The sequence below is a fragment of the Vigna radiata genome, chromosome 7 (assembly GCF_000741045.1).
Source record: "Vigna radiata var. radiata cultivar VC1973A chromosome 7, Vradiata_ver6, whole genome shotgun sequence".
Classification (NCBI taxonomy): domain Eukaryota; kingdom Viridiplantae; phylum Streptophyta; class Magnoliopsida; order Fabales; family Fabaceae; genus Vigna; species Vigna radiata.
Genome location: NC_028357.1, coordinates 53,086,154 through 53,156,004, shown reverse-complemented (window position 1 = coordinate 53,156,004; position 69,851 = coordinate 53,086,154). Strand labels below are relative to the sequence as shown.

General features: G+C 30.3%; 10 protein-coding genes and 1 non-coding gene across 16 annotated transcripts in view; 2 read left to right on the top strand and 9 right to left on the bottom strand.

Annotated features, from left to right (window-relative positions):
• The first annotated feature begins 3,007 nt into the window (after positions 1 to 3,007).
• Positions 3,008 to 4,282, top strand: LOC106765694 (uncharacterized protein At3g28850). Its single transcript, XM_014650394.2, has one exon. It carries the CDS (start codon positions 3,068 to 3,070, stop codon positions 4,091 to 4,093), a length of 1,026 nt encoding a protein of 341 aa, XP_014505880.1. The 5' UTR covers positions 3,008 to 3,067; the 3' UTR covers positions 4,094 to 4,282.
• Positions 4,242 to 4,313, bottom strand: TRNAC-GCA. Its single transcript has one exon. It is a non-coding gene; the product is annotated as a tRNA-Cys (tRNA).
• Positions 4,314 to 8,471: 4,158 nt separating this feature from the next.
• On the bottom strand, positions 8,472 to 10,860 carry LOC106769234 (B2 protein). The gene is made up of 5 exons (XM_014654763.2): positions 9,991 to 10,860; positions 9,571 to 9,671; positions 9,321 to 9,404; positions 9,110 to 9,220; positions 8,472 to 9,010 (listed from the first exon to the last, which is right to left on the bottom strand). Exons 1-5 carry the CDS (start codon positions 10,643 to 10,645, stop codon positions 8,939 to 8,941), a joined length of 1,023 nt encoding a protein of 340 aa, XP_014510249.1. The 5' UTR covers positions 10,646 to 10,860; the 3' UTR covers positions 8,472 to 8,938.
• Positions 10,861 to 14,366: 3,506 nt separating this feature from the next.
• Positions 14,367 to 18,016, top strand: LOC106766866 (3-oxoacyl-[acyl-carrier-protein] synthase I, chloroplastic). Its single transcript, XM_014651639.2, has 8 exons — positions 14,367 to 14,974; positions 15,605 to 15,963; positions 16,363 to 16,794; positions 16,894 to 17,067; positions 17,193 to 17,306; positions 17,384 to 17,485; positions 17,577 to 17,643; positions 17,726 to 18,016. Exons 1-8 carry the CDS (start codon positions 14,680 to 14,682, stop codon positions 17,791 to 17,793), a joined length of 1,611 nt encoding a protein of 536 aa, XP_014507125.1. The 5' UTR covers positions 14,367 to 14,679; the 3' UTR covers positions 17,794 to 18,016.
• Positions 18,017 to 20,953: 2,937 nt separating this feature from the next.
• Positions 20,954 to 23,235, bottom strand: LOC106767747 (probable E3 ubiquitin-protein ligase RHA4A). The gene is made up of 3 exons (XM_014652694.2): positions 22,530 to 23,235; positions 22,160 to 22,245; positions 20,954 to 21,376 (listed from the first exon to the last, which is right to left on the bottom strand). Exons 1-3 carry the CDS (start codon positions 22,758 to 22,760, stop codon positions 21,061 to 21,063), a joined length of 633 nt encoding a protein of 210 aa, XP_014508180.1. The 5' UTR covers positions 22,761 to 23,235; the 3' UTR covers positions 20,954 to 21,060.
• A 1,363-nt stretch (positions 23,236 to 24,598) lies between these two features.
• LOC106767033 (30S ribosomal protein S6 alpha, chloroplastic) lies at positions 24,599 to 26,503 on the bottom strand. The gene is made up of 2 exons (XM_014651848.2): positions 26,010 to 26,503; positions 24,599 to 25,097 (listed from the first exon to the last, which is right to left on the bottom strand). The coding sequence occupies exons 1-2, from the start codon at positions 26,412 to 26,414 to the stop codon at positions 24,858 to 24,860; spliced, it is 645 nt and encodes a 214-aa protein (XP_014507334.1). The 5' UTR covers positions 26,415 to 26,503; the 3' UTR covers positions 24,599 to 24,857.
• A 1,619-nt stretch (positions 26,504 to 28,122) lies between these two features.
• On the bottom strand, positions 28,123 to 34,572 carry LOC106767578. Of its 3 annotated transcripts, none has more exons than XM_022784282.1 (13): positions 34,359 to 34,572; positions 34,056 to 34,251; positions 33,883 to 33,969; positions 33,482 to 33,571; positions 33,168 to 33,265; positions 32,439 to 32,682; positions 31,674 to 31,771; positions 31,119 to 31,353; positions 30,380 to 30,496; positions 29,744 to 29,806; positions 29,494 to 29,667; positions 29,302 to 29,354; positions 28,123 to 28,546 (listed from the first exon to the last, which is right to left on the bottom strand). In XM_022784282.1, exons 1-13 carry the CDS (start codon positions 34,461 to 34,463, stop codon positions 28,403 to 28,405), a joined length of 1,704 nt encoding a protein of 567 aa, XP_022640003.1. In that variant the 5' UTR covers positions 34,464 to 34,572; the 3' UTR covers positions 28,123 to 28,402. The 3 variants fall into 3 exon arrangements, with proteins under 3 accessions (XP_022640003.1, XP_022640001.1, XP_014507985.1); XM_022784280.1 differs by having other exon boundaries at positions 28,124 to 28,546; positions 29,302 to 29,357; XM_014652499.2 differs by having other exon boundaries at positions 28,124 to 28,546; positions 29,302 to 29,357; positions 33,482 to 33,556.
• Positions 34,573 to 35,584: 1,012 nt separating this feature from the next.
• Positions 35,585 to 37,405, bottom strand: LOC106766647 (proline dehydrogenase 2, mitochondrial-like). Its single transcript, XM_014651361.1, has 4 exons — positions 36,899 to 37,405; positions 36,056 to 36,701; positions 35,715 to 35,955; positions 35,585 to 35,624 (listed from the first exon to the last, which is right to left on the bottom strand). The coding sequence occupies exons 1-4, from the start codon at positions 37,403 to 37,405 to the stop codon at positions 35,585 to 35,587; spliced, it is 1,434 nt and encodes a 477-aa protein (XP_014506847.1).
• Positions 37,406 to 39,726: 2,321 nt separating this feature from the next.
• Positions 39,727 to 42,195, bottom strand: LOC106767938 (bidirectional sugar transporter SWEET5). Of its 3 annotated transcripts, XM_022784278.1 has the most exons (6): positions 41,953 to 42,192; positions 41,838 to 41,874; positions 40,583 to 40,805; positions 40,427 to 40,501; positions 40,220 to 40,339; positions 39,727 to 39,977 (listed from the first exon to the last, which is right to left on the bottom strand). In XM_022784278.1, exons 1-6 carry the CDS (start codon positions 41,993 to 41,995, stop codon positions 39,810 to 39,812), a joined length of 666 nt encoding a protein of 221 aa, XP_022639999.1. In that variant the 5' UTR covers positions 41,996 to 42,192; the 3' UTR covers positions 39,727 to 39,809. The 3 variants fall into 3 exon arrangements, with proteins under 3 accessions (XP_022639999.1, XP_022640000.1, XP_014508391.1); XM_022784279.1 differs by lacking the exon at positions 40,427 to 40,501 and having other exon boundaries at positions 40,220 to 40,379; positions 41,953 to 42,195; XM_014652905.2 differs by having other exon boundaries at positions 40,427 to 40,805; positions 41,953 to 42,187.
• An 11,287-nt stretch (positions 42,196 to 53,482) lies between these two features.
• LOC106768731 (protein KINESIN LIGHT CHAIN-RELATED 1) lies at positions 53,483 to 56,946 on the bottom strand. Its single transcript, XM_014654019.2, has 3 exons — positions 56,068 to 56,946; positions 54,739 to 55,647; positions 53,483 to 53,982 (listed from the first exon to the last, which is right to left on the bottom strand). The coding sequence occupies exons 1-3, from the start codon at positions 56,700 to 56,702 to the stop codon at positions 53,748 to 53,750; spliced, it is 1,779 nt and encodes a 592-aa protein (XP_014509505.1). The 5' UTR covers positions 56,703 to 56,946; the 3' UTR covers positions 53,483 to 53,747.
• A 10,731-nt stretch (positions 56,947 to 67,677) lies between these two features.
• Positions 67,678 to 69,851, bottom strand: part of LOC106765465 (beta-amylase 1, chloroplastic) — a 2,924-nt gene continuing 750 nt past the window's right edge. The window contains exons 2-4 of one of the 2 annotated variants that reach the window (XM_022784277.1): positions 69,122 to 69,350; positions 68,877 to 68,990; positions 67,678 to 68,751 (exon numbers count right to left, since the gene is read on the bottom strand). In XM_022784277.1, the coding sequence (XP_022639998.1) occupies positions 67,948 to 68,751; positions 68,877 to 68,990; positions 69,122 to 69,350 (1,147 nt within the window). In that variant the 3' untranslated portion in view covers positions 67,678 to 67,947. The remainder of the gene's footprint in view (positions 68,752 to 68,876; positions 68,991 to 69,121; positions 69,351 to 69,851) is intronic. The other variant, XM_014650101.2, reaches the window with a different exon arrangement.

Genomic DNA, 69,851 nt, shown 5'->3' with positions numbered 1-69,851 from the left:
TCCACAAACATTCATAGAATTTGTGCAAGATTGCATGAATGAACCTTCATCAACTACTGTCTGACAAGGTTTGGATTTATTAATGCAAGAATATGCTTTGTCTTTATAAAACATCATGTTACTGTTTTCTATAAGAGTATACAAGTTAATAAGTGTAAGATAATAAGGATAATATATTTTGATAACATTTTTTTTATAACATTTGAACATCATCTATGTGTCATTATATGATTAATCTAAAATTATTTCACAATCAATAATAATAATCATAAATACTACTATAGACAAATCATAGAATGATACGTAGATTATGTTCAAATATTGTAAAAAAAATATTGTCTAAATATCATTATCCAGATAATAATTATGAATAAATAAGGAAATATAACACACAAAAATATTAAAGATAATTTTAGATATGGTCAAGTTTTCCCATAAACTAATCGATTTTTAACAAGTTGTTAAGATAAAAGGTGTTAATTATAAGTAAGTAAGAAATATTGGTCAGGTCATCTAGTATTAAAATCAGATCAGTCCATAACATAAAAATAATAAATACGTAATTAATGTATAATCTATCTTCTTATCTCATATCATTATTTATAAATTTTTAATTAAGATTAACTTAATTACAGTTAAAATATGACTAATTGTTATTTAATCTTTAAGCAAATGATTTTAAAATTAGTTTACTTTAGTTAGACCAATCGATCTTCGCAATGTTTACACCGTTTGTTTCAATAAGATTAATAATCTAAACTAATAATTGATCAGAGTAATATATTGTACAGTAATCATGATTTATGATCATTACAAAAGTAATTAAGTGATTATCAATGATATTATCTGTACTATTATAGGTAGAAGTAAATTGAAAAGAAAAAAATAAGTGAATGTCATTTCTGCATAAACCAAATTAGTACTGTCATACGAAAAATAAAATTAATTTAGAGGTAGCAATCAAATACAGGGAATTATTGTCTAAGAATCCTTTAATAACGTAAAATTACAAAAGAGTAAATAATAACATGAAATTAAATTAAAAACGAGGAAGATTCAGAAAAACGGAAAGTTGAATTTTACTTAAAGTTTTTATTTGAGTGAAATGGGCGTATTGGCATGAAAGATGAGAATGAACATGGTGCCAAAAGTAAAACAACAATGGACAGGTCATAGCTAAGTCCAAGTGCGTCATTGGTGGTGTCTATGGGCTTATGGATGGGCTTTAACAATAATTGAAAAAGAGGATTTTTCTCTGTGCACCTCCCTTTTCTCTTCATGTATTTCATAAAATTCAAAAAACCCCACTTTATCCTTGTTTGGTGTTCCTAGCCCGAGCTGGTAGCCAACACCTTAGCAGTGTGTGGCACTGAGCCACTGTTTATTTCAGAAATAGTTCAAATGGTATTTTTGGATCTAAAAATATCTTTGAAAAATATTTTAATATTTTAAGTTGGATATTTTAAAAGTCAAAATATTTGTTTGAAACACTTAATCCAAAATATATTTATTTTACATTTTGGATTTACTGTTTTGAAATATATTTGCATATTTAGATATGTTTTTCAAAACATTTAGTTTTGTGTGAAAAATATTTTTATATTCAAGAACATTTAATTTGAAATATATTTTTTATACATTTAAGATGGAGTAAAAAATACTTTTAGATTTAAAAGAACTCGTGAAACACTGGTCTGATAATTTTAACGAGGGATTGTTTGGGAATAATAGGTTTTGTGGGGTGGGGGAAGGAAAAAGGGAGGTGGAGGAAGAAAGGCAAAAGGAAAGTTTGGTTTGGAAGGGAAAATATCGTAAAAGCTTAGCATTATGCGTTGTGTAGATGTTGTGGTGGAAATGAGAAGCATGTAATGCATGGTGCAGAGGCAGAGAAAAGAGGAGAGGGACCAAACTAAAATTGATTGTTTGTGGTGGCTATATCTGGCAAGTCCACGTGTCCACGTAATATAACACACACTCACATTTCTCTTATCTCTCGCTTTCCATAATTTTGTCCATTATAATCCTAACCACACGGATAATCTCTCTACCAAAGCCACATAACTATTATATCACACTCCAACCAGGCTATATCAACCTAAACATTATCATTATCTATTTTTTTTATATATATATTTTTAATTTATGAACTTAAATATATAAAATTAAAATTTGTTCGTATTTCACATTTTGGTCCTAAATTTTTAAATTTTTTTTTTTTATTAATGTCACTCTACCTACCATTTCTCCGTCCATAGATGCCTTATAATTCGACAAATATGTCTTAAAAAATATAAGTTTTGTGAATTTATCTTTTATGCCTTGGTGAGATTCTTTCTTCTTCTAGCTAAAAGTATGGAGTAACTTTTTAGCTTACAATGGATAGATTTTAGCCTACTTTATCTAATATCAAATTACATAGGTAGTTAATTTGGAAAAAAAAAAAATTGAAGTGAATCCTTCTGCCACGCATAAGAAATGAAGAAAAAACAAACCTTAATACTGATAATAGCGTGTTTGAAATAATTATAATTTTTTTTTTGCTTTTATTGAAATCTCCGGAAATAAAATAAAAGGCATAGATTGGAATGAATGGTGAATTCGAAAATAAGTGGACGAAAGGAAATGGACAATGATACTTGACACAAAATAATTAAAATATTATTACTTGACACTATTCTTTTTTGTTATTTCTTTTAGAAATAAAAAATATTACTTTTGTTATGACTAAAAATATTTTTAAATGGTAATAAGCAATGAAATGATTCTTTTGCAAAAAAAAAAAAAAGGTCATATATACTTTACACACACAAATATTTTATATTCATTTCATATTATATTTTTTTATTTTAAAATATAAAAGTTTATTTTTTATATAATTTTATATTTATAACGTGAAAATAGATATAAATATATTTCAAAGTAAAAGAGGTTAAAGAGGTGGTGAAAAAAGAATGAGATGTAGTATGTAGGTGGTCCAATGTGTGTATATAAGTTATGTGTATACGTAGCTTATATTGTGTGGAGAGACAAAGTGAGTGAGTGAGTAAAAGAAAGAAAAGGAAGGGAAATGGGGTGTGCTTCCTCTAAGGGTGTGGATGTGGCAGCGGTCCCTTACCGGCCGGCGCCGACGAGCTTCGCGGTGTTCGACATAAACGCGATCGAGGAGCCATGGCTGAAGCACCTGAACGAGACCTCCACCCAAATCCACCAAGACAAAACCCCTCTCCCCGCTCCTATCCTCCACAAACTCAACATGCTCGACGCCACCGACGCCCCTCAATCATGGGAGGAGGTCAGCAAAACACTCCAAGACCTCAAACCCGTCATCACCAAACCACCTACCACCTCGCCACCTCCGCAACCTCAACCTCAACCTCCGCAAAAAACTAACTCCTTCCACACACTCGAAGAGTTAGACTCCAAGTTAAAGCCCAAGCCCCAAGCAAAAGAGCCCGACGCAGCGAAGCCCGAAACAGTAAAACCCGTTGTGGCTAACGTGAACGTGGCTCGAGGGAGCAAGTTGAAGGACAACGTGTTCATAGTGCGGGACAGGTTGGAGAGAGAGAAGGAGGAGAAGGAGTCGGCGTTCGAGCGGCTTCGGAGGGATCCACTGAGCGCGTTTCCGGAGAAGTGTCCGCCGGGGGGGAGCGAGACGGTGGTGGTGTACACGACGTCGTTGCGGGGCGTGAGGAAGACGTACGAGGACTGCAACAGGGTGCGCGACGTGCTGGAGACGCACCGCGTGGTGTTCGACGAGCGCGACGTGTCGCTGCACGGGGAGTTTCTCCGGGAGGTGAAGGAGCTGGCGGGAGAGGCGGTGGCGCTGCCGCGGGTGTTCGTGAAGGGTAGGTATGTGGGGGGCTTGGAGGAGTTGGTGGAGCTGAACGAAACGGGTAGGCTGGGGAGGATACTGAGGGCCACACGTGTGGAGAGGGGTATCGGGAGGCAAACGTGTGGAGGATGTGGTGGGGCCCGGTTTGTGCCCTGTTTGGATTGTGGTGGAAGTTGCAAAGTTGTGGTGGATGGAATAGACAAACAGAGGTGTCCCAAGTGTAATGAGAATGGCTTGGTTCATTGCCCTTCTTGTATTTGATCACTCATCCACCTATTTCTTCATATTTCTACCTTTTAATACTTCCATCCAAATGTAACCGTTAGATTTCATCATGGCAAAATGTTCTTTTTAGATTTTACTAATGAAAAATGTTTTTTTAACAACAGTTTATATGAAAAAAAAAATAAGGGCCCAACCGGGTTCGAACCGGTGACCTCTTGATCTGCAGTCAAATGCTCTACCACTGAGCTATGGACCCGATTTGTAAAACGTTTGGCAAACATTATAAATAACAACCTATTACTGTTGTGTAAGTCAATTAAGCGTCCATCCGACCATATTTATGCACTTATAAACTATTTTCTTATAGCTGCAAAACTATGAAGGACTACGTCATTTATACATTAAGTATTTAAATATTCATTGATCAATTAAAATTTAATAATACACTCTGTGTTATATATTAAAAAAGAGTACATGTCATATTTCTATTGTTAGTTGCCCCTAAGTATAATATATTTTTTAGTTATTTTCTATCTTACATTTTAGTATTTAATCTCTTTTACTAAATAAACATGTTTGTTTGTGACTACTTATTCATTCAGCGTCCTCTTTTCTATGGTCACATAAAATCAATTAACATTTTTATCATTTAATATATAAAGAGGGAGTTAGTTTTATTATTTTCATATGAATAGTAAAATTAAAATATTGTTATTGTTGACACACTTTTAATTTATTTATATAAGTAAATTATAGTTTTATTTTAGTAAAAAATAATTTTACATTATAAATTTAAATTAATTTATATATACAAGAACTGATGATTAAGTGTGAGTTGCATGAAAAAAAAAACATTTTAAAACTATAAACTTAGAATAATTAGATAAATATAATAGTTCAAAATGTCCCTAGAGGCCCAATCTGCGTGAACTTGGGCTGACGGTGGATCAGCATCCGCATATATTTGGGTGTTGATCTTTGCACCTCTACATATTTGGTCCTTCACCTCCCATTCCAATTTTGTCCTTTTTTGTTTTTTATATTTTTATTTTTTATTTATATTTCTATTATACTCTTAAGTAAAATTTATTTTATAAGTTAATTTTAATTTCAATTTTCTAACGTAAAAAATCTAATTTTTTTTCTCAATGTTCTTCTCTCTCTTCTCAACGTTTTGTTCTCTTGTTGTTATTGTAGTTTTTTTTAAATTCTTTTGTGTTGACAATAGTTGGCTTGGAAGGAAAGTTGCAAGACAGTTCTTCATCTTCATCTTTCATTTCTGTGATCTTGATGGTATTTTGAAGGCTCTTCATCCTTTATCTATGTGATCTTGATCGTGAAGGCTCTTCATCTTTCATCTTTGTGATCTTAATCGTGTTTGAAGGTTGGTTAAATTATTTGAAAATAAAAAAGTAAAATTAAATTACTTGATAAAATAAACTAAAAACTAAAATAAATAAAAGTCGAGGCATAAATCGATGTCCGTCGACGGATGTACCACGTTCGTTTATGCCTCGCGTCTTCTTCCTCTAAACACTGATAAATCCTCACACAGAAAAAAAAAACAGCAGAAACCCGACGCAGTGAGACACCATTACATACATTTACAAAAAATAAAACAAGCAGAAATCAAGACGAAGACCATGCTCAAGAAACGAAACGCAAAAACTAAACTTTGCAGAGCTCTCGGAGTCGTACATGCACGAAGAAACCGAAACAAACCAGAGATCGAAAAACTAACCTCTCGAAGACCACGAAGCACCACCACCGGACACACCGTCGCACCGCCACACAGGCCGCACTGCCGCGCCAATGCACCGCCGCACCGCCGCGCCGCCCACCAACGTACCAACGCACCGCTGCACACACCACCACGAAATGCACAAACAGGACTACGAGTTGGGAATAAGAGGTTAAAAAAAATGAAAAGGATTGTGAAAAGGGGAAACAGTGAAGTGTGGAGTGGGTGGGGGTGTAGTGTTACGGTGAGGAGAGGGTGAAATTGAAAATGGGAAAGTAAATACAGGGTTAGTTAAATAAATGAGGGTTAAAAAAGTAAATAATAAAATACAAAAAAGGTTATTTTGGTAATATAAAAAAAATAAAAAATATGAGGAGATGGAAGGCAAAGGATCTAGACGTGCAGGGATCAACGCCCCATATATTTTGGAACAAATTTTTTGACATTTTCTTAATAATATTTCTGAAATAAAATTTTGAAATAGAATTTTCGAACAAAATTTCTAAAACATATGAAATGTAATTCAAAATAAATTTTATGGGATAAAACTCGTAACATTCCTGGGTTTTCTGAAGTAGTAGTACAATGTGGTGAACTGATATTTGAATATTTTCCTAATATTATGAAGTCAGTTAGTAACGATGGGGGTGTAGGAAATAATAGCTTTATTTTAGAGGTGTAATCAGCATATTATTTTAGGCTATTCAAGTTAAACAATTGGGCTTTATACAAGTGATGATGTTACTTGAAGGAGTTGTTACAAAGTTATCATTGTCTCTACAGATTTTAAATATTAATTTAAATATTTTAATATGAAATAAATCTAATTAAAATGTCATAACATAAGAGAAATTATCGGTAGTATCGTTAATATTGTATGCTGTTGAATTACATAACTAACCAATAAATTTTGTAGACGAAGAAAATCATGTGATTAGTAATAAGGACGTAACCAAAGATTTCAATAATGTTTTTGATAAATATAACTTTTTCAATAAATATATTAATTTTATTAAGACAATATTTAAAGAGCAGAAGAATGATAAAATAATGGAATTAAAAAATTTGAAACAAAACTTAACCTATGATCTTGTAATTTTTTTTCAAGTTAATTAATATTGATATAGATATAATATGTTGTTATAAGTTAAAAAAATCCTACTGGTGGAATAAAGTGTCAGAATAACTCACACTTAAGCAAAAGACAGTACAATAAGTGATCTAGAATAACTCAATATATATTATTTTAATCTTCAAAATATATTGAATCTGTGTTTTGAAATGCACCATTTGAAACTTAATGCTGGACCAACTTAGAACAGCATAGGAATAGGCTATGTACGAGCACTATTCAATGTTATTCAAACAATCTAAATTAATTCAATTTAACTTAATAACACAGTTGACTTAGAAAAATTAATAGGATTAAACTAAACCTGAATAAATTTTATAGACTTAGTTTAATCCAAATGCAAATATGACATCATAAATATTTAATATCATACAAATACTTAAAAAAGTTACACCCTATTAACCCAAAATAAAAGGTAATCATTACACGTACATATATATTTATTTTCCTTCTATTAATTGTTTTCTGGAAAAAAGTAAAAAGAATTATATATTTATATTATTTTATCACGCTCTTTAAAAGATTTTTTAAAGTTACTGTTCTCTTATGTTGACATAATTTATTTATTTTATTTTTAGACAATTAAAAAAATAAAAATTGAATTCATTTAGAAGAGGCGCGGGAAAAAGGTGAAAGGATAGGTGACGCGGCACCGCCATTGGCGTCGGCGTAAGAATCCAAAGTAACAGATGTGGCCAGCTACAAATCCAGAGAAAATAAATAATATATTATCAAAATAACTTTTATGTATTGTTGACTATACTATTTTCAATTAATGAGAAAGAAGAAGAAAGTTTCTTCGTTTTGACTTAGTCTAACACTTTGTTTTTCTTTTTATTCACAATTTCTCGACCTGCCACAGTATATAAAAAATATCTTTTATATTAGCTTTTATTTACAAACATATGATAAATATATTTTAATTTCGTATTAAGAAACTTTTGTAATAAATAAATTAATATTATTGTATAAAAGTAAAAGCTTATTCTTTTTCCAGCAAACTGTTTGATTAAATGAAAAAACATGTAATAAAACACAAGATATTTCGTACCTCAAAGTTTATCTATTAATTTTACACATATACATACACTTGGCCTTTCGGTCGAACCATGATGCCCGTGAGTTTCTCACTCATTGACATGTGTTAAGAAATGAAGCATATTCATGGAATCATATTCATATTCTCTACCAATAAAGTATCATACAATTTTATCACCCAAAACATTAACTACGATCTTTTGTTAAAACGAGATTTCAACCTAACATTGTACCTAACGAAACGGCAATTTCTGATTGTTCATTAAAAAATCAGAAATAAAAATCGACAATTTCTGTTTGTTCATTAAAAAATCGTTACTCCCGAAAGACACGGCACAAAATCTTGAAGATATTATTACCAGTTCAATTCTTTGGTCAATGTCAAAGCTCGACCAAACCAAATCGTTGATTAAAAGACAATTTGAATATCTCATTTTTAACAGTGGAACCAAACATGAACTGTTAAGATTTGAGTTGAGATTGATGAAAGTTGAAAGCACGTAAACGTTTAAAGCACGCATATGTTTGATGTATAAATAATAATAGATAAAACTGATGAACCAGCATGGCCTCTCACACTTTTCCACTGTCATGTTCCTTCTCAACTCAACAACACAACACAAGCTACAACATATAGGCTTCCATTTGTCGCCAATTTGTAGTTCTGTACAAGACCCTAATGCAAAAATAGTTCATTCTTATTCTATTCTCTTAATATGTATGTATATGATGATGAACCATCCTCTCTTTACAAAAAGAGGAGTAGTAATACACACATATATATGTATATATATAATACATACAGGTTGCTGAACATGCAAGCATCCTCCGCTATATTCATTTTGTTTTATCTTTCGGACTTTTTCCTTAAGTCCATTACACTTAATAACTTTCAAACCAACCCAAATCTATAATATTATCTATTGTCTGTGTGAGTGATGTTCTTGTATTCTTTGCTATTTTTGTCCTTTTATGCATCGAAAGCCTTGAAAGTATCGTTGAAAGTATCTTGTTCAGCAAAAATATCGAGCAGAGACAAGGCCTATAAACAAAAAATGGGGCAGGGTTTGATCAGTGTTATCTTTTCTTCCAAAGGGTATCGATATTCAGTAAGATAAAGATAAAGATAAAAAGAAAATACCTCAGGCACGTTCAGCTCAAGACGAAACTTGGGACCATCATAGTGGTGAAGGATTGGTCTGAATGAGTCCTCCTCTAGTGGTTCACATGTTTTCCTTGTGATCACTCTCACCTGTAATCATCATTTATGAACATTATTCAATCACACAGACCCAATTGTGTAAGAACACCGAGCTATAATCATTGGTCTGACTAATTATAACTTTTGTTACCTGAGCAGGGAAACGAGATTCACCGGGGCATTTCTTATCCTCCCAAGCCGTTGGATCAATGTTTGTTCCTCCAAAACCTGCAGCCTGAACAAATCCCACCACGTGTTATGACTCATAAACTCAGAATTCCTCAAAATATGAAGCTATTAAATGTTAATCTAATGGCCAGATCTTAATTTAATGCAAATTGGGCTCCAGAAGAAGGTGTCAATTGAGATTAAAAAGATGTTGAATTGGTAAGTTAACACACCTCAAAGATTCCATGGAGTTGGTGAGTGGAATAGTTGTAAAGGAAAAGGGGCAACCCTGGAGTAATGGCCCGAACAGAATCTCTGTATCGTGGTGGCAGACCTAAAAGAACAAAAATTTTCAGATAAAACGAACTTAATAGCATCAATCATATGTCAAAGAATACATGGTCCTCACTTTAACAGCTACCGGAATAAACTTTTTTTTTTTTTTTCACAAAAATGATTCATCGACAACATTTATTTACTAAGGTGTTAAAAAGAGAAAAAGGGGTGGGATCAATTTCTCGGCATAATGACAATTTATCAGTTCAATGATTCAATTCCAGAGACAATACAAAATCTGAAATACGTAACATCACATACAGCATAAAACTGCATAATCGAGTAACAAGAGAAGGAAAGAGAAGACCAGAACATACCGAAGAGTTGCCTCTTGAGATTTTCAGCCATGGTGTCATTGTTGCAAACGAAGATGTAGCCTCCAATGGTTTCATTCCTAGGAAGAGACTCCGACGGTGGCAGTGTTTTGAATCTCTTGTCGGCAGCAGCCTTGGAATCCTTGCCGTTATCATTGTTGCCGGGGCTGTTGTTACTGTCGTGTTTCTTGTTGGGGTTGTTGTTTTTCTTGGAAGATTTGGGAGGGTGAAGAAGGTCATCTTCGGCCTTACCCTTGTGTCCCTTAGGATTGATATTGAGGTTAATGTTGGTGTTAAGATTGGAAAAGGCAGGTTTGGAGTAAATTCCCTTGTTGAAGCCTCCATTGAGACCCACCCCAGCATCCAGACCAACACCCAGAATGTTGTTATTGTTGTGGTTGAGGTTGAGGTTGTTGTTGTTGTAAGTCATGGCAAGAAAAGATCCGTTCATGTTATCCTTGAAATCAGAAGCAGACTCCTTTGACTTGAAAGAGTTGATCTCACCACCCACTTTGATGTCAAAATTAATCCTTTCATCACGCCTCTTGGACACGTAGCTGTTGCTCCAAATCGAATCATTCAGAGAGAGGTTTGCGAAATTGGATGTCTGCAAACGCAGCTGGTCACTGAATTGCCAAAAAGACTGATTATTCTCCATGATTTGCTGCAAAAAACGAATTCAAAGGTAGCTATTTTGTGTGACAAAAATGTTGTACTGATTGGGTAAGAGGAAACAGGAAGAAATGGTTGGAATGAAAAAATTTTGTGATGCGATGACTGGTGTTGGCATAAATAAGATGGAAGAAGATGAAAAAGGTTAATGAGATGAAATGAAACTTCGTGGAAAGTTACGGGGTTGCGTGTGTAATTGTCGAATGTGAAAGGAAAATTGTCTTTTTTTTTCATTTAATTTAAATTAGGTGGGGGTGGTATTTGTGAGTGATGAGTGATGATGATGCCAAAACGCGTACACGTGACAAGGTGGAAGTTGGTTTTGATTTTCTAGAAGGTGTTAGAGTCGTGTTTACTTTAGTTTGAGTTCACACCAAGAAATTGTTTTACTAGTAAGAAAATGATGTTATGTAAAATTGTCATGAAATAAAGAGAAAAATTAAATACGTTATTATCTCATTGGATAAAATAAAAAAGATATAAAAATTAGTTTTAGTATTGTAGTGTTGTTATTTATTTATTTTATAAAGTTGATCGAAGTTCCTTAAGAGCTAAGAGATGGGAGTGAGAGAAGAAGAATGTGGTGTGTGTATGAATTTGTGGTCCGTGACGGTTTATGGCACGTTCAATGGATCTTTTATGGGACACCTGTCTTTTGCTGCCTCTTTTCAATTACCATTTCAGCCCTTCAACTCATACTAACTTCCTTGTTTCATTTAATGATGGAATAATAATAATTCTTCATTTTTAGTAAATCCAAAGTCATACTTTTTATATATAATTAAAACACGTTTTTTCATCATAAATATTTATTTAATTCATAAGAACAAATACTTTCATGTTTACTTTTAATGTAATGTTTTCACAAATTTTTATGGGGCGGATTAATTGTTTTTTTTTAAAGTATTCATCTTTTAGTTAAAAAAATTTAATGTCATTCTTAACGTTTCCTTCTTTTTTTATAAGTTGTAATGCAAAAAGTGATAATGTTTTTTTATCAGTTTCCTGTGGACATCTTTGGGCACATTGACTGAGTTAATTAATGTCAGTTTTGTAATTGAAAATGAAAACAAAGTAAGCTCGTGTTAATTATTCATAGTAAAACTTTACTTTTTCAATCTTAAAAAAAATAGATTTTCACTTTTTGCTCAAAAAAAAAATGCTTTTATGGAAAACATAGCTAATAATATTTATGGTATACTTAAAGTTTTGTGGGGTGTGAATTTAAGCATTGGAGAGATGAGAACGGCACTTATGAAAAATTCATGGGCTGGATAAAAAAAACAACAATATTTAGACAAACTTATGAAAAATTCATGGACTGGATAAAAAAAACAACAATATTTAGACAACATGTTTTTGACAACATTTAAATATTGATTATGTGTCAATTTGAGATAAAAATTACTCTACAATCAATAATAATAATCATAAACATTATTGTGGAATAATTTTTGACCAATCACAGATTGATACGTAATCAATGTTCAAATATTGTCAAAAAAAATGTTGTCTAAATATCATTATTCTATTTCATATGAAAACTTTATTAATGTGATTAGTTCATGGTACACCTGGAGCAAATATTAGTACAACAATACTCATTGCTAATTTTAAAAGTAAATTTACATTAAACCAATGAAATTATACAACTAATCCTTAGAATATTAAAAAAAAATATATATTACATTGCATAGTTTCTTGAGTTCTGAAAATTTATTCAAATTAGTCTATTGATCTTACAAATATATACGAAGTTACGAATTAAATCGATCGATATTCAATCCTTTTGAGAACTAATTAAATAATTCCACTTTTTTTATTCATACAACAATGCACGTATTCTTCAGTTAGTTTAGTCAGATTTTCTGATATATAATTTTATAAATTTAAGAACCATTTAGAAAGATTTTTTTTTTTCTTTTATCAGCGAACCATTTAGAAAGATGATTTGCTATATTGATGTTTATCCTGAATCTAAATTTAGCCTTGAGTTCATTTACCATTCTGTAAATTTAAAAAATGTTAATATAAATTTAGTTTCCGATTTTTAAAAAGTAAACTATTTTAACATAGTGTTAATGTACCACCTAACTGTTAAAAACATAAATAGTAACATGCATTAAAATGCATTGTTAAACTCTGTGCAGATAAATAATCGTCAGTATTATCACTTATAGCTGTATAATTTCTTAATTAGTAGTTAAATGCCACATTAACATAGACTAAAAATTACTTAATTTTACAGTTTTAAATGATCAAAATTATAATTAAACATGTATTGAAACAAAAGGAGGATTTAAGTTAAATTTAAAAAGCATTATTTCCTATATCTATACAGAAATATATATTTTAAATCTAACACGACAGCCACATTTGTTTTGTAGTGGATTGAGGTGAAAATTTCTATTGTATGCTTGCTTCATATATGGACACTTACTTTATAAAGTTTTACATGTAATATTGATATATCTTGTTTTAGAGTAAGGATAATTTTTAAATTAAAGTTATCAGTTTTTTTTTTTTAAATATATTTTGACACACATAAATTTATTATATTTATTTGGCATTATTTTACTTTTTTTTAATATTTTTTTAAATACAATTTTTTTTATGAATATTTTATCTGTTATATAATGTTTTAGACGCTTGCTTCGTCCAACTCTTCCTTCCTCCCATATCTTCGTAAATTTCATGTTCTATTTTACCTTTTTTTTTTAGTGTAATTGTTTATTATAGTTTCATTATTTTTAAGTTAATTTTAAAATGTTTTTCTTTTTTACTATTTTTTCATCTTAGAATGTTTTTAATCTTATCACGGAATGTTCATGGTGCTGATGTTGCTTCTTCATCAGGTCAAGAGAAGTTCCATCTCGTTAAACTTCAATTTTCCTTTTCCTATTTGTTTTCTTCTTTCTTAACTCATCTAAGCTTTGTCGTCATCATCATGTTTATTTTTGGATTGATGGTTTCGTTATAATATCATTATATTAAAGTTTATATTTTAAATATATAAAGATGGAGAAAAAATAGTTACTTTTTCTTTATAAATTCAATGAAATATCATTTTTAATATATTAAAAAGAATTATAATAATAAAATTGAATAAATAACAAAATTTAAACTAATAATAATAAAAATTTAACATATATATATATATATATATATATATATAGATAGATAGATAGATACATGAGAAACTACTTAATAAACTACTTAATAGACTATAAATACATTAATGATTTAAAGAAAAATAAGATAAAGACAACGATAAGCATTAAAACAATAAATATCTACATATCCTTAACAAAAAAAAAAATCAAATATATTCATACTTATACCTATACTCAGTTTATATATGAATTTCCAGTTAATCCCTCAAATTTAGCTAATTATATTTTGTAAACTTTCACTGTACGCATTATCTTTACAAAACCCAAATTAAGATAACATTTATTTACTTTTTATAAGATTTAATCTATAGTGTTTTTGTGATAATTACTTTTAATTCAAGAGAGAAAAAATATACTAGGAAACATGACAAACATGAACACATTTATCGGTGTGAAGTAAATAAATAATTTTTCTTAATTTAACGAGTTAAATAATAAATGATGAACTGACAGTATGATTATTGTTGGCATAAGAGTTTACATGTGTTGAGAAGTTAGTATATATAGTAAGCATTGAAGTTAGATTGAGACCAAAATAAGAAAAAGAGAGAAGTATTGAAGTTATAAGAAAAGTGTTTGATTCCAGAAAGGTCTCAATTCCGAGGGTTCACCTAAACCGAAGCCGCATGAGTAGTTAGGACAATAAAGATACACCAACAAAAGTGTCATGGACGACCATTTTTCTTTAATGAAGGTCCAACGAGGTTGTTTAGGTTGTTAAGCGATTAAAAGAGAACACATCATTTCGGAAACCTTCACTGTTTTTTTCGCCAAACCCATTGGTTACATACACACACAATCCAGGACAATACAACAATGGCGGACTTACCAAACCAAACGTTGGACCATGCTTCTTTTGTTTTATTTTAATTTTTTTTTCTTACCCATTTGCTCTTTCTCCCCCTCACAATCCAAAGTTCCTTCCTTTACTTTAAAACTCAACATCCAGAGAGAAAAAAGAGAGAAACAGATGGCGAGCATTGCTGGTACATGTCCTTTAGGTGCATTGCACAGAAACAGTGTCTCAGAAAACAATAGGAAGAACTCTGTCGTTCATTATGAGGGCCTTAGATTGCCACAAAGAACGCAAATGCCTTTTTCACTTACAACCGTTCCAAGCCACTACATTTCGGCTTCTTCATGTAAGATCCTTGTACTTTTACTACCAACTAGTTGCTTGAATTGTTGCACTGATCTTAGTTAACGTATCACATTAAAACACTGTACTTGTTTCTCGGGTTTCGTTTATTGTTTGTTTGAACCGCTTTCACTTTCACTTCATGTGATGATGCTCTTGCAGAGGTGTGTGTTTTGTTGTGTTTCCATGTAAAGGGCTCTCCATAAAAATTAGATTCTCAAATGCAGATCATTTATCGTCAGAGTTTCTCTGTTTTCTCTTTTTGTATTGATAAGCGGAGAATTTAAAGCATGTCTGATTCTAATTGTTGGATCAAGATCGGATGTATCATAGGAAATCAGACTTAAAATATGCATTCCAAATTTGAACAGTCAAATCTTTATCTAACTAGGAGATTGCATGGATGTGTACATGCACCGAACCCGATTCCCTGTTTAAATGGTTTTGCACTTTCTTTACTTTCACTTTATGACCAACCTCATCCGACCCATTGTACCAATAGAATTTGGAATATGGAATTTCTTAAATATGCAAATCAGCTGTAATAATGATGATCACTTAGGTGTGTCTAGAATGTATTTCATCTTATTCTTAATTGTTAATTGAAGGTTCACACTTACACTTGCACTTGCAGCTTCAAGATGCAGGACAACCAAGGCCATGGCTTCCTCAACCGTTGCAGCACCAAAGAGAGAAAAAGATCCAAAAAAGAGGGTAGTTATAACAGGAATGGGTCTTGTATCAGTCTTTGGCAGTGACATTGACACCTTTTACAACAAACTTCTTGAGGGAGAAAGTGGGATAAGCCTAATAGATAGGTTTGATGCCTCAAGTTTCTCTGTCCGATTTGGAGGTCAGATACGTGATTTCTCTTCAGAAGGTTACATTGATGGAAAGAATGATCGGCGCCTTGATGATTGCTGGAGGTATTGCATTGTAGCAGGCAAGAGGGCACTCGATGATGCCAACCTTGGACAACAAGTACTTGACACTGTAAGTCACAGAATTGTTTGAAGCTGCAATGTTTAGTTCCCAAACGAATAAAGAAAATTCTGATTGTAACTTTTAATTTAGTTTGATGGTATCTTTATTGTCTGTATTACTAACCATATTGGCAATAATTGACTTTTTGTGTGGATAAAACTTAGATATAGCTACACAAAAACACTATTTCTCTGATCAGAATTGGAGTTTCTTCTTGTTAACATGCACAATACATGTTTGCATTAAAGGATCATGCAAAATATGAAGATGAAATCTAACTCTAATCGAAGAACAAGACAAACTGTATATAAGTTCGGTCCTTGTTTTAATCATTACTTTTCACTAGGACAATGATTTAATTAGGAGGGTGGTCGATAACAAGCTACAGATTCATTTTCTTTCTATCAGATGGACAAAACAAGAATAGGAGTTCTGGTGGGAACAGGAATGGGAGGTTTAACGGCTTTCTCTTCTGGTGTGGAAGCTCTTATCCAAAAGGGATATAAGAAAATTACTCCATTTTTCATTCCCTACTCCATCACCAACATGGGTTCTGCTCTGTTGGCTATAGACACAGGCCTAATGGGTCCAAATTATTCCATTTCCACTGCTTGTGCAACAGCAAACTACTGCTTTTATGCGGCTGCTAATCACATCAGAAGAGGTGAAGCAGATATCATGGTGGTTGGTGGGACTGAGGCTGCAATCATGCCTACTGGTGTTGGAGGTTTCATTGCTTGCAGGGCTTTATCTCAGAGGAATGAAGACCCCAAGAAGGCTTCAAGACCATGGGACAAAGATCGTGATGGTTTTGTAATGGGTGAAGGCTCTGGTGTGCTGGTACAACCTTAAACCCAACATATATGGCTTAACAAGTTTTTGTTTTAACTGACTTTTGTTGGCCTAATGAAAACTTGATTCTCTATCACTGGAAAAAAGATAATGGAGAGCTTGGAGAGTGCAACAAAGAGGGGAGCCACAATCATAGCAGAATATTTGGGAGGTGCAATAACATGTGATGCTCATCACATGACTGATCCAAGATCTGACGGACTTGGAGTTTCATCTTGCATAACAAAGAGTTTAGAAGATGCAGGAGTTTCTCCCGAAGAGGTAAGCAATAGAAACTCAGCATCAAAGCTGAACTCAAACATGTAAAACTGAATGTTCAGACTCTCATGTTCAACAGTTTGTGTAAACTAGATGGATTCTAAATGAGTAATTTTCAAAATGTGTAGGTGAACTATGTGAATGCTCATGCCACATCAACATTGGCTGGTGACCTGGCTGAAGTTAATGCAATCAAAAAGGTATTTAAGGACACATCAGAGTTGAAAATGAATGCAACTAAGGTAAGAAACTTCTCTTTTCTTTTGTATATACTACTGTTAACCTTGAAGCTTATGGTTATATTTTCTAACAATTTCAGTCAATGATTGGTCATGGTCTTGGGGCTGCTGGTGGTTTGGAAGCCATAGCAACTATCAAAGCCATAACAACAGGATGGGTGCATCCAACCATTAACCAAGATGTAACCATCTGAACCACAAATTCATCCTATTAATCAAATCAAACATGTTACATTTGTAACTTTTGTTAACAATTGTCTAACTTTTCCGCAGAACTTGGAACCTAGTGTTACAATTGACACTGTCCCCAACGTTAAGAAGCAGCATGAAGTTAATGTTGGTATGTATGATCTCTCCGATTGAATAGAGTAATAATGTAAAATTCGATGTTTCTGATATTTAAGTGTGTTCATTTCGTGCAGGTATATCCAACTCCTTTGGTTTCGGTGGACACAATTCAGTAGTTGTCTTTGCCCCATTCAGGCCATAAAGTAGAATTGAAACTTTCTTTTTCTTTTCAGATTTTGGGAAACAGTGATTTTTGGACACAAAAATTCATGAGTTATGGGCAGAGCATAGTTGTTTTAATATGTACTGAAATCATAGCAGTGGTATAAGAGTGTGATGAGCCATGAAGACAATAAAATGTTATTTTCAGCGATTCTACTGTTCTTTTACTAAATTTATATTAAAATGAAAATTCACCTTGGTTAGTGTGCTTATGATGTCTTTGCTTTCCCTTATTTGATCTTCCCATGTTTCATACTGTGTTGGTTGGAGAAACTTCTCCATTAAACTTCTAAATCTTTAATTATTCTCTGTTTGAAATATATTTTTAAGTACTCTTTGAAATTAAAGAGAACAAAAAAAAAATCTCAATTAAATTATAAAAGAAAATTATCTCAAGACTTAAATATATACCAAAACACAATTGAGATAAATTAAATTTTTTACTAATGAATAATATGTTAAAAGATCTTACGATTAGGAGCTAAATGAACTTCCAATAATATGCATCTCTGATCACTTTCCACATACCGCAGTTAAGAAATCATTAAGGAAAGATTTACTTAAATGTAGTTTTGATATTGTTTAAAATTAAAATTTTGGTCGTCCTTTAATTTTATAAAATTAAATAATTATAGTTATAATTAAATGGCCTACCCCATATCTGCAATAAGAGGATACTTACTAGTTTTTTTGACTGATACAAAATACATGGGCCATAATTTATATATAAATGGACACGCAATACCTACTTTTGTTATCTCATTATTATTATTATGGACCATACTGTTGTCCACTTCCAAAGACGAATATCATCTTAATTAATAAATCAATGATTGTTAATTGGTTGTATAATTAATAGTGATGATGAATATATTAGTATTATAATTTTAAAATAATTATTATAAAAATAAAAAGTTATATGTTCGATGATTTATTGTTTGATTACAGTAATCTATATTCACCTTGATTTATCATATGTGAGAATCTATTTCGGATTAATCCTTGTCCGGATAAAAGGCTTGAAAGCCCAAAATTCTATATGGGATATAGTGCTAATGTAGTCATCGATAAGGTCATTTCTTCCTGCACCTTCGTAATTTCATTCAGAACCTTCGTGTATTTAAATATTCCAATTTTATCTTTTAATTTAGAATTTTATTTTTGAGTTTTGAAGTGTATAAATAAGAGATTCTCCGAAATAAACAATTTAAAAAAATATATTTCAAAATGTACAATTCAAAATAGCACATTTGAGAATGTATTTTTCTATAGAAAGAAAATGGTCATAAGAAAGAGGATGTGGGGAAGATGGCTTGCAAAACAGGACACGGGGAGACAGGTGTCAGATGGAGAGGAAAAATGAAATAAAAGAAAGAAAATAAGGATAAATAAATAATTTCACAAGTTTATGAAAATAATATAGGATGAAATGAACGGTGGAGGTGCATGAAGAAATTATCCATCTACAAATATTACATTTATGGGCTTGTTACTCAACATTTCCTTATACACCTTGTAAAAACTATTCCTGCACCACTATTTTATAATTACAAAGTGTATATAAAGAAAGAAAGGGATGAAGGATGACTTTGTTGGGAGGTATAAAGAAATACCTTTAAAATATTCCAGCTCATTATATATAAAAAGCATTAGTGAGATTATGATACTCAAACTTTTTTCAATCCCACAATATTTCGTAGGATGACTTATCTAAAATTGTATTAAGAAGATAATATATAGATTTAAGAATATGAAAATTTTCAAATTTTTACAGTAAATTTTGAAAATATATTATTTTAAATAATCCAATTATTTATAAGAACTTATAAAATATTAATTTTATAAATTTTATCTATATAGCACATTTATTAAAAAATCATTCATAAGTTTTAGTCATTAATGATAGACCGAATCAAAAGTTTCAAATTATTGAGAAAGAGATAAGGTCTCTACCACTTTACAAGAGTATGAGGAATATTCTTAAACCAACTAATTTTCTGTAGTACGTGGATAATTAGTTATATTTTTTTATTGTTGGATAAATAAATCATCCTTTTTAATACAAATAAAGTCTTCCTATGATTATAAAAAAATATTACTATTTCAAGTTAACTTTTATCCCTCATTTTATTTACACTAAATAATAATTTCAAATAAAGATCAGTTAGAGCAAATCATACCATAGTTTTTAAATTTTAATACACAAATTGTTTTAAACAATTTAAATTAAAAATAATTATTTTAAAATAATCTTTTACTTAAAATATCCAAAAAATGTATATTAAATTATTTAACTAGACTATGTTTTTAATTGTAGATATTATTTTTTTTCATCAAACAAAACTCATTACTTTGCTAACTTGACTGATAATTATTTTTAAAATTATATATAAAACAGTTTCTGACTAATCACCAACATAACAGTCTTCTTAGAGCATAAAATAAATTGCCAGTTAATTACAGTAATAATAATGATAATTAAACATTATTAACACAATCATTAAACTAATCTCGTTTTAGCAAGAGGCAAAAGAAAGGCCTGCTTTACTTTTTAATCAATCATCTGATGCTTTTCTTTGGTGCAGAAAACTATTACCTTACTATTATACTCTCCAATCTTCTTCTGCCTGTACTCCAACCAAATTCACTTGCATACTTTCAGCACTTTCTTCCTAATAATGCACATTACCATGATTGCCTAATGTACGATCATTCAGACTCCATCCAATCACAGGGTACTAAATTTTATCAAATACAAAGCATATGTTGTGCCTTGGAAAGTGAAAATCAGTGTCCTTAAAGAATCAAACATTGGTGGGGTACGTGGGGATCAAAAATTCTTTAGGCATCCATAGGTTTTGATTTAGTATATTGTTTATGGCGTGAATGTGAGTCTAAGTTTCGTATCAGATAAAAATAAGAAATTGGAGCAACGTAATAAAAGTGAAAACTCACTAATCTATTACAGGTAAAAATTAGTGTCAATTTCTTACGTGGTTTAAGGTTTTGGATAAAAAATAATGTTTATTATATCGTTGAATTCAGGTCTTATTGATATTGTATCTTTCTAATCAACCTCCTCCTTATGTTAGAAATATAATTGGACAAAATTTGATTAGAGGAGTGTTACCAATGCCAGATAAAGAAAAGCTGCCACAGTTTATTTCATAAATTATTGGTTTTAAATTCACAGAATTCTTAGCTCATGAGGGCAAGTTGAATCTTTTCTTTGAATTCCAGAATATGATCATGTAAGTAATACACCATTTCCTTGGAAAATGGTAGTGTTTGTGGAATTACCAACTTGATCTTCTTGTTGCTGAGGCATGGACATGATGTGTGATGAAGAGCCTGAAATTCCACCCTGCTGTGGTGAGTCTGATACAATAGGTGAGGGTGTATTAAGGAATTTGGTGGAGGGTGTGATGCAACATCTACAAAGTGGACACGTGGAGTTTGATTGCAACCAGTTGCATATGCAGCTAATGTGAAACACATGCTTGCAATAAGGAATTTGTAGCAGCTCTTCCTTCAGCTCAAATTCTCCAAGGCAAACACAACATCTGGTTTTTACAGAAAAAATCAACAACCTTTTAGTCTTCGTTTCATGAATTTATAATTATTAGAATATTAGCATAATCATATATCCTGAGTTTTGGAATATTGATGTTCAACACTGCTAAATCAAATAAAAAAATGACAAGAATTCTGATGCATTGGAAAAATAATAGAATACAAAGGATCAGCATAAGAAACCAAGACTTTCTAAACCACTTGCCCAGTATAAATTCTCAAGCAGATAAAACCAATATCTATCTACCTTTGAAATTTGTCTTTTTTACTATCCATTTGAGTTACACGTGTAGGAGGAATTACATATCTTTTTTTTTTTCATTATTTCTGATGAGTCACCTCACATTCAAGTGTGCAAGTTATGCATAAAAGGGGACCATTCTACATATATTTTTCACATCTTTTGCTTCCTTTTTCTCCGAATAACCTTTTATGAAAATAATGGATGTCATGAAAGGTTCTAAGAACTCTGGAAACCGAATATTCTGCTAAGAAAGACTTTAGCTTTTGAAGAACAACTAGCATTTGAGTATAGTTTGGAAGAAGGGAAATCGAAGTATAGCAAACTAACAATTTAGCTCTTAAGCACAAACTGTAGATACCTTATGTAATAGATAGAGATTAAAACACATCACGCAAAGTTCAAAAAAAGATGAATAAGAAACCAATAAATAAGTATCACAGCTACCATTCAAAGATAATGCAAACAAAAGGATAAGTTGAAATCTCAGGCATAAGAAAGACACAAGGAGAATAGACAAGAAAAGGCTTACACTGAATCTCTTGTTCCAAAATCCTCATCAAATAAAATTCTTGGAAGTTTGTCAAGAAATTGCACTGTAAGATCTAATCCGTAAGGCTGTAATATTACCAGTACAGGGGCTATCATTAGTTTTTCAATTCAATTACTGATAACAGATGCATGATGGTTCAGTGCAGATAAGTTTAGCTCTTAAAAATTGAGTTTTACCTTACTCAATCCAAAAAAGTAGTTCTTAAAGTAAGAGGAGTACATCATGTATATATTCCATTGCTCATATGCTAATGAATGCATGATTTTTAACACTAAGCATAGAATCTAAATCCCTCTAGTGTGTTATGCAGTTATGACATCAAAATACAGAAAAAGGAAATCCTACTTACTTGTGAAGGGTAAGGATATGTTGTTTGAGGATTGGCAGTGTTGGTAAGTATATGGAGAGGTGGTGATGAGAGAGAGGAAGCTCTTCTTTTGAGGTAGAACAAGTAAAACAAGAGAACCAGAATGATGGAAAAGAGTATGGGAATGGAGAAGATGAAGGCTTGGTAAAGTTTAAGTTGAAGTTCTTGTGGATACAAATGTGGAGAGGGGGTTGGAGTTTGTGGCACATCCATCACATATTCAACACAACAGATACAAAAGTGTGGAAGACATTAATAGAAAGTTTGTTGAATAAGAATAGACAGAGAGGGTTGAAAACGTTATGCAAAAAGCTTCAGTTCAGCATGCACTGGTTGTGATATGTTTAGAATTGGTGAATAGGGTAAGGAAGATATATACCAAAATGTTTAAGATTGTTCTTTTAGAGTCATTGATAAAGCTGAGATGTTGCATTAGCAATGTGATGTGTGTGAAAATGATAATGGCATTAGTACATATTCTGTGTTTTGCAGAGGTGGAACAGGCCCATATGATCCTCCACCACTTCTCAGATATGGACCCCAGTGTAATGTATACTTGTAAGGGTGTGTTTGGTTCACCATTTTAGACCTTCAAAATGTCGTTTTACAGATTTTGTAAATAATGGTTATGTATTTGATAAGGAAGAAAAATAAGAACAAAAAGTCAAATTCACTGCTTTAAATGGTTTAAGAATACATTCAAGTCTCAAACTGTTAAGAATTTTATTGTGTTTTCTAAAAGTAATATATCTAATATATGGGGTAGATTTTTTATTTTTTTTTCTTAAATTTCAACAAAGTCCATCCATTCTGAAATAGAAACCTATCTCATCCTATGAACGAGCATAATGCCTTTTGACTATGACTATGACACAATATGTGCACTCTTGGTGGAACGTGATTAATTGAAGAAATTAAGCTATTTTCTGAGTGGGTTTAGAATCAGATCTGAATGTAAAAATCATAGAAGATTCTCTGTTTCAGTGTATACAAAGAACAGATGTTGCTGCTTTATCATTTTAGTCATTTGCTTTAATTATCAAAACAAAGTGCAACCACCTATGTTGCTGATTGTGTAATAACCGGAAGTAGAATCTTAGAGATATACATAAATCCTTCAGTAGACATTCAAAATCATTACATTAAAAGAAAAATAAATGTCTGGTTGGCTAAGTTATTCTTCCATTTCTTACTGTAAACACTAACACTGCTACAAATGGTTTGATAGAGGTTGCATATGGAATGGAGTTTCATCACATTTTGGGAAGAAAAGTTGGTTGAGGAGGAAAGTTTATTAAATAAGTATCTTAAAATGTTCAATGATTCAGAACCAAAGTGTTGGAGTTTTATATTAGGTAGCAACATACAAAGAGAAAAAAAAAAAACTACAAAAAAATTATTGTATTTATTGTGTGAAGATTCTAAATCTATTGTCTTAAGATTCTAAATCTGTTTTTCATGGCTTGCATAGATAGCAAGACACAATGTTTATCTGAATTCCACTTTGCTTTTGCAAGTTGTAAAATTTACTTGTCAACCAAGTTACTTGCTGTCTTCCTAGGACATCTACGTTTTATGTTAGCCTTGTGATTTTGAATGAATATCCAATTATATTTACTTTCAAGAAAGAAGGGTAGACAATATATAGTCTCTACTGAATATATCCTATTTAAATCGAATAAAACAATAATAGAAAAAGGTTTTTCTCCAAATTAAAACGTCTAAATCTCAAACACCAATTCTATTTCTTTGAATGATGCTACCCATTAATACATCTTCTATTATTAATTAAGGTTTTTTAAGAGAATCATTAAACAAAAGGTGATATTCACATTATTTTATCATTATATAAATTTACTCATAAAAAATTGTTTTAATAATATTTTTCCTTAGCTTGTGATCTTTTTAAAATAAAGTTACTCACCATTTTTAAAACTTGAATATTCACATTTAGTTTAAATATTACATATTTCTTACATGTTTCAGTAACACTTAGACCTTTTAATTTTAAGATATTCAAGTAAATGACTTATATGTCTAAACAGGCAATGTCAAAATCTATTAGTTGCATATAAATTTGTAGACTTGTTAGCAAAAAATTTACAAATTAATTGTCAACATATAGCAAACTGCATAGGGCATGGTAATTTTGCAGACTGCAAGTGACAGATAGCACCTACATCTCTCTTTAAATTATACAAAATTACTTGAATCCAAATGACACTGAAAAAGGAAAAACAATAACAATAAATACAACATTACTTTTTGTGAACCATCTTTTTGAAGAGCTACCAGAGACCTGAAAAGAAACTAATATTTCCTCTTCCTAATTTTGAAACTCGTTGATCGGATAACATTATCATCCGCTAACACTGTCTCCTCGAGAGGCTTTACGGATTCAGGCTTGGTGAAGTAGGTGAACAGCAGGTAGATGCCATCCAAATAAGTGTTGGTCTCCCCAGCTTTGTTTTTCTTCTTGATGCCATATGCTAGAGGAATAACTCCTCTGTTAAAAACCTCTACATACATGCCACCTCCAGCAACAAGAATCTGCAAGAAGGAAAGTCATTGGAGTTAAAGTAAAAAATCCAGTTCACAGACTTCAACAACACTACTACAAAATTCATCAGCATTTCGGATCAGCAAACATTGCCGTTTGAGTCCACTATTAATTATTATTATCACTACTTAAATTGACAGGGAACTGTCACCTCCAATAACGCATAAACCACAACAACACACTTATCAAACTTCAAATTAATCAAACAAGGTAACCAAATTGTGATTCAAATAATGAATCATAATTTGTATCAAACCACAGGAGTCAGTGAAAAATATAGTTTTCAAACATATTTTCCAGAGATGATATAAAGTGTGCAGTATGATAATTTCAAACTAAATATAGAAAACCACTTAATCACAAGGCTCATAAACAAAATTATTACTTAATTGTAAAACCACTATTTAAGAAATCTGGAATTGAAGCAATAAAATAGCTAAAAGAGTGCATGCAATGAAGTAGTGAAATAATCAAATAGGATAAAAGGAGAAATGTTCCTTCAGTTCCTTTTCATTAAGCTTATATGACTTTTCAAATTCTTTCTCAAGAATTGGTGAGGAAAACTTAAACAAAATGTAGAGTTGAATCGTGTGATTTGTATCCAAGAGCAATCACACAATGCATTTCACCACAATGAATAACCAAAACAACATCATAGGAATTCACTGAGCAGATACAGAGAGACTGTCACTGCTGCAGTCCTCCCCCTCAATGAAAAATATAAATCGTTCAGCACAATCAAAACCCGGTGCAATTTCCCAATCACAAACATAAACAGAGTCTCGGCACACGAAACAAAAACAAAATGTAGACCTAACTATTGTAAATACTAAACTTCAATTTGATAATCTTAATCCATCTCAGCTTAAGTATGAAAACCAAGTAAAAGTCAAGAATTTAACCTCCTCGTACTTCTGGGTGAGTGCAAGTCGTTCATCCTCGGTCATGTCGGGCCTCAAAACCATCATTGTCTCGTACTGTCGAAGGCCGGGTGGGCAAGGGGGCTCCTCCTTTTCCTCGACGGCCGTGAACCCGGTTCCGCCTGGTGAATTGGGGTCGTCTTCGGAGCCGAAACCCCCTTCGAAGAACGAATCGGAGAAGTCTAGGGTTTGGGCTGCGATGGAAAATTTAGAACCATTTCCCTTTGGGTGAAAATGGTATCTTGGTTCTGCAAAGAGAAATTTGGGACCACGAGAGAATGTGCCAATGGGAGAAGATAGAAAATTGGAAGGGAGTTTGGAAGAAGAATGAGGAACATTGAGAGAAGAAGAAGAGAGAGGAACCGAAGTGAGGGCAGACGAAGCCATCGTTTTGCCCTGTTAAGATGAGAGCACTTTGCAGATGAAGCTCTTCTATCCTATGCAGATAAGGCGATCTCAGCGCACACAAGCGCAGGTTAGAAGTTGGGTTTATGAAGCTTTTTCTTTTCTTTTCTTTCATTCTCTACTAAAGTTTTATTTTTTTTTTAAAAAAAAGTAATAATGATCTCTTTTTAAATAATTAAATATGTTTTTCTTATTTAAATTATTTTTAGAAATTATGATTATCAAAATAAATTTTATATTTATTTTAATTTTGTATTTATTCTTGCAAATGATATATGAAATTTGAAAACATAATTGAAAAATAAAAAAAAAACGTATTTAATTCTTTTTGGTTACTTAAGTTATACAAAAATCAGGAGAGTATGACAATGTTGGTATCAATAAAATATTTTTAATCGTTCTTTTTTTTTTCTAAATTTAAATTTTTTTAATCATAATCATTCTTATTACTTAAATTTTTAACATGTAAAACTTATTGTTTGTATTTCTTTTTTTCAATTTAAAACGGTTAAAATAATGAAAATGAAATCATGTTTTCATTAGTTGAGCTCAGAAATAAATTAAAAATTAAATGTATAAATTATGTATTCATTTTTTATGCAATTAAAATATTTTTCTATCACAATAGATTATATCTTTTTCTTATGTAAAATCTTTATAATTGAGTTGGACTGCGAGCTTAATATCATTACCAAAAATATGTAAAACCCTTATAATTCTTATAAAATTACCTATTTTATAATAATAATATCACCAGATACGTTATTTATTCATTCATATAATATTATAAAAAATTAAAAGTACAATATAATAATAAGTTATGTAAAGCGTAAAAAATTGATTCCATTTTTATGTAATAAACCAACTCAATGAAATAAAATAAATTATAAATATTATTTTCACTATTTAAAATAATCCATCATACCAATAAACAATTGTTATACGTGGTAATTTGTATGAAATATAATATCCAATTAAATTCTCCACTTCGAAAACTTTCTTTGGTTCATGATCATGTGTTTGTTCCGTTTTATCTGACCCATCTCCATGAAATTACAATCTGAATAAACATTCGTATTTGTAATTTAAGAGCGTATTAGAATTTATATACAACTGAATAGTATATATTAAAAGCGTATTCGAAAACTTTCTTTGGTTCATAATAAAACAATAATTAAATATAGTAATTAAAGTAAAATTATAAAATAAAAACCTTTTGCTTATTTTTAACTGATTTTGTTTCATTTGAAAAAACAACTTTAAACCAAAATGGATAAAAAATATTAATTTTTAACTTTAAAAGTACATTGAAATTTGATATGTACATTATACCAATCAAATGACTATATATACACACTATTATGTAGAGATTTTCCTCTACACATTGTCAATTTTATTCTTTAAATAATTTTTTAAATAAATTATTTTACTAATTTTATCTTTTAGGTGACTGTTTCATTTTTTAAATTTAACTATTTCTTTTGATTTTTTTTTCTTCTAAAATTTAACCATTCTTTTAAACTAAAATAACTATTTATAATAAAAAATTATTAAAAAACTAACTTACAACAGTAGTGTAAAAATTACTTAAATTTACTTTTATAATTGTTAAGATAATAATTTTATTATTATTTTTCTCATAGTATAGTATATATATTAATATTTTAATAATACAAGTATAGTTGGAATCTTTGCTTTAACTTTAACCTTTAAAATAATTTTGTTGTGAATCTAGAAAATTTGTCATTTACACATTCGTCAGGATAAAAAAACAGGACATATATAACATGGCATGTGCAAATAATAATAATGCATGCAATAGACCCACCATGACATATTCAATACTTTCCTTATAGAAAGACATACCCAACTACCCGAGGGTTGCAGCAAAAATATAGATGTCTACGACCTCGACTTACCAGAAGTAATGAGGACATTAAGCACAGCATGCCTTTAAGATGCATTACCGGTTAAAATCCAAGTTCAAAACTTGGGATTGTTTCCCTTTCACACGAAAACTCCTCATCACTCTTTTCTTCATTGGTAATGAAGCAAGATTGATAACCAGAATCCTTCTCATTCGTATTTGTCTGGGCATCCTCCTTCTGAGAGGGCTACATATTGAGAAGACAAAATTTGAGACAGATGAAGATTTCTCTAAACATGAAATGTCCAACCGTGTTATATTTCAGGAAATTTCGAGTAATATGTTCTAGTTAGCACAGTTTTGACTGATTACGGAAATCCCGTGAATTAAAGAATGGAGGTATATTCTATGTTCTAAAATCGATGTATCTTGCACAACTATTCCGTCTTAATGCAATGAAATCAAATTCATTTAATCATAAATTTGCAAATATATAGTACAAAAAAATACCAACCTAGAAAAAAAATGCGGACAAAGAATAGTTTATGAAAATACAAACATAATACATCATACAAAATAATATAATACAATGAACTTATAGAACCAACCCCCAAAAGTGTATTATTTTGACATCTTACAAACCCCTATACGATATATTCCGTTATATAACACGAAGAATTAGAAACGATAAATATTCACTTCCCAAGAGATACGCCTACTCAAATTATCACTCACTTGTGAATACTTATCTCTTTGATGATAGGACCTATGCAAGTGCCTCTTCATAGTTTTTAGAACTCCTAACCCCGTGCATCAACGATATTCATTGATTGATTCAAATTCTAAGAATGTAGTGGAGATATATTTCCAATGACATAGAAATACGTGTATCAACACTAACACTTAAAACATTCCAAGAATCATCTGCAAGTAATCTCTACATGATATCTAATCATCAAAAGACTCACTTTCAGAAAATGCAAACAAAAAAGGAGACTATACCTGGTGGGACAATTTGACATTCTCGGTAGATTGGAAACTGTCACCGCTACATGCTGCTGCAAAACCCCACAACCAAGAATTACAAATATCTCAATCTCAACAAGCATAACAAGGAACAGCTGCTGAGAAATATCTCCGAAAATCACAATTATTGTGCTAGAAATCCAGTAAGTCCACCAATTCTAAACTGACCTCCAGACAATGTAATATCAAGGGATTTCGTCGCAGCTGATTCCTTATCCCCAATATTTTGACATGATTTCGCAGCCGCAGCTGATTCCTTATCCCCGAAATTTTGATAGGATTTCGCAGCAGTAGCTGATACGTTGTCCCCAGTATTTTGACCCCCATTGGGCGATTGGCCTCCTATAGAAATCCCATATAATCACGTCATCATCAGACCATAAGGGACCTCTGTACATAGTTAGGTTACATGGCTAACCTGTTAGATAACTCTCCCGAGGCTTCAGGTTAGGATTCTGTAAAATGGCCAGTATTTGATCGGCTGCAAAGTAGCAGAAATCAGTTGCAAAGTAGAAATGATGAAATAGTATATTAAAATCAGCAAACACACGTCGCATCCTAGGCTCTGTCATGACAGGGTTTCTAGTGGCCCTTCAGTTTTGCAGATATCAATAGGACCTCTTATCTATTTTACAAAGTCCACACAATAATATTAACTACTTATCTGTTCCCTCTATTTGTTCCCATAATTCAAAGTTAGGGATGCCGATTCTACTATACAGTGATGGAAAAAAGTATCAATCAAGTACATTGGATGATTTGAAAGTCGTCTTTTGTATTAGAAATCATGAATCAACTTAATCCTAATGTCGGATCTTCACATTTATGAAGAAAGCCGTCCCTTATCACTATGCTACAAATTGCATGCAAATGAATAAAAAGAATCAACATATTCATATTTATGAAGAAAACAATTATCTCTATTCTACATAATGCTTGCAAATCAATAAAACTGAGCTAGCTTCCTATTGAAGACGGGAGGAAAAAGTGATGCAAATGAAACATGAAGATGAGTGTTAAGACTAAAGACTGCGGGCAATTATTAAGTACCAACCATCACGTAAAGGCTTGATTGGTGGGGTTATCCTGTTTGTTTTTATATCTTCTCGTTCGGTAACCAGACAATCCAATCCAGATCCTTTCCCCAGACAAAGTTCACTCGGAGGTTTTCCTGCACGGCATAACCATAAACTTTTAAGAAAGAGAAAACGACAGCTCATTCCAGACATACTTTCTGCTTACTTTCTAGGAGTCTGTTTATGGACTTTTGTCGTCATTCATTCTCAGTTATTTCCCCATTCCTAGCTTCCCTTTTGTCTTACAATTTTACTTATTTTAAGGTTTGTATTTACCACGCTTTTCCCTTTATAAAGGGCTTTGGAAGAACTTATGTGGAATTTATCAGAGCTTTAGGAAAATAGCTTACCACTACCGTAAACTCCATCAACTCTTATTTCAATAAGCTTCTTGACATTAAAAAGAGATTTTGTTGCATTAAATTGTATAGTCGAATAAGCACTAAATAAGTTATTCATCCAAACACGCATATAAGCAAAACATAATTTCTTCTCTGCTCCTGAATCATTTCTATTCTAAATTTAAATTTTGAAATAAACTTGATATAAATGGAAGTCGCACATTCATAAAAATTAAGACCAGATATAAGCTTAAAAGGCAAAAGGCAAACTAAATGTGCAAGGATTAATATCTTTAGATTCAAATGGCATGCACAGAACTAAATAGCATACAACTACATGGACTAAAATATATATTTCAATTAGTCAAGGAATAACCTTTAGCAGAAGATGGATTGACCTTGCGGCAGCCATTTTGCCCATGTCCTCTCCTCTCAACATTATCACCATTCCCTCCTTCACTTAACTTCGCCGGAGAGTGATGACTTCCTTCAGGCTCTCCTACTTCAACAAAATGTCCATCAAAATACACCGATTCACCTGTCATTATAATTTCATCTTTCTTTAGGAACCGGCGTTGTAAAGGTCTTTTGCTCAAATCATACAGAACAACCTGAAAAGTGAACACTGAATTACAGAAAGCATAATCAATCATGTAACTCTGTCACACACATAGAAAGTTAGGGTGTATTTAAGTGAACAGCTTAGTTAAGCACTTAATTTTAAGCCTTTACCACATCAACATGAAAACTAATATAAAAAATTTGGCGGTTAAGCTCATTAAAATAATAAGAACTCATAGGAATAAAAAAACAAATAAACTCTACAGAAGATCATCTAAGGATTCAGTTTCAAAGTAAAAGAGATGCACAAAGGACAGATTGAAAAGGTAGAAAATAAAATTGTAGCATGTGGGAAAAGCCGAAAATTAACCTGCTTTCCATATGATCCACAAAGTTCAATGTGTAAAAAGCCATCATGGTACTTCTTGGCTTTTTTAGTTAACTCGGTAGTGTACAGGACCTGCCATGCTAAATTGAAAGGAAAGATATCTACAAGTGAAAACTAGATGAAAGTGAAAACTAAATGAAGGTCAAAACAATGACAATAATCAAAACAGAAAACAAAAGCAACCTCTGACAAAAGGGACTCTGGATGAAATTGGTCATATTGTTCAAGAAAGGATGAGCTCGTAATTCTCTAACTGTTTTGAGTGAATTGATAGAAAATTATACATGTAATAGTTGCCAGGCATATATACACGTGAATGGCGTCCCTCACATCAGAGCTTATGAATTCTTACAACTCTATATTAAATTTAGATTTGCTTTTCTTACAATTTCCTGTTCTGTTAATCGAAAGCATAAATTATGCAGTGTGAATTCAGTTATACACTATATTAGATCAACATGGTCGACTAAATAGAATAGTTGTATTCATCATTGTGATTTGATTTGAAAATAATTATCAGCTCAATAGAGCACATCATGTGAAGCATTGGCATGTACAGACTGTAGATTCTACATCTCCCTCTTTCTCTTTTACCTTTTCTTCCTTCAATTTTAAAACAGATATAATAACAACATTTATCTATAAGCATCCAATATTAATAAATAAATAAACAGGAAAAGTATTCGAAGTGCCAAAAAACAACAGGCCGTATGTAACCTTTTCCTATCACAATAATTGTGTGCTTACCCCTTTTTTCAGCAGTTACATGGGTATCAGTTTGGAGATAAGTTTTCTGTATGTCCGTCTGCGTTCCCTCAACATTGGTAAATTTGTCTCCAAGAACTTTGGAATCTGGTGAGCAACCACCTTGATGCTCACCGATGTCAATCAAATATGAATCAAATGCAATCGATTCACCGGGTTTTATTAAATCATCTTTCTTCAGGAATCTGCTATCTAAGACATTCTTACTTGTGTCAAACAGCGTAATCTGAAATATATTCACAGAAAGAGGTATTAAGCATTCATTAAAACAATTCTTACATGAGCAGAAGGTTTAGGGACAATAACTCATAAGGTTAAGATATATTAAAATAATAATAAAGATATTTTCGTATCATCTGAGTTTTTTGTTAACTGTGCCTTTTTCCTGTGGAAACTGTGTTCATTCAATAATTGCTCCATTCATGTATCCTTTACTGAATCTTGACAATAACTAATACGAGACTACTCATAGGAATATTTTCTGTGTACTTTGATTGGCTTATTTTTGTTTAAAACAACTTACAATCAAAATCTTATGGAATGCGGAAGGGGGGCGGGATTGGGGGGCAATTAATTGCTAAAAATCATATTATCAGAACGAAAAGGAATAAAATGGGTTAGAAAGCGCATCTATTAAAATGACCTGACCAATCATAGGCTCAGAAGAACATAATTTGAGTTTTTGATAAATGAAATATGTCTAAATCTCACCTGTGCCCCACAAGATCCACGAAGAACTAATCGTAAAAAACCATCATGGTACTTCTTTGCCTTTTGAGTCACTTGTGTGGTGTATACAACATGCCACTCTAATTGGAAATTGAAAATTATAACATATTTAGAAGATTAAAAAAATGGAAGTTGCTTACACAAAATTATAATGTCCTGCCATCAGTGGTCAGATTGACTATGTATCACAGCTTTGGAAAAGCTGCTTTACCATGTTCTACAAGGACAATAAATTGAAAGAAGCAACGCAGAATGAGCCCCGCATTTAAATTAAAATTTTACTAAACGACACTAACCTTCAATACTAGGATTTTGTGCCTGCTGACTGATCTTTGGTGATCCATACTTAACCAGTTCTCTCCTCTTAAATTCTGCACTTTTTACGACTACAATACATAACCAACTACACCGTAGTGTAAAACATTCAAACAACTACAGCAAATAAACTGTCAACATTACTTGTACGTTGTAGCGCTCTAGATCAATGGCACGACATTGAATAAGAAAAAGCACACAAAATGAGACTTGATAATTATAGGAATTATGAATAAATGCCTCCTTTATTCTTTACAATATAGAAGCCAAATTATGACAGTTTTCAAATAGTTTAAGTTTAAATTTAAAAGGATACTCTATGGGCATAAACATACACTCACAAAGTCTTAGATGCCAAAACCTGGAAAATTAAGTCACTCACCTCTGATAACTTTTTGTGACGGACTGAGAGGACTCCGCACACGTCCGACGTTCTCCTTCTCATTCGTTCTTGTATGTTTTGAACAATCTCGTAAACAAACACATAAGCAGCAAATAAGATTAAGGACATGAAATGCTTCACAAGAAAAATAATGTATATCAGAGAGTTCAAACCAGGAGTCGTGAATCTTGAAAAACTCCTGCTTCTCCTATCAACGTTCAAATCACATTCAGGTTTTTTCTCTCCCTCCTGATCGCCTATGTCCACAAGGTAACCGTTGAAAACTAACGATTCACCAGAAATTACAGTTTCATCGTTTTTCAAGAGTCGACACTCCAACAATTTCTCGCACTCATCGTACAGAGAAACCTGCATAGCGATTGAGCGAACAGATTATATATCCCGTCAAAAATTGATTTCGAACTTCTGATTTCGAAAACTTTCGATAATTTGCGGAGAAAGAGTGGATACAATACCTTGCTGGTGGAAGTGTGGAGCTCTAGGAATCCATCTTGATACACCTTGCGTTTCTGCTTAATGTGTTTTGTGTAGGTCACCGTCCAGCGTTTCGAGTCCCCCATTCACGCCGATGAAGCTGAACTTAGATGCAAAGCAAGTAGAGGAAAATGACGGTGTTCTTCACTCTTTGCTCTGTAAAGACCCTAACCCCCTTCAATCTTTCATCGGATGAATTCGCCAAGTGGGAGCGCGGGAACACAGAGGATCGAATATATATATTTTACTTTTCAAAAATATATTAATCCTAAATTGTATAATAATTATAATTAAAATTAGTAGTTTATTTTTCGCCTATCATTTCCGTAAATTTATTCAATACGATCATTGTGGATTATGTAAAACAATACATCTGGTCGCAATGACTTCCATATTATCCAATAAGTTTTTCATTAAAAAAAAGTTACTTTTAGTTTTGTAGTTTTATACTAATAGTAATAATATTTTATATAAATTTTTGTGATAAGTGAAGACAAATAACCACAACTATGATATGAGATAATAGTCACTCAATCCGTTGATTAAAAAATTAAACTTCAAAAAACTTAATTAACAAATATAAAAAATTTACGTGTTCACAGGGAAGCAAAATTTAATAAATATTCTATTAAAAATATTTAAATTTAAGGAAAATTTAAAAATTAGTTATACCTTCCGTGAGAGATCTTTTGTATTAAAGTTAAATTAATAGTCCAACTTGATTTAAAGCTATATTGAGAAAGTTGATTTTCTTATATATAATGTTTTATTTTTTATTTTTCTTAAAATTTATATTAACTAACACTACAAAAAAAAAAGTTTAAACTATAACCAATTTTAAAGACAAAATATAATTAATTAATATTGTGATTATTTTAGAAATTAATTTATAAATTAAAAATTATTAATATTTAAAATAATATTTATTATGAATAAAAATTATAATTAATTTATGAATTGGTTACTAAATTAGTCTTTAATATTAGTTATCAAAATATTAATTACTAAAAGAATTAGTTTCTAATTTGATACTTTCCCAATTTATGCAAACGATCATTGCATGAACAAAAGCTTAGTTACATTTCCAACAAAAGTACCAATACAAAACATAATATTTCACTTCACTGAATGCACAGTTCCATCAAATTACAAAACTTTCTAATTTGTACTAAGTCAATGAATCCTGCGACACGGCTTCATGCATTAATCAGAACACTAAAGCTTTCAGTCTCCTTGCCAACTCCTTTCTGTTCACCAAGAAATTATGATTATTGTTAGTGTAACATTATTACTCATTTCACGGGTGAAGAGGTTGATGAATAACAGATTTAGCTTACCTAGTCAATTGCCTATCAAAACCTGATGCAGCCAAGACCCCTCTGTTCTCTTCAGCTCTTCTAATGAGGTAGGGCATAGTCATTTCTACTGGCCCAAATGGCATATACTTGCTAACCCGAAACCCTGCATTGCTCAACCCGTAGGAAAGTGCCTCTGACATTCCATATAGCTGTGCAAATTCTAGCTTCTGATTCACCTTTTCAACTCCCAATTCATGTGCTTTTTCCACAGCCAATTTGCCTGCAAACCATTTTCGCATAGTCTCAAACAAACACTTCAATTGGGATACTAAGATTTTCATAAAAATTTAACTTTTATGTCATAAGAAATTGAGTAATACCAGATTCAATATTGTGGGTTGCAAGAACAACTGAACCAGGTCCATTGGCAACTTTCTCGAGCATAAATGATGAGCAATCATTGAAGCAATTGTGTGTGTCTTGAATGGTACTGTGAACTGGGGATGCAAATCCAAGAGACTTGGCCAATTTACTCTCTCTGGACATGTAAGCACCCCTCACCAATTTCAACCCCATTGGAACTCCCATTTTCTCTGCGGCCTTTGTTGTCAGCAACAACCTCTCCTTGGCATCTTTCAGGTAAGTTTGAATGGTTCCAAACACGATGGGCTTGTTATCCTTGTTGTGCATGATTGCAGAAGAGTATGTGAAGTAATCAATAGCTGGCTGAACAGTGGTGTCTTCAGCATCGACCAACAAAGGCACATTAGCTTCCTCACATTTTTGGCAAAGTTTAAGGAGTCTTTGGTTGACAAGTTGAAGATCACTCTCTTCTTCAGGGGTTAGGGGCTCTGGTCTTTTCTGTGTGTGGTACAAAGGGCTAGATTCTGCAAAAATTGGGAAGGAATCTTGCTTCCATGGCAAAACGACTGAAGGGTCTTTCTTTTGCCATCGTAGAAGGTCACTGAGTCTTTCTAGCAATACCATGGGACATATTGCAGTGATTTTCACAATAACAAAGCTCACCTATCGCATCAAAAATGAGACCAGCCTCCGTTAATTACACATTAGAAGGCACAAAGAAAAACTATACTGAAAAATATATATAAAAGAAAATACAAAATAGTAGTGCAATGTAGTACAATTGAGTTGTAAAATTGGCTAAATGATAATTAATTATAATAATGCAATGTAGCAGTAGGCCTACAAATAAAGACACTTACAGAGGATGGTGGAAGGGATTTGGTAACCTCAACACTGTGAAGGAACCCTTGAAGGTTCTCATCACACCCCTCATTGTCGAGTGCATCTTCTGCCCCAAAAGCCAGCATGCTACGCAGCCCGGTATCGTTCAGCGCCAGTATGCTTCTCCCGGCGGCGGCAGCATCCTCGCCGGCGCAATAGTTGGCGTATAACGTGTGGCGCATGGTGGTCGTCACGAGATCTCTCAGCATTCCACTCTCAAACACCTTCACCTTCGTCACCCATATTCCCAAGTCTACCAAGGAATCTACCGCCATTGCATGTTGTATGGCAGAGGACCGGAGCAACTGTTTCGTCGACACCGACCCAAAGAGCTGCTCTACGTCCTCTAAGTTTAGTGTCGTCGCCGGAGAAGACGACGACACGGTGGCGGTGGAGAGGGAGGTATGGCAAGTATTCCGGGGCTTCATTGCGGTGCTGCAATGAATGTTATCGAGGATTCTGCGAGAGAGCACCCGGAATGCCATTTTTGATGAAGGTGTTTGTTGTTGCTGAAAAAATTAACGTGTGTTTTGTTTGTTGTGTTGTGTCTGAAAATGAGAGAACAAATGATGTGATGTTTTATAAGTGCCATAACCTGAGAAAATTGGTACGGTAAAGGAAACTACAACGCTTAAAACGTTAAGTTGGGTAAGTTGCATGTGTGCATACGATAAGATTAGGGTAGTCAACTTGGTCTATGTCTTCATTTTTAGTAAACTATATCTTAATTTTTTCTTTCCAGACCTTTAATAGTAATAATGCCAACAAAATTCGATTTAATCACTTCTTAAAATATATGGAGCACTAGAAATGTAATTAACACATTTTTCGCACTTTCTATTGTTAGTATTGATTTATTTTAAAACTATCTTTTTTTCTAAGACATGTCATTGAAAGAAAACAAAAATAGATCTCCACATACATTTAGTCGATATAGAATAGAAAAAGTGTGAATTAAAAATATTAAATATGTATATAAAGAGTTTAGAAATGCACATTGTTAACTATTTTTTTGTGTTCACACAATGGCCAATTCATATTCTAAGTTTGACTAAAGAGATAAAAATGAGTGTTGTAAACTCTTACACTATATACAAAATGTTTATTCTTGTGCAATTAATATACTTCTTGTTATGTGTCATTGTATCATTTATTAAGGAGTAATAACAGGATGACGCTCTTTTATACTCATTTGACACAAAATACAAGGATAAAATAATCCAAACAAATATAAAATTTTGTAATTTTTTAAAAAATAAATAAATAAATAAAAATAGTGTCGAATAAATATAAAAAATCTCCTTTCAAGTTAAACAGCAAACCATTATAGCCTTTACTATTTACTGTATGAATCCATTTTGTAGTAAACTTTTAAAATTTATTATTAACTTTAGTATTTAATGTTTTAAAAGAATTTTAAAAAATATATAACACCATATATGATTTTTTAAGGGAGATTTAAAATAAATCAAATTTTTTAAAAGAACACCACGCAGTACATTGATTATGGTAAAAGTCAATGTACTATTAAATATATAGTCAACAATTGATATAAATATTCATGTTACTTTTAGTATACGAAGAAATGTCACATCAAATTTATTAATTATTTCAACTTTTTAATAGTTTCACATAATTTTATAATGGAAAATGATATTTTAACACCATTTTTTGACATCATTTTGACACTGTACACGTGTCAAAATGTGATTGAACGATTTCAAGTTAAAAAAGTTAAATCATGAGTATATTTAGAAGAGAAAAAACCAAAGTTTGTTTTTTTAATTTGAAATCATCCAACCACATTTTGACACGTGTGCAGTGTTAAAATAGTGTTAAAAATATCATTTTCCTTTAATAATTTAACTACACTTTCGTCCTCGAATTTTATGAAATGTCTCCTTGAATTTTACGAAATGTCTTTTAGGATAAAGATGTATATGAAATGTCTTTTAGGATAAAGTCGTAACTCAAATGATTTATCTCAACAATTTAAAATTAAAATAATGATATTGCATGGAAAGAAAATGAGATTTCAATAATAGGGTGTAAAATTTTAATAATTTTATTTCTATTTAATTAAGTTAGTAGAAATAATAGATTTTATAAGTCTATTTCTTAAAATTTTTAATATTTATAAATCATTTATAATTTTTAAGTACAAGCTTTTTTAAAATAAAAATGACTTTGAAACAAAGAAAAAACACAGATGAGAAAACTATTTTTAGATAAATTGGACTCAAATGAACGAATTACTTCTGTATAGTCTATACAAAAAAATGAATAACTTATTTAAAAGAAACACATACAATATGTCGTGTGGTGTTATTGGATTTTTAAGAATTTAAGTCAATTAAAGTTAAAGAAATAATATTTTGACACACAAATTTTTATATTCATTTAACGTAACTTTTAATTTATTTAAAATATAAAATTTATTATTTGATGATCATTAATATGTGTTCAATAAATATAAATTCATATCACTTTACGATTCCTCTACCAAACTAATATGAATGCGAGCAAACATGTTATATGACCTCTCATTCAAACTAAAAATGCCTATGAAAAAGTTTTGAGATTATTTTAAACTCATATAAGCGTTGTTACTTGTATCACAAGAATTAAAAAACAAGTTTCGATAAGCGGTGAAGTATTTCTGTATCCAGACCTGGGCTACTCGGTGGTGGGATCCTACCTAGGATTAAACTTTTCATAATTGCTAGTAATTAATGCTAAAATTAAATTAAGAAGAGATTTAGCATATAAACTTTGTTGTTGTTGAGGTAATCTGAAATATAGGAGGTCGGTCCAATTCAAGCAATGTTGAAATAACTTGCATGAGAGGAAATTAAACCTCTTATTGGAGTACAAAATTAATAACGATGATCAGTGATTAGGCTTGGATGGTTGGGTAGCATTACCCACCATAACATGTGACAAATTCACCTCTTTTGTGGCATTTCTTGCTGCTATCTGCCTCTGAGTGGACTTGTAATAAGTGGCATACAGAAGCAGCTGAGCCACCGCAAGCAATGTCCCAAGCCCATTTGGTATCTGAAAATAATCAAGAATAATAATTATTTAAAACGATAATGTTATAATAATTAAAATTAATTGTTAGAATTAATGGTTAGAAGTGAGTTTAAGCCTAACTCAATCTCACAATACCAATTTGTAAGGTGAGGTTTGCACCTCACTTATATATTATAATTTGGTCTTATCTTTAGTCGACGTGGGACTTCCAACATTAATATAAATAATTTATATTTACATTAATAGAAATAATTTATATTTACAGTGATGAATGGGTCGAAACGGATGAGAGCGTAAGTGGTCCAAGCCACGCCATTTCCAAAAGATGCGAGAGAGATGTAAAAGGGCATGTACTCCACACTCTTGGTCTTGATCACCAGTTTCTGCACCATTATATATAGTGAACACAATCAACCATGGTTCCTGTAAGTAATGCATGGAAAAGAAGAGATATATAGAAAGAAAATTACCATGACAGATAAGGGTGAAGCATACATCATAATATTGAAGAGAATGCAAACTGTTCCCACAATTTCAGAGCGTTTCTTGAAGGTGTGAACTTGAGTTAATGTCACAAAGGTGAGAGCAGCAATAAAAAGGAGTTCCAACAAAAGCCAGAGGATAACCTTGAGCCTCTTTTTTCCATCGGAGTAGATCAAAAAGAGTGCGATGAATATGAGTGCAACACCAGAACCAGAGCCATTAATGGTTACCACCAGAATGCTGTGAGGGTGCACCATGGGTAGACCGTACAGGGTCCAAACCATGCAGTTCACCACCATGGCTAGGTATGGAATTGGTGAGAACTGCTCCACTGATCGCTTCTTCCATATTTCGATGAAAGTTGGCCTGTGTCAATATGTACAAGATGGTTCGTATTTTCGATGGAGATCATCATCAATAAAATAGCTTGGTATTTCGTATTAATAATATTATTGTAGGATCTTTTAATGTATATGTAATTTTCGTATTTTCTTCCATATATATAAAACAAAATAAAATAAATATGTAATTTTTACGAAGACCATTAGCAATATATATACTAGACAATATATATAAATATATTACTTTATTAATTATAGTATGATCATTATATATAATAACTTTTGATGTTTTTCATCTATATGTATTAATATACCTACTTTTGTTCCTACGTAATATAGCATCGATTTCTTTTCTTTAAAATTAAAATATATTTTCTATTTTTAATATAATTTTGAATAGGTTTCTTATTAAATATCTTTTAGTTTTCTCTCTTCACATAATTTCAATGTATAATAAAAATATATTATCTAAAAGGAACACATTTTCCTTCAAAAGGAAATACGGGGAATCTTTGTAAAGTATCGATTACGGTCTTACTTTCTGGTATGCGATTTTCATGATATATACTCAATCATGTGATGTGAGTATGGTCGGCCTCGGGATTGCAACTCTAGTCGGTTCAATTGGATTACCTTAATTATAAATGAATATAAGAAACGGTGAATAATATAAAAAAAAATGTGTTTATCATTTTTAATTATTTAAAAAAAGAAAAGAAACGCAGGCTAGTATTTTTCATTAAAAAAAAATTATGACTGTTTTTAGAGTTTGAACAATGAAAAAATGGCACAGCAGGATTTCAGCCACAAGTCATATAAAGTAATAAATTATCAGAATTTATGTATTGAAAAAACAAAACTCCATGATTATATCTCACAGGCAACCACTGCATGTTTTGGAAAGACTAATAAAATAAAACACAGTTTTGATTTATTTATCAGCATTAAAAAATCATCAATTTATGTGCTGTAATGACTCTTGGTTGAATGGGAGGAGTTATTTGCATGAGTTTCATTTTGTGTATATAAAAAGGTAAGACAGAAAAATGAAGCTTACACGGGGGAGAGAAACAAGGCACCAGAAATTATGTTTCCTGAAGTTAAGAAAGAAAATTATTCATAAGAGAAACGAAAAGAGAAAACAAATAAAAGGTTGAAGTTGAAGCAGACACCTATGATGCCAACCACTGTTCGAGCAATATCTGCTGTTGTCATGGTTCCAGTTAGCTGAATAGAATTTCAGGAGAGAAAAAGTACAAGAGAAAGAGAGAGATAAAGTGTTGTTTGGTTACTGAAACATGTCCTGAGGAATCGGTGAGAAGATGAATACGATAAAAGTGAAATTAGGGTTGGGTTGCCAAACAGCTCTCTTGCAACACCTGTAAGTTTTCTGCTCTTTAAATAGAGCCAGAAATGAGAGACATGTCTGATTTGCTTTACGATATAATATAAAACACCAACGTTACTGTTTTGCCTTTTTACTTTTAAATGAATCCTGTAAAATTACATTTTTTTGTCAAAATACTATGTAATGAAAATACATACATGTAAGAATAAAAAATATAAAAATGTAATGTTTTTAAACAAATAATGAGACAAAAAAGCATCTATATATCTTTGCATGGCAAATGTCTAACCATTCTTTAAAATGCGTAAGCATCTAGCATGCATAAGGGTACTGTACTTATGTTTTATCAATTAAGAAAACTAAAAGTATAAATATTTTAAAAAAAGTGCCTGTATAAATTAACAAAATATTCAAAAGTGATTAATATATGATTTACTAATCTAAATAATATAATAATAATTATGTTGCATATTATAACATATATAAAATATTACGATTAATATTAAAATTGATGTTACAGAGAACTTTACAATTTGATTATATATTATTTTTTTTATATCAAACATAATACAGAATAGAAAAAGTATTCTATAATTCCAAACACATTTTGTTATTTTTGTTGTGTTTGTTTCCGTGTCAATTGGCCCGAAAGTCCTCTTAACATGATCCTACTGAGCCGTGGTCATGAAAATAAAAGAGACAATAAACTTTTCTATCAAAAGCATAAAATAAACATATATCATTAAGGATTAATTAAATGTTTTAATCTCTAATTTAATTTATATTTAAAATTTGTTTATGTTTGACATTTTGATGTAATTTTTATTCTAAACTTTAAAAATAAATTAATATTATACTTCTAATTTAATTAAGTTAAATATTTTTAATGTATGAAACATGTTTTAATTGAATGTGTCAGTTGAAAAACATATTCTAAATACGTTAAAAAAAATTATTGATTTAAAAGAATTATATATATTTATTTTTAAGGTTTGAGATTAAAATATATTATTTTTATTTTATTTTTTTTAAATTTAGTTTTACGTTAAAATTCGAAAACAGAAACATATAAAAAAAAAGTCAGCATCTATTAAATTCATTAATTTTATGATAGGATAAATAGTCTAAAAGTACTTTTTATACAATGAAATGTTGTAGACTTGACTTTATTGAATATAAATAGGAGAACGTCTTTGATTAATAGTTTTACTAATAATAACAATTCATCATTCTTTTACTGATTGTTGACTAATAATGAAATAAAAGTCCTCTCTACTTAGGTTCAAATCTTCAATTCATTTGGTAAATTTATTGTTGGACAATGAAATTTGCCAACTATTTGAACTTAATTGCAATCTTTAAACAGACAAAAGTATGAATAATTTTGAAGATTGGTTAAGAAGACGATCGGAAATAGAAAGATACCTAATATAAAGTCTTCTTTCTGAAACCGAGAGACCCATTTGAAATAATTTGGAAAGCACGTGTTTCTTTTTGCAATTTTCTAAACCTCATCAATTTGTAATTAAACAAAGTTTTTCCTTTATAATCAATCAATGATATAAGTTAGAAGTGAGTTCTAAACCTAACTCAACCCCACAAAACTTGTAAGGTGAGGTCTGCACCCCACTTATATATTATAAATTGACCTTATCTCTATCCGATGTGAGACTTCCAACAATATATAGTGTTAAATTAAAAAAAAAAAACACCAAATGCTTCATCGTTATTGTTTTGTTTCGGATGTGGGTTGAAAACTTATTCCTTCACACTTTTTCTGTGAGTCTTTTAACGTTATTTTGGGTTTCCGTTATAATAATTAGTTTTTCTCTATCAATTTTTAGGTCAAACGGATAATACCTGTATTTCAATGTTCAAGTGAGTCAAATATATCTAATCAGTTATCATAATAAAATTTTAAAGAATTACCTAATTAACTAACTGAATTAAAATTAATTAATATACATTCACGTAGTTATGTTTGAAGAAGTTGGTTAAGTGAAAGTGAAAGTAAAATGATAGAGTATGAACAGTGAAGTTGTAGATGATGATGAATTTGATAGGTTCGAGTAGGTAAATGCATTGATAGAGAGAGTTTTTGCCTATAAAATAAAAGGGGAGATGCATGATGTTGTGCTTGTGTTGATTTAGTATGAGACACTGACGTCTAATTCCACCTCTGCGAGTAGAGAATTCCTTTTCAACAATTCTACCTGCAAACAGAAATTCCTTAGGCTCCACTAACCAAAGTATCGATTCTGCGCACCTTCTTGTGTGCGAGGCTAAAATTTACTCTATTATCCATTCATTCTTTTTTTTTTTTTATCGAAATTTAGTGGATTTAACTTTGTTCATATCTGCAAATTTAATGAATTTGGAAGTATTTTTTTTAATCTGTCACATAAATTAAATTTTACATTAATTTTTACAAATTTTATTTCCAAATCTATTCTCACTTACTTTCAAATCTATTTAAATAAACAACAACAAAAATTTACCTTCAAATCCTCTTAATTACTCTCCTCCAAATCCACTCAAGTGAACACAGCTTAAGTTATGAACCTATGGTTCCAACCGAATTGTCTTGTAGTGGTGTTCGTTTAGATGTTTTGGGATGCATGTTCTATCACGTTATTTCCTTTAGATCATGTACATATATATACCTGGGTAGGTTTCATAGTCATTTAGACTATGTTTGGATTTGAAAGATGGATTTAAGGAAAAAAGAAAATGAATGTGAAGTTGTTTGAATTAAAGAAAAGATGATAAAAAAAATGAAGGTATTTAAGATGGAGATTTATAAAAGTTATTCACGGTTGATATATTTGATAAATTAATGTTTTAATGGATAAAAATAAAATATTACCATTTTGTCATTAGTTTTAAAAGTAATTTAAAAAATATATAATTAATGTTAATTATACAAAAATAAAATGTGAGTTATTATTATTATCATTATTTACCACCGTTACTTATTTTTATCCAAGCTCTCACTAACACTAACATGGTCAAATACAAAACAAGTGTTTAGAATATCAATTAACACCCTCTTACCAAGAAGAGGGGTTCAAGAGTTTCCACTTCAATCATAAACTACTTACATCTTCTCGACAACCTCTAACGATGACAACACCCTGCTTAGACCACATCATGGCAACAAAAAATCTCTACCAAGATCACTCAACCAACCTCCCCCAAGTTGGATACAAACAAAGTTTCATATCAGATAAAATAAGAAATGAACATGAGTTTATATACACATAAGATACCTCCATTAGTAAGAAGTCTTTTGGAGTGGTACCAAAAGAAAACAATATCTTACCAGTGTGAAGATTTATGTGTGTATTGAAACTCCTTACACCCTGATTGTCCATCAATAAACTCAATAGTTCTTATAGTGATTTCATCATTTTCTTTTTTTATTTTTTGTTTATGTTGTCTCGTTTAATATATTGATAAGAATGTTCTCATTATAATGTATAAGGTTATGCAAAAATAACGTGTGCAATCACCGTCTATTTTGTTATTAAAGACACTTTAAAATTTATTTTAACATTATGTTTTCATCTATTTTGTTATTAAAGACACTTTAAAATTTATTTTAACATTGTTTTCAAAGTTGTTATTCTAAAATTAAAAAAATTATTAAAATAAGTTGTAAGATCTTTCTCCAAATTCTTTATTGACATAATGAACACTTCAAAAATATAAAGATAAGTATAGTTTTAGATAAGGTTAAATATGTAATTATCATTAGAATTTTGATGTGAAATTAAAATTTGTTTATATTAAAATTTTTTATAATTATGGTTTTAAGTTTTAAAAATAATGAATATAATTATTTTAACCATATTAAATTTTTTTACATGTAAAATATATTTTTCAACTAATATTAAAATAGAAAAATTACCAAACAATATAGAGAACTCAAATATTAATCTAAAATAAGTTTGACATTTTAAAACAATTTAATAAGATTAAGCTAAAAAAAACTATTTTTTTTAAGTTTAAGATCAAAATATAAAAATAAATTTAACTAAAAATATATTTAATAATTTTAATATGGAATTTTCAACATAAAATTCTCTTATTTTATTTTTTTTCATTAATATTTTATTTTTATCTGTTTGAATAACATTGAGTATTTACACTCTACAGTATAACCTAACTATAGTATATAATAACCTAATGAAAAGTTCTTCTAGGGAGTTAAAAAAATCACATATCTTATTACTCAATTTCATTTAGAAATGAGATAAATAAATATATTTCATATATACATATAAAATAAAATAAAAATTAATGTTACCTTACTTTTTAAAAGAAATAATTAAGTTATGTATTTTAATCCTAATTATTTAAAATAAAATTTAATAATAATTATTAAATAATTACTAACAACTAATATTTGTCAATAAAAATAATAATAACTTGTATCCTTTAACCATTTCCTAAAATATTAATAACTAATTTTAATTATAATAATTCAGTAAAAATTAATACTTAACGAAGAGTTAAACTAAAACAATCTCTTATCAGTTATGTCCTCTTCTCGATCCATTTATTTCTATTGAATCTTAAAAGCCTTGATAGGATTAAATCCAATTCAAATTCAGTATGATTATCACCTTTGAATTTTGAAAAGAAATTTAATATATCAAATTCAGTATTAACTTAATATCATTATAATTTAATATTTTAAAATTTATATATGGGAATTTAATTTATTAAGTTAGTTAGACACGGATATATCAAATTTCATAATATAGACTCAATTATTTGAATAACAAATTTATATCAAGTCATTTTTTTTCTTAGAGTAGATAAAAAAAAGGCCATGTTCTTAAGATTTTTTTTTTTTACTTTGGGGAAAGAATAATTTTAATAATAAATATTATAAAATAATATAATTTTACAAAGTTTATTATTGAATTTTAACAAAAAAAAAATATCATAACAAAAAGTAAAATTTAAATTATATGCAAAAATTTATAAACATTACTTTTGAATTAGATAAGGTGTTATGAAATTTTAATTTAGTATTCGTAATTATTCATTTTATTCAATTTTGCTTATTTAATATTATTTATTCATTTAATTCAACTCAATCAACTTAATTATTTGTTTAAACATATTTTAGATTTCTTTGACTTCCATGGAATATTATTTTTTTAGGTTAAATATGTTTTTATTTCTTAAATTTAATTAAAAATTGGAATTATTTTTTCTTTGAAACTTTGATCTAATTTAGTCTATCAATTTTAGAAATGTATGGATTTAATTATTTTAATCAAATTTTGTTAAATTTATTTAATGTTTCAAAGACGTTTCTCAATTAATATTGAAAAAAAAATATATTCAATTACGTAAATAACTCAAATATTATCATGAAACAAATAAACTTAACAAAATTTGATTAAAAGAATTAAATCCACTTAATTCTAAAATCAATAACTAAATTAGATAAATGAATTATTTTCAATTTTATTAAAATTAAAATATAAAAATATATTTAACACTCTTTACTTACTCTTACTCAAGCCTAATTTCCATTATATTTAATATTCTTGCGTTTTATACCTTTACATTTCAATGTTTTAAAGTTCATAAGATAGTGGAATTATAATATATATATATATATATATATATATATATATATATATATATATATATATATATATATATATATATCAATGATTTTATACGTATTTTTATTAAAAGTTCAACATGTTTGTAATTTTTAAACTTTAATTTGAAATTAAAATTTATCTATATTTCAAATTTTCATATATTTAGTTTTAAATGTTTAAAAATAAAATAAATGTAATTATTTTAATGCAACAACTTTAAATATTGTTAAAAATGAATAAATATAACTTTTTTTATATATTAAATATTGTTAAATATATAAACAATTCAAACTTTAATCTAAAACACTGTTAACATATTTAAAAAAGTTTGATATACTTAAATTAAAAAAAAATTATATCTAATTCATTTTTAAAGTTTAGAATATAAACGGTTAAATTTTGAGACCGAAATGAATTATAGTTTCGTGTTAAAAGTTAATAACTAAAAATATAATTAAATTTAATATTATTTTTTTATAAAAAAAAAAATAAGTATATTTTATTTTATGAATTAATCTAAGTTGTTAATTTAAAAATAAATAAAAAACAGATTTGGAAATAAAAAGATTTCATATTTTATATATCTATAATAGCTATACAGAGAGAGAAATAGATATTCCTCGTAACAATGCCACAAAAGCACACATGCGACAACAAATGTTGACATTAACAAGAATCTTAAACAGTATTTTCATCTAAAAAATCAAAAGAACAATATAAATCAAATCGATGTGTAAAAAAATGTATAAATTAAATAAAAATTGAAATCTCTCCTGGCTATAAGGAATGCACTTGAATAGCTGAATGTTACAAACAAAATTGATGCATGCATGCATGATATTTGTGCTTATTCCTCTTAAATTATTGCATCCGATTAAGAAAGATTGGTATCATTTATTAGATTAAAAACATTTTTATAATAATATTGATAGGATAATGATAGTTAGACAACATTTTTTGATAACATTTGAATATCATCTACGTGTCATTCTGTAATTAGTCCAAAATTACTCCACAATTAATAATAATTATAAACACTACTATGAACCAATCGCAGAATGACACGTAAATATAATGTTGTCAAAAAAATATTATCTAAATATTATTATCTATATCGACAAGGTTGTGTATAAATTTTTTTAAATAAGAAAATTAGAGAATGATTACATAGTTTAGTGAAAAAGATGTGAAATTGCAGAACCTATCTATTAGGCACGTGTCCCATCTCATTTAGTTGATTTCCCTTTATTAGATATTGTTAATCCAAACAAATATTACCTAACTCTGCTATTTAGTGCATGCATTAGCTTTGATTCTCCTATATACACACTGTCATTGTGATGCCCAAAATCAAAAAGAGATTCGTTAATTGTTTCTATAAAATCTAAAAATGGGTTAATAGTATATTCCTCAATAAATTAATTACTCTTTTAGTTGGAATTCATCTAACGCATTTTCAGATTAAATTCCATACTTTAATAACTTAACAAAAACATTAGATTAAGCATTGTTTTAAATAAATATTGTAAGTCGTTACGGTGAAAAAAACGTTTTGTAAGAACAAAGTGCTACTTAAAGTCCGAAACGTTTTATAATTAAAAATATATACATACATTGTATTTTGAATCTCTCAAAGTAACCAAAAATAAAATATTTATAAGCGTTCTTCAAAATATAACATATAAAAGAAAATTAGAGTATCTAAAAAACACAAAATATTTACAAAGTGTTTTTCAAAATATTGCATTTAACAGAAAATAAGAATATATAAAAAATACACAAAATAAAGTATTATTCAAAATATAACATTTAAAAGAAAATAAGAGTATCTCAAACATATATACACACATAAACATAAATACTCACAAACACACATCAACCTATATATACATACATATATATATATATATATATATATATATATGTCATAATAATATAAATAAATAAGTAACAATTCTTTATTTTATAGAAACAAAATATAAAATAAAACTAGAACTGTCAAAAAGGTAATCCGACTCAATCCGACCTGGTCCATCAGAGGTTGGTCACTCAATGAGCCAACCCAACCCAGCTCATTTATTAGCGAGTTAGAAAAATCTGAACTCGGCTCGACCCACCACGGGTTGATGGGTAAACGGGTTGACTCACTAGTCGATTTAATTACAATTTTCTTTAAATAAAAAAGTTACTAACTTTCTATATTCAAATTTAAACAAATTTCACTCTCATAAAATGATATTAAATTGAAGATAATTCAAAATAATAATAAAAAGTACAATATAATCCAAATGTTATCCAAAAACAAACATAAAAAACATACAAAAAAACTTGCTCCGTGAAGAATTTCAGTGAAGAAGTGAGAGTGCAGCACCGTGAGAACAAGTTTCGTGAAAGTGATTTGTGTGAACAGAGGTTACTTTTTTGGTATACACAGTGAGTGAAAGTGAAGAGAGTATTTTATTTTTTAGAGTTTCATAAATAAAATAATAAATTAAAAAAATAAAATTAGGTAGGTGGATTGGCGGGCCAACCCGGCCCACCACGGGTTTAACCCGAATAAGCCAGATTTAAATGTGTCGGGTTGAAATCTGATCCGCATAAAAATTCAATTTTTTCAAACCCAATCCAGCTCGAGGCCGTGATGAGCCAGGTTGGTTCGTGGGTTGTGACCCATTTTGACAGCTCTAGACAAGACTATAGAAAACAATTTAAAAATTGTTATTCTCAAGATTATATGCTTTAATTTAATATAAATACGAGTGATTTGTCTCTAGAATACTGGTGCAAAAATATATTGACTTTTATTTATTTTAGAGATAAAAATAAGTTACAAAATATTATATAAACCTATAACGATTTGGTGACACACAAATAGAAGAGGAGATAACGTTAGGTGAGATTGTCGGAGAAAAATATAAATAATTAAGGAAAAATTGGTGATTGCGATTTTCCATGGTCGTGAAGTAGTAAGAAAAAGGCACATTTTATGTGCTTAATGCATGCACATAACAAATTAAAAGAAAAATTACTTTTGTGATTATTGATTAAAAAAATAAAAGTAGAGAAAATCAAATTGACTTTTCATTGAAGCATCTATTATTTTAAATTTGAAGCTTCCGTTATCCTTGAGAAGTTAACGAAGTGGTAACACAACACAGCATATAAGAATAAAATCTAACCGTTTATTTTGTACCAGAAAATAGAAAATTGTAGCCTAGGCACTACCAAGATTAATTATAATTTCATTACTTAAATAATTATGGCAGATTTTATTCCATTCTATTTCATCCTTTTACCTATTTTATTCTCCTTTTTTGTGTACAGCGACTTCAATATTCTTCCATGAATTTAACTTTTTTTAAAGTAAAGAATTAGCTAATTAAGCATTCAATTCGAGGAAACGACAATCATAGTAAAAAACAAAGGCGTGAGCATAGATTTTGGGATGAGATGAAATGTGATTTACATACATTGCATGATTATACCAATCTTCAAGTGAGAAGATGATAAAAAAACTATTTTAAAATGTTTATTGCATCACGTGTGTAAAGATATTTATTTTCTAAATCATCAATTCCAATATATATATATATATATATATATATATTAGAGTTGTCAAAACGGGTCATCCGATCCGGCTGATTTCGAATTGGTCACTTAGTGAGTCAATTCAACCCGACTCATTTATTAATGAGTAAAAAAATTCAAATTCAACTTGATCCATCATAGATTGGTGGGTAAATGGTAATGTCTTCCTCTTTCTCTATTTTCTTCACCAAATTCCGACATTAACTACGACCTCACTCTCAAATCCTAACTCATAAGGTAAAAGTGTAATTTTATCAAACGTATAGGGTGTTGGAAGAAAAATGGAGGTGCAGGAAGCAATCTTATTTTGTAGATCAATTAAGCTGATATCTACAAGCTTAACAATCCTACACATGCTCAGGATGTGATAATTCAATTCATACATTTAATACTCACTATCACTGCAATATATATCCTTATTCTTTTACTAACTTAACTATGATATAATGTTTTTATAGGTGGATCTTCTTTAAGATTACACTCAAACTTTTCTAAAACTAGTGAAACCATTGAAAGAAAATGAATTTTTTAGAGTTTTTCAAATAAAATCAAAATTAAGAATAAGAGAATAAGGAAGATAATTTTTTTATATTACCTAATAAATGAAAGATTTATGTTATTGAACACTTTAAACTAAGAATTAAATATTCTCATGCAAAAAAATAAACAATAAATAAAAATATTCAAATATGAAACATAAAAAAATCTAATTTACATACATCATTTAAATATAATTGTATGAAGGTTCTAATAAGATAAAAAAATATATTGGAAATGTGAATTGATTTGATGGTAAGCCCAATAATTAGAAAATTGGAAAAAATGTGTATAGTTAAAAGAAAAAGAAAATTATAAAATTAAAAATTAAGAATAATATATGTATTGTTTTATTAATTTAAATTGATAGAAAAATGATGGTGAAGATGTGTATTATTAGAACAGATATGAGGATGAGGACAAAGAGAAAACAAAAATGTAAATCTCCATCTTCATACCCAATTAAAAACACTGAATATTTATTCATAGCTAGTCAATACAGAAATATTTTGTCAAAATGGAAAAAGATTTAAACAATACCCATAAAGACGAGTTTATTTATCATTCCTGTATAGTATAGATCTAAATATAGGAATTAATTTAAGAATTAAACTTAATTAATTAGTAATATTCTCACTACAATATAAGTATGATCATTAATTGATCTTTTTAATTAATCAATGTCATCCATCCAGAAGCATTTTGAGGTGTCCAAATACAAAAGTATAACAACTTCAATAGGGTGAGGAGGCCCAATAAAATATTAGTTACATCGTGAATGCTGCTGAAGCCAGAAAAGAAATATGAAGAATTGGTGGAAACCTCTTATCTTTCAATAATGATGCCAACCCTTTTCAGGCAAAAATCTTGTCTTGTGAAAATTGCTTCACATCTCACCTCACTTGTCTTTCTGCTATTCTTAAGATAACTTAATACATTGTTTTAGTAAGAACACATTTTCTATCTTAAATTTAAGATATTATTTCCTTAAAACAAGATTACTCTATCAACCTACAAAATATACTCCAAATGGGCATATTAAATTATTTTTATAAAAATCAATGAATTTCATCAATACAGCAATTTAGGATTTTAGGGAAATTTTAGAGTATCTAGTATAATTTTATTTGAAATCGACTTTCTTTTAATGTTGATATTGGTATGCATTATTCATCATGAAATGTAAAGGTTTTGAACTTTTTATCTCGAATTATTTTGGTGCTTCAACATTATAAGAAACTGTTTGAAAAGCTTTTAATATGATTGATGCAGGCCAGGTAGTAACAGTAAAAATAGAATAAAAATAAATTGATAAAGTAGCTTGATTTAAAAAAAAAAAAACGAATAACAGATTGCAGCAATCAATTTTATTAAAATTTGACTCAGCAAACTAATACCGTTGATAGGGTCCCCACAGATCCAACCTGAAGGAAAGAAAAAAGAATCTGAAGAAAGTAGATCGGAATCACGGTTCGTTCAAGTGGGTTTTTCACATGTTGAAGTAGTTCATAATGATAAAGAGATCACGAGAAATTCGCATGCCTATTAAATCAGGCACCGACGGGAACCAAAAAAAGTAAAAAAAGTACGAAAGATAAATAAAACACAATCGCATCAAAATTTATTCACTCGAATAAAAATTTGCTTTCAACATTTTCCGGAAACGGATGGATTTTGGTGGTACAACTAAAAAGATCACAACACAATTGATAAAGCAATTAACCAAAGAAACAAATGCATAAACAAATATGAAGAAACAAGGAAGCTCCCTCCCAAATTACAAATTCAACCCTATACAAGATATCCTATGTTACAGAATGTGCATGTGCATTCAATATATATATATATTTGAGTAAAAATATGGTTAAATTCTAAACCCCAAACCAGGCCACCTCTTTGTTCCCTCCTTCTTTGTCCTCTTTGAACCAGGATCAATAAGGTTTTCCAGAGATTTTGCTTTTCTGTCCCGTGTCTTGCCTGCTTCTTTCAGAAGCTCAGCCAGACGACGCTTCTCATCTTCAAAATCAGGATTTGCTATTCCAAGCTTTTCCTCCCTCAACTTAAGCACATATTCTAAGATTTCAATCGCATCTCCCACTCTGAAGTATGCAATGAAAATACAATCTTACTTCAAACATACACAAGTGCTACGGCCATGTACAACATAAATAGGCATTTGATTATTTTATATCATTCCATCCGAACAAGAAATAGCAGGCTATAAGACATATATACAACTAGGAATCATACAAAGAACTTTCAGACCAATGGGCAACTCATGCTGGGCTAAAGCCAGAAAATATATATTTGGGTAGACAAGCTATATGGTCAATGGATGTCCAAAAGAATGAAGAAATAACACTGCTAATGTTCTGGTGTAGCCAAAACATTTCTCCTTGCTTTTCAAAATATTTTAAAAAGCGTTTAGATCCATCCCCATAGCAAAGGTTAGGGAGTGGTAAAGCTTGATTGAAAATTAGCCAAAAGCTTGACATAGAATTTTCGGAAGCCAAAATATAGTGTAATGTATATATATTTACTTAAAAATTTAGAGAGAAAAGTTTGGGGGAGTCATTGCCCCCTTTGACCCCTTAAATGATCCGTGGGTGGAGGATTATAGTAAAGTTGAATTAAACACAGCTTAGCCAAAACAGCTTCAATCAAGCAGCCCGACATATAACCACGGTTATAACTATACTAAGGTTCCAGTTGGTCACTGTCAATATTTAAGTAGTATCTTTTATTTTATAGCTGCTTCATAAGGGAACAAATACGATGCGTGGACTCAGGATACAATGCAAAATATTTACTAAATGAGTCATAGGTAATCAAGGGCATGAGAAAAGAATTTTTACCTTCCCATAGCATCATATGTAGCTGCAAGGTTGCTGTACACTCCAAGAGTATCTTGGTGACACGGGCCACACTCCTGTTCAAGAATTCCCCTAGCTTCTTCAAACAATTCAGCAGCCTCATCTATCTTGAACAGTTGAACACACGCCAACCCCATCTGGTTCAGAACAACTCCAAAGAAGGCACTCTTCCGCTCCCCACTGGCCCTGAGTTTAGCAACAGCACTCTCAAATGAGTTCCTTGAGTCTTCATACCTGCCAATCATGTAATACATCACTCCCATCCGTGCCTCAATCCCTGCAATAGTGCTCTGCTGCCCTGGCTTATCCTCCAACAACTTCATGGCCCGGCTTAAGAGCTTCAGCGCCTCCTCTGGCTCATCTACAGATTCAAAAACCGCTGAAACCTCTGTCAAGCCCCCAGAGATCTCCTCAGCAGTGGTACCCGGCACCGGCTTTGAGTAAATCCTGAGTGCATTCTCACAGTACGATTTCGACTCACGAAGCTTCCCAGTCCGGTGGTACAAATCAGCCAGCCGTACAAAAACAGAAGCAACGGAAGGGTGGTTCTCACCCTTGGCAGACTTGAACACAGTAAGTGCCTTCTGATACGAGAAAATCGCCTCATCAAAACGACAAAGTGACATATAAATGTTCCCAATGCTAACATCAATCGACGCAACCTCATTATCCTGACCATTTGCAATCATAGCCATGCTAGCAAGCACAAGATGCTCCAATGCCGCTTCATAATCTCCCTTCGCCTCGCAAATCAGTGCCATAAGCCTCCTATCGGCAGCTTCCTCAAGTGAAGCCGGTTCACTATGCACGCGATGAATCTCCAAAGTCTTCTTACACAGCTCCTCCGCTTTGTCAAACTGCATCGCTTGCACATTCGCCTCCGCCAAGTATCTACCACGCACAAGACCAACTCAAAAAAGAGTGGTTCTATTCATACAACAATTTAAGCACACCACTTTTTTCTCTCTACCTCCCTCCGTAACATTATTAATTACACACATACTTTTCTCTCTTTGTTGTTCAAAAAACACAAATAAAAAATCCTCATTAAAAAACACAATCATGCAACTACAATTAAGAAAAAACCTAGACGTATTTTATAGACGTTCTTGTTTTTATCCTCAATTAGAATTATAATTTGGCCAATTTTCCATTATATTTCCCTATCATGATTATAGTTTCTCCTCATTAATTCGTATAGACAGTTAACAAAATATTTTATTATTAAGAAAAAAAAACGAGGCGAATCTCCAATAATTCTGATTGCTGCATCTAGGTTTTGCATCAAACAACAATAGATCGATACCGTACCGGCAAGTTTCACCGACGCGAGGATCGGTTTCGCCCAGGGCTTGGATCTGGATCTGGAGGCCCTGGTCGTAGCAGGAGATGGATCGGTCGACCTGGCCGAGCATGGAGTAGGTGTCGCCAAGCTGCATGTAGCCGGAGAAGGCGGCCAGGGCGTGATCAGCTCCGCGCGCAACGTCAGGAACCTGTATGGCGCGTTCGAGGACGGGGACGGCTTCCTCGAAGCGGGCGAGGCTGCAGTAGATAGCAGCGAGGACGTGGAGGCTCATGGCGAGGTCGAGGCTGGGCTCACCTTCGACGGCGCAACGCTCGAAGGACTTGGAGGCCCGCACAGCGAAGTCAAGAGCCTTGGCGGGCCCATCGCCGGAGGCGATGGTATCCCGCGCCAGTTTAAGTAGGAACGGGCCGAGATCGGGGTTGTCGAGAGAGGCATCGGAGAGAACCGGATTGGGAGGAGTTTCGGGAGTTTTCTTCTTGGAGGAGCGAGAAGGTGATGGCGAGGGTGGTTTTTTAGGAAGTGGAGAAGGCGTTTTGCTGTTGACGTTGTTCGTTTCGGATCTCTGCGTCGGAGTGTTGGGTACGGATATTCGGAGCGGTTGAGCTTCGGGTGGGGTTTTTACGGAAACAAGACCCGGCATGGTGGTCGAATTAGGATTCAGAGAGAGAGAGAGAATTATTGAGTGTTTGGGTGTTGCGAAGAGAAATTTGTATTGATTGGAAGAAAGATAAGAACTGAGCACCACTCTCAACTACAATTGGAAGAAGAAGGTTTCTTTTTGGGTGTGCAGATCAGATGTCTCTTCTATCTCTTCTTTTTTCAAAGTTTATTAAGTCTGTATGTGTGAGTGTGTATGAGCTGTGATAGAGGTTTCATTCTTTTCCCTTTCATTTCTTTCTTCTTCTTCTTCTCCATCTTTCTCTCGGGGTCACTACGGTAATTCAACAACTCATCTCCGTTAGATTCACCCAACGCCCGTCATCTCACATCATTAATTATTAATTATTATTAATATTAATTACAGTAATTAATTTCTCGCCACCGCACCACATGTTATATTATGTTTCCTCATACACCAACTTCTTCTTACTATACAAATCAAGCGTTTAAACTAATCTTCTTTCATAATGTAAAACAAATTACCAAGTTAAGCACAGTTTTGTTTTACATTTTAAAATTAAATTAGTTTTTAATTAAGAAAAACAGAAAAATGTTATGTTCAACGGAAATTTTTTTATACTCGAATTTAATATTTGGTCCCACGTAAACTTTATTATTCTCCCTCCATTTATTAGTCAAACGGAAAATTTTCATTTCTTTCTTTTCCTTTCCTCTCGTTTATCTCATTTTTTAAATATGATCTCAGAAAATAGTATCGAAGAAGTGCAATGACTGTATACACATTCCAATTGTTTCAATGGTTTATTTGGTCGTAAAAGACAACCGTGAGGAGAAAAAAAAAATCAGGAAAAATAAATAAAAGTGGGAATATATTCCATAAAATTGGACATGAAAATTCAATTTTTTTTAGCTATTTTTAGTATTAAATAATTTGATTTACCATAAGAAGTAAAAAAATAATTTAAGAAAAGTTTGGTGTTTTGGTTGAATTAATTATTGAAGTCCTACGAAATAAATATAGCTCATTTATTTCTCTTTATATTTTTTTTCTAAGCTTTTTTTTAGAAAGAAAGTTATGCTATTCGGAAGGGGTATGTAGAGTAATATAATTTACAAATAACTTGATTATTAAGTATGTAAGTTATCAAATTTTCGATCTCAGGTTTGTATAGATGAAAAAGATCTTCTTCCTTTTTCAGAAAAAAAAATACAGATATTACGACATATTTTTTATATAATTATTATTTATGTATATAACTAATAGATATGTGTCCATAAAACTTGTTGTTCAACATTTATTTTTGCCTATTTAAATTATAAATAATGAAATAACTCATTTGTTCAACACTCATTTAGTTAATCTACGCTGAACTAATTTATGAAGAAAATATATAAGGAATGAACTAAATTCACCCATTTAATTTTATAAACATTTATGTTTTATTCTACTAAAGTCTTAATTATTGAAATTAATACAACTCACTTTTATAACTAAATCTCTTAAATTTACTTTTTCAAAAGGTTTTAAGAATGTAATCTTAAAAAATTTTACAATTATTTTTAAATCATTTTTTAAATATAATTTAAATTTAAAATATGTATTATTTTATGGATGAATTAAATATTCGATCATGAAAAAAAAAATGCTAAATTTATTAATAACTATTGTTATTTAATTGTTTATAATTTAAAATAAAAAGTATCTGATTTATTTGGTTCGTCTCCCGTAATTTAGATTATGCATGTTTGATGAGGGAATGGTAAATTTGCTGTTTTCACTGAATTATTTGTAGTAAAAAGCAAGCATAATAGAATTTGCAGTGTGCCGTATATGTTCTGACAGTTTACATGATGAAGTAGGTGAAACTATTATTTGACCTATTTATTTCTTCCTCTACATTCTGACGAAGAAATGAAGGATAAGTCATAATTTTATTGAGCATATATAAATAAACAAATGAGAAAATAACGGAAATATTATATAATATTTATTTTGATTCTTTATGGAGTTTTATTCTTAGATCCATTATCATATATACATAAAATTTTAGGATAATGATAGTTTTATATCTAGAATCTGATAAATTTTTGATACCGTCACATGTCATATTTTGAATGGTTCACGTCTTTTAAAAAATTAAATGACAAAATGAAGCGAATTTACTGTGGAATTCAAAATAAGTGACAGATTCAAAGATACTTTTTTGATGCTAAAAGTTAGTTTAAACTACCCAGTTATTTATATGTTGTTACCACTTTTTCTTTTGCACCATCATTTTAAAGAAAAACGTTTCCTTCGAAATGAACTTCGATATAAATGTGTTTTTAAACGATAACTAATGAATTTTATTCAATAAAATTAGTTAAAAATAAACTGTGAAGTTCAAAACAAGTGACAAATTTAAAGATGTCTTTCTCGTGCTAAAAGTTAACCTAAACTACTCACTAATTTATACATTAATATCAGATTTGTTACATTTTCTCATTTTATTTTTTAAAATATAGACCACCTAAAATATGAGACGTAACGGTATAAAAAATTTGTACATGTGAAAGTATCATCACCCAAATTTTATTATGATTTTTCTCTCGATGTAGGATTGAGAATCAGAGTCAACATCTTTTTCCACTCTTTCGTTTTGGGTCTTTCAATGTTCAAATCAATTATTTAAACTATCGACCATCACATTAAATTTTTAAATCTATAAATAAATATAATTTTTAATTGATGTATTTTTAACATACTAATATCTAATTGAGCTTAAAGGGATCAAATTCAGCTATTGTTGTCACCTGTTTCGACTTTGGTTATCAGCCTTTGTTAGTTAGTATCTTTGATCCTTACACACAGTAATTAACAGTAGATTAAAAGGCAAAAAAACATCAATAATTGTTGCTCAACTAATAATATATTGCAGATGAACTCTTTAGGTTGGACTGTCAAACGTGAATTAATTAATTATAATATCTGTCATTATATCATACTGTAAATATAGAAGTAGGTGTGTTGTTATTGCAAAACATGCTTACTCTTATAGTAAAACTAGTGTCAGACCTGAAATTGATACACTAATCAAATTAACCACTATTTATAATAACTCTACAGAAAAGTCAAACATTCTTATTTCTATGGTAGATATGGATTTAATAGTTTACGTTTGAAATTTTACACCAAATTCCGGATATATACTTTATCTTGCAAATTATACAATTCGACTTAAAATTTATTTTTTAATTCTACTTTGTTAGACTATTAGTATGGAATTAAATTATATTTAATTTTAGATTTTTGATAACTTGTTTATCCTTTTTCCATCTGAGGTTTTTCCAAGAAACATTCCAAAACATACCGATGAATAAGAATCGAATTTATATACAACATCATAACATTGTTTTAAATCTAAAATCTCAAGTTATTAAATTTATGATTTTTGTATTTATATATTATTTATCTTACATATTTTTCTTCAATGTAAAAATCTTAACTTTTTTTCAAATTTTAAACACATTAATTAATCTTTATGCATTATACTAATCACATTTACTAAAAAATATTAAATATATTTTTAATTTTTAACTTTTAGTTAAAATTAAAATTAATCTTTGAAATTTTAATCTAATTTAGTTCAACAATTTTAAAATGTATGGCTTTAATATTGTTAAGCAAATTTTATTAAATTTATTTTATGTTCTAAATAAATTTTAAAATAACATTTAACGCGTTTAAAAATAAAATAAATTTGAAACAATTTAGTTAAAAAATTAAATCAACACATTTCAAAAATTAAACAACTAAAAGAAATTAAAATTAGAAAAAAAAAATCTAATTTTTATTTAAAATTAATAAAAAAAACAATTTAACCTTAGAAAAACAAAAAAAAAATTGTAAAACAATTGTTTCATGAAGTATTAAAAAAGACTTTATCATCAAGTATATAAATTAATAATGAAAACAAAAAAATTGAGATGTAGGGAAATTTGAGGGTCACATCATTGAAACCACTCACTAGCTATGAAGTTGACTTCCTATCTTTGCTACAATTCTATACTCATCATCATTACATTTTCCAAGAACACCAAGTACATGATAAATTACCAGTTAAATCTATTCGATACTATATAAATTTTTAATACACTTAATCTAAGGTAAATTAATCTTATATATAAAAAATTATCATTTGCATATAATTTTTTATATATTTTGTTTCTCTTCTATCTCTCTTTCACTATATATGTTGAACAACATTTGTTGAAATTTCCAAATCAATGTTATATAATTTATTGTGTTTAGAATTTATCATTAGTTTCTTATTCACTCTAAGTAGCTCTGTATCTTATATCATGTTGGATCTAAAAGAAGAGACAAAAAAAATCATAATATTGATTTTAAATTTAATTATATTTTTAGTCTTTTGAAGTATGGAGTAATTTTAATCTTGATCTCTCAGAATAAATAAAAAAATAGCATCTTAAGATTAAAAACATAAAAATAAAGTAGTTCCTAAATATTTAATCAATTCGAAGAACTGAAATGAGCTTTAAAGGAATTATAATTCAAATAATTTAAAACTTTGTTTGTCCCTCAAATAATATTGCTCTGGATTAAAATCATAAATTTTTTCCAATTTTGAGAGAATAATTTCTTCTTAAATTTTTGGAATATTAAAATAAAAAAGTATTCTAACTTAAATAAATATTATAATATTGTATCCTTCCCATGTAATATTTAATATATTATAAATGAGTGCATCCAAGTAGTATTAAGTAAATAATTTAACAAAATTTAACACACGTCATTACCACTTTCTATAACCAGAATCTCACCAGAAAACACAGATTATGTCTGCTAATAGTAGTGCATATGAAGCTGTGAAACCAAACAAGGCATTCATCAACAACCATCAACATTAATAAAGAGCTTAAAATTTTCTCGATACAAATTTTAACAATTTCTGGTATTTAAATATGGGCGATGATATTTTGACAACTCTTTTTTAACAACTTTTTGATAACAGGATACATGTCATCATTTTATTGGTCTGTTTAAATTTATATTTAAAAAAATATTTGAAACGGACCAATCATAAACTGTCACATATGTGTTGTAAGAAAAAAGTTGTTAAAAGAGATATCAGTAACATAAAACTGTGTAGAAGGAAATCTTCTGATGACACCTTTTATAAATACATACATATATGTATATATTACAGTACGTATTGCTACAGATATATTTTCTTCTGCTTTTCAGAAACCAGAAATGTGGGCTGGCTTGAATTATTCATTCCATGAAAATATATATAATATGGTATTAAAAATGCAGCATAACAGGTTCACTTCAACCGTGAGGCTTGGTTTTTCCCTGATCATTCCGAGGATTAGCACCATATTCTCTGTAGTCATCAGTGTCAAGCTTCAAAACCCTTCTTCCATTCATCTGAGAAGAAACCTTCAACAAAAAAAAGGTGTTTAATAATTGAAGTAATGTTAATTCTGCTCACATATTTCCAAATACAGTGTTTTCATGACAGAGACATAGTTATTAAGCGGAGTACTCAAACCTAACTCAATTTTACAAAAACAATTTATAAGATGTGGTTTACACTACTTACATATTTTAAATTGACATTATTTTTAGTCGACGTGAAACTTTCTGTTAAAAATTCCACATCGACCAGAGATAAGACCAAATTATAATATATAAGATATAAGTGAGGTGCAAATCTCACCTTACAAGCCGATTTTGTGGGGTTGAGTTAGACTTAAACTCACTTTCTAATATGGTATCAGAGTCATGATTAGAGCCTATCCTAATTAAGTGGACATTTCTGTTTTCATCCGTTATCGGGCCGCTATTGGACCACCCAATTTTTACTTATAAGTTAGTTTTATGGGGTTGAGTTAGACTTTAAAACCCACTTTCTAATACTTTCAACCATCGATATCTTTTCTTTAACCTTTTTATATGCAGTGATTAAAAAATGGTTAAACTTGTCATTGTTGATTAATCAAGCCACATAGTAAAACACAAGTTCGTACTTTGTAAGGAAGAAATGAATTATTAATCTGACATTTGAATATTTCTTAGCATGTGATATGAATACTTTACCTTGTTGGTTGGTGATTTTACCACATCCACTCTCATACTCAAGCTGTTTACTCTGGCTGCAAGAAATTCACAGAAAATGAAATTATTAGTTCTGATTTATATATATATATATATAATATGATATATATTAATATATTTGTGCAGAAGATGCTTACCTGGATACAGTTCAACAAAGAGCAAAAGGAAGATGATAACAGAGAATCTGAGCTTGAGATCCATAAAGTTGGATGAAGAGTTTGAACTTTGAAGGATGACGGAAAATGAGAGAATATGGATATTTTTTTATATGAGAAAGTGAGAAATGAGAATAGATGAATGCACCCTTTTTCTTTTAAAGGGAGAGAGCGAGGTTAGAATGGGAAAATTGCCATTGTAAGTTGAAACTAAAGTCAAAAAAAGTAATCTCAGGATACATGTGGATTCTGGACTGTCATGTGGGAAAAGTCAACTTTATTAACTGTCTCTTAGATTTATAGTTTCATGGACTTAATTTACTGCTTTTCATCAAATTAATTTTAAACAATTACTATGTGTGTTTAATTTCATTTTAACTGTCTTTTTAGATCATGTAAAATGAACCAAAAGAAAGTAAATAATATATCTTTGCATGTCTTGTATACCATTTCTAACATGATTTTCTCCATCTATATACTATCCTTTTCCAATTTCATATAAAAATAGGAAAAAAAATTTTTAACAATATTTTTTAACAATGAATACGTGATAGTTTATGATTGGTGTGTTTAAATATCTTTTTTAAACATAAATTTAAATAGACCAATAAAAAATAACACATATTTTATTATAAAAAAATTATCAAAAAATATTGTTAAAATATCATCTTCCATAAAATTAAGGATACACTTGAATTGTAAATTCCTCCAAACATTAGTTTGAAAATCAATATTACTTCTTTTATATATATATATATATATATATATATATATATATATATATATATATATATATATATATATATATATATACTTATTAGTTATTGGTTTTTTTATATAGACAAATATTGATTTTACTATATCCCTATAATAGTTTAGTGTTCAACTAATGAAAAAATTGAGTGACGTGTGAGAGTGAAAGCAGTCAAGAAGTATTATATTGAGTAATATAAAAAGCTTTTTGAAATATTCAAGTACTTAGTTATTTTTATTTTAATAACTAGTTTTTCTGGACAGCCAAAATGTTTGAATATTTATCAGTTTGAAAAAAAAAATTATTTATCAAAATTGGATTTAATCTTAAAATGAACAAATATAAACAAAAATAATAATTGTATAATATTTAATAAAAATAAAAATAATAATAATAAAATGATACATTAAGGTAAAATAGTTATAAAAAATAAATTTTTATATTTTTAAAAAAGAAAAAAATAAAAAAATAATATCTAAAAGATTTATTTGTGTAAAATTATATTTTATTAAAAGTAATAATAATGTCATTGTTATCAAAAGTAACTCACTAATTAGCGTTTTACATGTGTGTTGCACTAGCTACTTCTGCCTGACTTTTCTTGTCCAATCTAAATGTTTGTTACTGATAAGAAGTAATTTCATTCAACATTGTCAACCTTTTGCTTATGCACTATTATGATGTGTAATTTTCATGCTTGTTTTTTCTTTTTGAGCTGTGTCATTGTAAGTTCATTTGCCACAAGACTTTTCAACATTAACTTTTAGATTGTCATCTTAATTTAAAAGAAATTAAGATATTAATTACTGAAAAATACTTATATATATGTTAAGGTTTTAAGTTATTATTAATATTATTAATCTTTTATGTAAATTAGACTCATATTATACTGATCCAGTCTTTTTGATAAAATTGTTTTCGAAAGATTCATTAATTATATTTGAGAATACTATTTACTTTAATCTTTTCTTAGAAATTAAATAGAAAAAAGAGAGGATATAGAAGCAATGGAAACCATCAAATTTACAAACTAATGATGCAAAATGAGAAAATAAAATGAATGAGAAATTTGAATATGCTTATTAATTTGTAGAGAATATTTGTGCTAAAGTCAATATGATGAATGATTTGAAGGTCGAAATGAGGTGTCACGCACCAAATAGTACCCACAAAGGTTAATATTGAAATTGGAAATATCAATATATTTATATGATATTTTAACAACCTTTTTTAATAACTTTTTGATAATAGAATATACTTCATTATTTTACTGGTATGTTTGAATTTATATTTAAAAAAATATTTAAAATGAATCAATCACAAACTATCACATGAACATTATCAAAAAAATTATCAAAAAATAATTGTTAAAAGAAATTTTTCCTATTAAAAAGACACGTCCAAGAAAAAGAAAAATAGAAAGTTGACTATGTGTGTGACAATTCCCTTTGTGGCTGAAACCGACCAGAAATAATAGTGCTTTTTTCTTTCATGCAATGTCATAAGAAGATGAGAGTGTTTTGATTTCAAAGAGAACATGATTACTCGCTTGAATTAGGGTTGCTCAAAATCCAAATCAACATTGATGGATCAACAATATCCATGGGATTTTGAGAGCACATACAACCACTCTGTTACGGATCGTTGAATTTATTTTTTCTTTTATATTTGGGGTTTTCCTGAAATTCTTATTCAAGAATCATTACTTTATATAATATATATATAAAAAAAACTAATTACCAGTCTCAATTTTGATTAAAAAATTATAAGTATCTCTTTATTTTGTTTTTGTTTCAACGAAGTTTTACTTTTTGAGACATTGACTCAATTGGACTTTTTTAGTTAATACTGTATCAACGATATTAAAGATATATTTTTGAAACATTAACTAAATTATATTGTTGTAGTTAATACCGTATCAACCACATTATATACATGTTATGTGTGAATTCATAATTTTTTTTTTTTAATTTTGTTTCCAATTTTTTTTATCCACCTGTTAGTCCATTGTGTGTCATGTAATAGTGGTAATGCTACTTATTAATGTTAATGTCACAAATTAATATTAGGTGTTTATACCTTATATTCAATTTAGTTTTAATATATGTCTTTTTTATTTAATTTAGTTATTTTTTTTTAAATTAAATAATATTATCTCTTTTCAAACCAATACCAAACTAATTATTTATATAAATTTTAGATTGATATATTAAAATGCTATCAAATGGGTGCTATTAAAATAATTATGTTTTTTATTAGAAGTTATTTCTATTTTTTAGCATAAACGCACGGTGAAAAAAAGAAAAACAAAAGAAAAAAAAAAAACAAAAACTTATTTTGCAACAGCTGCTTGGGTAATGTCAGTCATCCAGCCAAAATAACTCCAGTCATAGGGATATGACCTAAAGTAATAAAAACTTAATCTCATATGTTAAATATTTTACAATGATTATTTTATTACAATCATTTTAAAAAACAAGTATTATTTATTAATTTTTGTCAACTGAACAAGCTTATAAGTATAGGAAATTAACAAATTAAATTTTTAATACACCAATAAACATTATTATGTGTTAGGGAATTTGAACTTTCTGTACACTGCTTCAAATGTGGGATCCCTGGGAACAATTGGTATTTATCCTTCTTATCATTGATTATAATGTCCCTATTTAATGGGACAAGAGAAAAAAAAGGAAAAAAACAATATAAACAACAGTCTAACATAAACGCGTGACTTAAAAATCAATATACAAAATTAATATATAGAAGAAAAATAATTATACAGACACCACTTGAGAAAATGTTGACAACAAATAATTAATATAATCGAGACTTATATAACACCGCAAAATACAAAATAATAAATCCATGGATTTAGCTCACAGATGAGAGAGATTAAGAATATTGTCATAGAGAATCTCATAATTGGTTTCGTCAATATAAAGTTTTTATTCTATAATTTATTTTATAAAATTTAAAAATTGCAGATGATTTTTAATTTTCTAAAATAAAGTAATTTTGATACTCTATTAATATATTATTTAATTGTTAATAAAAAATATTAATAAAAAAATTGTTAAATTTCATTATTAAATATCTTGCGCCAATGACTACTCATCACTTAAAATTCATTCAACACCTATTAACTATGAGATGACATACTAACCATGTACTAAAATTAAAGTAAAAAATAAAGTGAAAGAATAATATAGCCTGATTTTTATAAATAAATAGATAAATATTTTATGCTGTGATAGATTGATCAAATGCATAATATGATAGCATATACTAATATAAGACATTGACTACGAAATTCAGCACTGATAAGGTCCTCTTATTTCACAATTTCATGATCTGGGCTAGTTTATGTGAAGTAGCTCCAAGCCTGGTGAGAGTGCATTATGCAAAGTTTTGTGACATATTTGTCACATTAAGCAATTTATTTTCTTGAAAAATAAAAAAGATTGGATGATACATAATACTTGCTTTAAAGTATGATTTTAAACGTATATAAAAAAAAAAAGTACAAAAGTTAAATATAAGCGGGAAGTTCGACAAACTGTTACCACAACACCTAAAAGTGAAAGGTATTCATTAAAATGGACAAAACCCCAGTTATGACAAGGGAAAACCCAAGAAGTGTCATTGGTCCACAAGGACCAAATCCAAAATTGCCTATGTTGTGCATCTAAAACTAAACATAAAAAATTGCTACGTTAAGTTTTTCTATTCGTGTTGCCGCCCATCGTGCACGCACTGACATTTTCCATAGAAAATACAAGTTCCAGAGATCAATGACTATTTACCATCACCATTGTAACAAGACTGATGGTCAACATGCACAAGTTTGAAAGGAGATCAGTAGTCAATTGATATTAAGATGCATATCACAGCTATATAAGACCAGCATACCAGGAGTTCATCTCAACAGAACAGAACATTAGAAAGAAAGGGCTCAAAATTTCAGCAGTAACTAGTTTTAAATTATATCTCTGTCCACTCGAAATACAGGTAAGTGTATAACATGCCACCAATCTAAAAAAATACTGGAAGGCAATATAATGTGTTTACCTTAGGGGAAGTAACTTCTTGCCGGAAAGCAATAAAAGAATCATTTGAAGAATCAGCAGTTACTACACATTTCACAACATTAGACCAGAGGTCATCAGATTTTCTTGCAACGAATGCAGTGATATTAAATAGGCCTAAAGAAAAAAGGTCAAGACTGGTTTCAAGAGTACTGATATAGGTGGTACAACAATCTCGCCTCTGGCATCACTGGTGCGGTCTTAAACCGTGTGTCACCAACAGAATATAATCTGGCTCGAAAAATATTTCCATTAGACATTTGTCTTACAAAACGAGTAAACCGATCCCAATTTCGGGATTCAAACAATCTTTTGTCCATTCTTACAAAGTTGAACGAGAAAGGTCGCTTCTCTATCCCATTCGAGTAAAATTTTGACATCTTCAGCACCTGGGTAAACGCACCATCATCCAAATTAGTTGAAAAATTTTGACCTTCAAGTGCTAGGTCACAGAGTCTAGCAGCCAACAAAAGCTGCCGAAGGAAACCTTCAGGGCTACCATCTGGATTGATCTTCTGCATTACTGCATCTTGCATTTCAAAACAAGAGCAGCACATTGAGAATCCATACTTGCTAAACATGCGAGCAATGGATAAGTATCCATCCCGGTTAAAAGTATTATAATAGCCAGCAGTTAGCTCTGATGGATGGGATTGTGTGACATAGTGCCAGTGAATGACAGCCAATTTTGCTGATATATGGACCTCTGTACCCCTAAATATAGTTTCAGCTTCCTTACAAATCCTTTCCCCATGCAGCAGCAACATACCTGAGTACCATTCAAGGAAAAATTTACCATATGGTGTGTCCCAAGAACCACCATCATTTTTGAAAAAATCAGTATGCTCGGGATTTTGCATCAAACTTCCAGTACCAAATGGGCCACCATTTCCCCATTCACGCATTCCAACATTTCTTGCAGAGGCATTCAGAGAAGCAAGCATATACTGGCAAGTGGCAAGCAAGAAAGAAGGAAATTCAAACACGATACTAACCCCATTTAAGTTTCTCATAATACAGAGCAACAATAACACAACACAAACTAGTGCCTAAATCTGAATCTTCTACCTACCTTATCATAGCATTGAAATTCTCCAAGTTCTTGAGACCATGCCAAATTCGTCTCTTGTGGAGAGAAGGAAGGATATCTTAGTTCACCACCAGGTCCCATGCCAATCTGTACACCCTGCAACACGAACAGAATGACATAAATAATTACAACAAAATCTGATAATAATAATAATAACAATAATAATAATATCTGGAATTTGAACCCTTGTTGGATTGTAAGAAACCAAAATCATCATAGAACCTTACTGTGATGATAACACCAAGCAAAGACCTGAAAGTGTCCCTAAAATCCCTCATAAAATCGGCATACACTTGAATAGGAGAACGCCCACACAGTACAGGAAGAATATCACATCCAAGGGAAATGTATTCAATATTTCTCCTTCCAAACCGGTCACAATATGCTAACTCGACATCTTTCTTTATCTCATCAAGCACCCATAGAGGAAGCGGTATCCTACACAAGGGGGACAAACTTCCAGAGTATGAGGCTCATGACTAGGAAACAATTCCTACCTACAAAAATAGTAATAATAATTCAAAATAAACCAAATCAACTCTACTTAGATCAACACAAAACCCAGGTCAAATGTCAATACACTATTGAATTAAAAAAATTACACAACCAGAATTATTATTTCCACATACTATTAAATCACATAATAAGAAAAATAAATTACTCCTATAATTTGTACTTGGAAATTGACTCGACTCCAAAAGCTAAGGTAAGGATTGTTTCCCGTTTATATACACAATTCTAGTCATACCACTAGTCAAAGTGCAAGTTCTCACACTCCCTCACAGGACTAGACATAACGAAGGTTGTAGCAGTAGATAACCACGGGTAATCCGATAAGTCCAAGAACAATATCAGGATACGTTTTGACATAAGAATGTGTCAAAACAACAGCATCCATATATTCAGATATCATCTAAGTATTTGAGTGTAAAACTAGTTCGGTAACAAAAGCTAGCT

Excerpts from the sequence above, each read along its gene's own strand:
- LOC106765694 (XM_014650394.2), top strand. The coding sequence starts at position 3,068 with ATGGGGTGTGCTTCCTCTAAGGGTGTGGATGTGGCAGCGGTCCCTTAC.
- LOC106769234 (XM_014654763.2), bottom strand. The coding sequence starts at position 10,645 with ATGGAGAATAATCAGTCTTTTTGGCAATTCAGTGACCAGCTGCGTTTG. Across the intron at positions 9,405-9,570 it reads AACTCCATGGAATCTTTGAG|GCTGCAGGTTTTGGAGGAAC; the intron begins GTGTGTTAACTT and ends GGATTTGTTCAG. Across the intron at positions 9,221-9,320 it reads AATCTCGTTTCCCTGCTCAG|GTGAGAGTGATCACAAGGAA; the intron begins GTAACAAAAGTT and ends TGATGATTACAG.
- LOC106766866 (XM_014651639.2), top strand. The coding sequence starts at position 14,680 with ATGCTTCTTTTGTTTTATTTTAATTTTTTTTTCTTACCCATTTGCTCT. Across the intron at positions 17,307-17,383 it reads TGAAAATGAATGCAACTAAG|TCAATGATTGGTCATGGTCT; the intron begins GTAAGAAACTTC and ends TAACAATTTCAG. Across the intron at positions 17,486-17,576 it reads ATCCAACCATTAACCAAGAT|AACTTGGAACCTAGTGTTAC; the intron begins GTAACCATCTGA and ends ACTTTTCCGCAG.
- LOC106767747 (XM_014652694.2), bottom strand. The coding sequence starts at position 22,760 with ATGGATGTGCCACAAACTCCAACCCCCTCTCCACATTTGTATCCACAA. Across the intron at positions 22,246-22,529 it reads CATATCCTTACCCTTCACAA|CCTTACGGATTAGATCTTAC; the intron begins GTAAGTAGGATT and ends GTAATATTACAG. Across the intron at positions 21,377-22,159 it reads TTTGGAACAAGAGATTCAGT|ATGTTGTGTTTGCCTTGGAG; the intron begins GTAAGCCTTTTC and ends TGTAAAAACCAG.
- LOC106767033 (XM_014651848.2), bottom strand. The coding sequence starts at position 26,414 with ATGGCTTCGTCTGCCCTCACTTCGGTTCCTCTCTCTTCTTCTTCTCTC. Across the intron at positions 25,098-26,009 it reads TCACCCAGAAGTACGAGGAG|ATTCTTGTTGCTGGAGGTGG; the intron begins GTTAAATTCTTG and ends TCCTTCTTGCAG.
- LOC106767578 (XM_022784280.1), bottom strand. The coding sequence starts at position 34,463 with ATGGGGGACTCGAAACGCTGGACGGTGACCTACACAAAACACATTAAG. Across the intron at positions 32,683-33,167 it reads GTGGATCTTGTGGGGCACAG|ATTACGCTGTTTGACACAAG; the intron begins GTGAGATTTAGA and ends AATATATTTCAG. Across the intron at positions 31,772-32,438 it reads TGTAACTGCTGAAAAAAGGG|CATGGCAGGTCCTGTACACT; the intron begins GTAAGCACACAA and ends CTTTCAATTTAG.
- LOC106766647 (XM_014651361.1), bottom strand. The coding sequence starts at position 37,405 with ATGGCATTCCGGGTGCTCTCTCGCAGAATCCTCGATAACATTCATTGC. Across the intron at positions 36,702-36,898 it reads AATCCCTTCCACCATCCTCT|GTGAGCTTTGTTATTGTGAA; the intron begins GTAAGTGTCTTT and ends TTGATGCGATAG. Across the intron at positions 35,956-36,055 it reads AACCCACAATATTGAATCTG|GCAAATTGGCTGTGGAAAAA; the intron begins GTATTACTCAAT and ends AATGGTTTGCAG.
- LOC106767938 (XM_014652905.2), bottom strand. The coding sequence starts at position 41,995 with ATGACAACAGCAGATATTGCTCGAACAGTGGTTGGCATCATAG. Across the intron at positions 41,875-41,952 it reads AACAGTGGTTGGCATCATAG|GAAACATAATTTCTGGTGCC; the intron begins GTGTCTGCTTCA and ends TCTTAACTTCAG. Across the intron at positions 40,806-41,837 it reads GCCTTGTTTCTCTCCCCCGT|GCCAACTTTCATCGAAATAT; the intron begins GTAAGCTTCATT and ends ATATTGACACAG.
- LOC106768731 (XM_014654019.2), bottom strand. The coding sequence starts at position 56,702 with ATGCCGGGTCTTGTTTCCGTAAAAACCCCACCCGAAGCTCAACCGCTC. Across the intron at positions 55,648-56,067 it reads CGCGTCGGTGAAACTTGCCG|ATACTTGGCGGAGGCGAATG; the intron begins GTACGGTATCGA and ends TGTGCGTGGTAG. Across the intron at positions 53,983-54,738 it reads ACATATGATGCTATGGGAAG|AGTGGGAGATGCGATTGAAA; the intron begins GTAAAAATTCTT and ends TGCATACTTCAG.